At 38.8% G+C, this 71105-nt stretch overlaps 1 protein-coding gene, 1 long non-coding RNA gene and 1 pseudogene across 4 annotated transcripts; 2 read left to right on the top strand and 1 right to left on the bottom strand.

The window, feature by feature from the left end:
* Positions 1-24859: 24859 nt before the first annotated feature.
* Positions 24860-27741, top strand: LOC143629203 (uncharacterized). Its single transcript, XM_077098539.1, has 3 exons — positions 24860-25245; positions 25792-26175; positions 26538-27741. Exons 1-3 carry the CDS (start codon positions 24943-24945, stop codon positions 27159-27161), a joined length of 1311 nt encoding a protein of 436 aa, XP_076954654.1. The 5' UTR covers positions 24860-24942; the 3' UTR covers positions 27162-27741.
* Positions 27742-28636: 895 nt separating this feature from the next.
* On the top strand, positions 28637-32199 carry LOC143629271 (rubisco accumulation factor 1.1, chloroplastic-like; annotated as a pseudogene). Its single transcript, XR_013152922.1, has 2 exons — positions 28637-29037; positions 31222-32199. The product of XR_013152922.1 is annotated as a rubisco accumulation factor 1.1, chloroplastic-like (transcript).
* Positions 32200-35498: 3299 nt separating this feature from the next.
* Positions 35499-41023, bottom strand: LOC143629204 (uncharacterized). 2 transcript variants are annotated; one of them, XR_013152908.1, is made up of 4 exons: positions 40899-41023; positions 39841-39934; positions 39634-39766; positions 35499-36014 (listed from the first exon to the last, which is right to left on the bottom strand). It is a non-coding gene; the product is annotated as an uncharacterized LOC143629204 (long non-coding RNA). The 2 variants fall into 2 exon arrangements; XR_013152907.1 differs by having other exon boundaries at positions 39634-39934.
* Positions 41024-71105: the final 30082 nt, after the last annotated feature.

Here is a 71105-nt window from a genome sequence, read left to right on the forward strand (position 1 = left end):
CTGTTCCCGCAGCTGTGGGTACAAGCCAAGAAGGAAGGCTACCCGCACTAACAGTAAGGCTACACGCATAAGGCACTAACTCTTATACTTCAGTAATGTCACATGAAGAAGGAATGAGCAGGGCGGGAATATTCCCGCCCAAAAGAGCCAGTCTGTACGCTTCCAGAAGATCTTTTGTACTATACCTACCAAGGTATGGACAAATAGACAAGATCTGATAAAAGCGACCCATGAACCAATCACAGGGTGACAGCTCACCGACAATAGTACGAGGAGGAGCACGCTCCAGTACAAAATGTCGCTATCAGCCGCTGCTTACCCACTAACTCCCATCGTGGCACGAACGTAGCCCATAGTTGGTGGAAAAGGAATATTATATACAGCTGGTCGTACCTGCTTGGAAAACTACATTCGGCTATAAATACTCCAACACCTTGGAACGGTATCATCATCTTCTCTCTAGCTATTTCTCTCTATATACACTTATATTCAGAGCAATCTAGTCTGATTCTCACGCCGGAGGGTGGTCACAAGGAGGAACCCCCCCCCCCCTTCTCAGTGATGAGCTCACGGTGTCTGTTTTGCAGGTGGAGAAGAATAACCATCTTTGTCGGACCTAACCCTCGTGGGAAACATCTACTTAACCCCAAGATTATCCTTAATCTGCCGGGGTCAGTTAGTGTTTCTTCATTGGCGCCATCCGTGCATTAAGCTAGAACTTAATCTTCTTTTTCTCAGTTTTTTCAAACTTTTGGAAAGATGGTTAAGGTTACTCCGATGCCAAAGCCACCGAGTGACCAAGAAACTCCGGTAACCACAACCCCAGCTACTGGGGGGAACACTGGTGAATACACGATTTTTACGAACACTACCCCGGTTACCCAAGCCAGGGCAAGTGCAGTAAACAATCCTCCCCTGGGATTCATTGATACCCAGATGGAGAAACAACAGACGTGGTTTCCCCGACAAACACTAGATCAAGTTAAAGCTTGGGCGGAAGCACGTCAGAAAGAATTCCAAGCCGAGTTGGACGAACGTTTACGTTCACTCCAACAGGTCAATGACGAATTCGGAAGCACTCGACAACAGCTCAACATGAGCAATGATTGCGAGTATTTGGATGATGAAGATTGGGAAGACTCTGACAGTGACGCAAACCCTCGTCATAAGGCGAAAGGGAAGCGTAAATAAGCAGACTTCCACTCGAGAAGAAATTTCGAGGGAACCTTCAAACCAAAGAACACGGGGGGAACCCACGTGACTTCTCCAAAACTTTCAGACCAACTGTTGCGAATGCGGGAACGTCCAAATTTGCAAGGGACATTGCGGAAGCAATCGCTCCAAAGAGTGCCAAACAGATGCCCAACATAGGCACTTACGATGACATATCTGAACCGGACGATCACTTGAACAGATTTATAGCGGGGGCAACTGTCAGTAATTGGACGGAACCCACATGGTGTTACTTGTTCTAGATGACGCTCGTCGGGGCAGCCAGAGCGTGGTTTGATCGTCTACCGGTCCACCACATCTATGATTGGGCAGACTTCCAGCACTAGTTCAGCCAGCACTTCAGTCAACAAAGAAAATATACTGAAGAGCAATGGATGATCCTCAACTGCATCCGAGGGGAAGACGAATCTTTGCTAGACTTCATCACTCGCTTCAACTCAAAGAAGCTAAGTCTGGGCACTATAAGCGAAGATCTTGTTCGCGCCGCTTTCATCCAGGGCGCTGAGTACCCAGAGCTCATCCGCACGTTGACAGGTAGAGATGGCATGCCATCCACGTGGGATGCCATCATGACGGCAGCTAAACGCTTTGCCGAAACGGAGAAGCAACTGAGTAGAAATCTTCCCCATAGCACAAACCTCTACACGCAGAGAACAAGAGAAAATAACGTCCGTACCGCCCGACAAAATAAAAAGAGGAAGCTTGGTATTTGGCAGTCAAGGATAAACTTTGACACCTCATCCAGCTCTCGCCCTCTCTTAGGCGGAAGGGACAACATGCACTCGTCGAACCGGAATCCCAGATGGACGCCACTCACCAAAAGCGTCACTGAGATATTTGCCACCGAGAAGCTCCCATGGCCAAAGGCTCCAATAATCCGACAGCGTCATAACGCTGATCAGAGCAAATCCTGTGACTTCCACGGGACAAAGGGCCACACCACGGAGGAGTGCACATCTTTGAAGGATATCGTCGAAACATTCGTCAAAGATGGGAAACTCACACACCTCGTGGCGTCAATCAAGAACGGAGGGAGGAATGACAATCGGTACAAGGGCAATGGACGAAAACCCGTCGACATCAGCATTCACATGGTTCATGGCAACGTCAGAGGAAGAAAACGACGAACAACAGAGCCAAGTGCGTGGAAGGAAGCTGAAGTGCGCTTCCCGCGTGTGCCAGGAGGGCCCAACAAAGAAGGCCCCATAGTCATTAAAAACCAGCTGGGGCACTACATCACCTCCTGCACCCTTGCTGATAATGGCGCTTCCTCAACGGTCATGTATAGGCAGTTCTTCGACAAGCTAGACGACGAAGACAAATAACGCCTAGAAACAGTTTACGCCTCGATGGAAGGGTTTGACGGCAGCACAAACACCCCCTTGGGAATCCTATCTTTCCCCGTCACTCTCACGGATGGGAAGTACTCCCGCTCAGAAGATGTGGACTTCGTTGTAATGAGGAAGCCACACCACACATACGCCATTCTCTTCGGGAGAGATGGGATGGCAAGATTCAATGCCGTGGTGTCTTCGGTCCATGGTATGATGGGATGGCCAACAGCTGAGGGCGTTGCTATGATCACGGGCATTCCCCAGGTATGCATCGCATCTGTCTCATCTAAACCCAAACCAAAGATGGCTAAACCAACCACCTCTGAGCCAGAAGAATGGGCCTTCAATGGCAAATACCCTGACCAGGCCGTTACCATTGGCCCAACGATCACTAATCCCACACGCACCTTACTCAAACGCTTGTTGCAAAAAAATGCTGACATCTTCGCGTGGACACCAGCTGACATGACTGGTGTACCTCGAAGTAAGGCTGAGCATAAGCTCAAGTGTGACCTGGCGTTTGCGCCGGTCATACAAAAGCGTCGCGTAATGGGTGCTGAGCAGGCTAACGCGTGTAGAACCCAAGTCAAGGAACTTCTTGACGCATGCATCGTACGCGTTAGCAAATATCAAACATGGGTTGCAAATCCCGTCATGGTACCGAAATCCAACAAACAATGGCGCATGTGTATAGATTTTAAAGACCTAAACAAAGCATGCCCCAAGGATTGTTACCCGTTACCCGAAATTGACCTTAAGGTAGATTCATTAGCACCGTTTCGCCTTAAATGCTTCCTTGATGCGTATAAAGGGTACCATCAAATACACATGGCTGTTGACGATCAAGATAAAACCGCATTTCGGACGCCCGATGGCACATTTTGTTACCAAATGATGCCATTCGGACTAAAGAATGCCGGATCCACATACCAACGCCTGATGGATAAAGAGTTTCATGCCCAAATCGAGAGGAACTTGGAAGTTTACATGGATGACTTGGTCATCAAAAGTCTCGAGCCAGAGGCGATGTTGAAAGACATCGAAGAAACTTTCAACACGCTCAGAAAGATAAACATGAAGCTCAACCCGAGCAAGTGTTCCTTTGGGATGGAAGAGGGGAAGTTCTTAGGAGTCATCGTTACCAAAGATGGCTTCAGAGCGAACCCCGAAAAGGTTGAAGCCATTATGAAAATGGAATCACCTACAACCATCAAACAGGCTCAGACACTGAATGGACAACTAGTCGCACTTAACCGCTTTTTGGCAAACCATGCGGATAGGTCGTTCCCATTCGTGTCAACGTTGAGAAATTGCTTAAAGAAAACGCACTTCCGCTGGACACCAGAAGCGGAAGCAGCCTTTCAAGAGATTCGGTCACGCTTGATCGAACTCCCAACACTCACAGCACCAGAAGTGGGGGAGGAATTAATTTTCTACCTCTCCGTCACAGACAGAGCAACTGGGGCAGTCTTACTAGTAGAACGAAAGGGTATCCAGATGCCCATCTACTATGTAAGCCGCGTCTTAACAGACGTGGAAACCTGGTACTCCACCCTGGAAAAATTAGTCTTAGCGCTTGTACAGACTTCACGCAGGCTAAGACGATATTTCCAAGGCCACCCAATCACCATTCTCACCAACTTCAAACTTGCAAATGTTCTAGGCAAACCCGAGTTGTCAGGGCGCCTAGCCAAATGGGCAATTGAGTTGGGAGAATACGCGATAAAGTACAAGCCAAGACCAGCCATAAAAGGCCAGGTCTTGGCCGACTTTATTGCAGAATTCCCCGCTTCGCGGGAAAAAGAGTGCTAGGAAGAGGCTCAACCCTCTCCAGCACAAGACATTAACGATGTCTGGCGACTCTACACTGATGGAGCAGCCAACAACGAAGGTTCAGGCGCAGGGTTGAAACTAACTAACCCAGCAGGCCAAGAATACACTTACGCTATTCGGCTGGATTTCCCAAATACGAATAACGAAGCGGAGTACGAAGCATTCTAGGCCGGATTAAGAATTGCGCGTAAGATGGGGGTGAAAAACTTGGAAGCCCACGTGGATTCCATGCTAGTAGCCAACCAGATAAACGGGGCGTACACGACCGTGAACGACACAATGGCCCTGTACCTCGCACAAGCAAAAACCCTTATGCGCGATTTTAACGATTGCAAAGTTGTGCACATCAAGCGAAGCGAAAACAAGTCTGCGGATGCGTTAAGCAAGCTTGCGTCGTTAGCCTTCACCCACTTGGGAAAGGACATCCGCGTTGAACTTCTTGGAGCACCATCAGTCCCGCACAAGGAAATTTGTGTCATCCAAACCGGCACGGAAACATGGATGACGCCAATCATAAACTACCTTGCAGCGGGTTTACTACCAGAGTCAAAGACACAGGCAAGAAAGATACGCTGTAAATCACTGAACTATCAACTTGTTGATGACATACTTTACAGGCGTAATTTTCTTGGCCCACTCCTCAGATGCGTTGACGACCAAGATGCCGACTACCTCCTAAGGGAAGTACACGAAGGCATCTGTGGAGTACACGCAGGTCCACGCGCAGTTTTAGCTAAGCTAAACAACGCGGGATACTTTTGGCCGGGGATGCACACGGATGCGCTGGCCTACATCAGAAAATGTAGGTCCTGCCAGCTCTACGCACCCAACACGCATCGCCCGAAGAACGAACTTGTTCCAGTCACTTCTTCATGGCCATTCCAGAAGTGGGCCATCGATGTGACAGGCCCATTTCCCACAGCAGCAGGGAACGTTCAGTTCCTAGTGGTAGCCATCGATTACTTCACCAAGTGGATAGAAGCAAAACCCCTAGCCCAAACAACCGCAAAACATATCAAAAAATTTATTTGGGAATTTATTATTTGTCGTTTTGGACTTCCACAGAATTTGGTGAGCGATAACGACACCAACTTTGCTGACAAGAAGCTACAAAAGTGGTTGAGAGGGCTTCAAATCACCCACACCTTTACCTCAGTGGCACACCCGCAGGGTAATGGTGAGGTGGAAATAGCAAACAAAAGCATCGTCGATGGCATAAAGAAAAGACTCTTGGAGCATAGATCCGGCTGGGTGGACGAAGTTCCACATGTTCTTTGGGCAAACAGAATGCTGAAAAAAGCAAGCACGGGCGAAACCCCGTTCAGCCTCACCTATGACACTGAAGCCATGGTTCCAATCGAGATTGGTCTACCCTCACCAAAAGTCATAACTCAACCAGAAGACAATGATGCGGAAAGACGGTTATGTTGGGTTTTATACAAGATTATCAAAGTTCAAGTTAACCATATTTAACAAGAAAACGCAACGGAAGCTTAGATTTTAAAACTTGTTAATGAACATACCATTATGTTAAAACTAAAACCCGAAGCCAAGGATCAAAATTACAAGAACAAGATGCTCACAAAATGTAAATTGTACATTCTTCTACCTTTAGAAGAACAAGTGGGTTGTTGAAGGGGATGGTGGATGAATGACAAGCCTCCAAAGAAGAAGACCTCAAGAGTATGATACCCCAAGCTATTTGTGACAACACCAAGTTGTTTTGCTAGGATTTATGAACACAAAACAAGCTCACCAAGCTCTCTTTTTTTCTGCTGCTGCTGCCGTGAGTTTATTAGAGAGGAAGAGAGAGATTTTGAAGCTTGAATACACTTTAAAGGATTCAAAAACAAGACACAAATGCATGTGTTGTGAATGGAGGTTTATCAAGTGGTCAACTTAAGAAGACAAGGCTTTTGATTGGACCAAAAACCTCCACCCACATGGGGTGGACGGTTATTATTATTATTATTATTATTTTTTTTTGTTTTGTTTTAACCATTAAAACATCTCCATTCATTTTATAAAACTCATTTTTATAAAATGTACATACATTTATATAATTATTTAACCAATTAAATAATTAATTTATATAAACAAATTATCTAGATAATTTATTTAAATCCTCAAGTGTGTTTGTTTAGAAAACCAATTTTCTAAATACTTAGTGTTCGGTATTCGTTTAAATGATCAAATCATTAAAAGAATACATTTGGTGTTGTCTAGCTTGTTATTGGGTATGACCCGACTTGGATCAAACACAGTTAGCCACATTAGTATAAGTATGTGTCTCGGGCATACGTAATTCCAACAATCTCCCACTTGCACGAGATACAAAGAAAATTAATGCAAGTGGTGAATACCGCCTAACAACAGTTCACCACCCCTAATGTGTTTGACGAAGTGCCATTCAATAACATCACCCCTTCAAGTCCCTTACTTGATATGGTTTAGGTGAATCTATCATTATATCCCTTTGTTACTAGATGTCATGTTGGATCTAAGAGACATAGGCGATCATTCTCTTTACAATTCAACTTTATCAGGCCTTAGACATCTAAACTCTCAACACATAAGAGGAACAAATTCCATCTTGACTGTATACGCCTCTCACTATCACTTTATACTCCACCTGAGCTCATCCTTATGTACCATCTTTTACGAATAGCGAAGGGCAGAGTCAAAGTGTAATACTTGGTGAAAATCAAGACCCAGTATACATCTCAGGTCTAAGGATAATATGAAATTCTCCTTTACTCAAAATTACTAATGATCAGGTCCATTGACTCCATGTAGTAATATTGAGAGCGGGTCAGTCCAATATTTGTATCCCACAAATATCTATGAACCTTGGCAGCAAACCTATGCTCCATATTCATTCCTTATGAATATCCACCAATCCTAGTTCATAATAGTCTTGCTTCATATTTGTTCCCACAAATGTGATCGACTACGGACTTTTAGAATAAGATAACTTATTCATGGATTAAACATGCAAAATTAGAATTTAACTCAAGATTCCATAATCATATAAAAGAGTTAAATTACAAAAGTCTTTTAAACGTAAATACAAAATAGATCAAATCCAATTACTAGAATATCGGAGTCCTAAGCCACTCGCATGACGCTCATGTTTCGGTCTTTCTAGGAGCTTCGTGAATGGATCCGCAAGATTTTGATCAGTTCCAACTTTGCGAATACATATCTTTCCTTTTTCAACTTCATCCCTTATGTAGTTGAATCTCCGCTCTATGTGCCTTGTCTTTTGGTGCGAACGAGGTTCCTTGATTTGTGCAATCGCACCCTCGTTGTCACAAAAGATTTCTAGGGGGTCTTGAATGGAAGAGACCACCCCTAGATCAGTAATGAATTTCTTCAACCATGCAGCTTCCTGAGCTGCCAATGAAGCGGCGATGTATTCTGATTCTGTAGTGGACAATGCTACCACTTCCTGTTTTGAGCTCTTCCAAGAGACAGCTCCTCCATTAAGAGTGAACACATACCCAGATTGTGATCGAGAATCATCTCGATCAGTTTGGAAGCTCGCATCCGTGTAACCTTTTATAGCGAGTTCCTCCTCACCAGATCCATATATCAGAAACATATCCTTAGTTCTCCTAAGGTATTTCAATATGTTCTTAACAGCCATCCAATGACTGTTTCCTGGATTCTGTTGGTATCTGCTTGTCATGCTCAAAGCGCATGACACATCCGGTCTAGTACATATCATCGCATACATGATGGATCCTATAGCAGAAGCATATGGGATTTGTTTCATCATCTCTTGCTCACCCTTTGAGCTTGGACATTGAGCTGAACTCAATATGGTCCCTCTTTGAATAGGTACAAAACCTTTCTTGGAGTTTTCCATCTTGAACCTTTTCAAGATCTTATCAATGTATGTACTTTGGTTCAAACCTATCAAGCGCCTTGACCTATCCCTATAGATCTTTATTCCCAAAATATAGGCAGCTTCACCAAGATCCTTGATGGAAAATCTACTTCCAAGCCAAGCCTTAACGCTTTCCATGGTTGGAATGTCATTTCCAAATAGTAGAATGTCATCGACATACAATACTAAGAAGGTAATTATACTCCCACTAGCTTTCTTATACACACAAGCCTCATCAGCGTTTTTGATGAACCCAAAACTTTTGATTTCTTCATCAAAACGATGATTCCAAGTTCTAGATGCTTGTTTCAATCCATAGATTGATTTCTTTAACTTGCATACTTTATTAGGATGTTTTGGATCGACAAAACCTTCAGGCTGAACCATATAGACATCTTCCTCAAGATATCCATTTAAGAAAGCGGTCTTGACATCCATTTGCCAAATTTCATAATCATAATGTGCAGCTATGGCAAATAATATCCTAATAGACTTTAGCATTGCCACAGGCGAAAAAGTTTCATCATAATCAACCCCTTGAGTTTGAGTGAAACCCTTAGCTACAAGTCTTGCTTTATAAGTATCCAAGTTTCCATGCATATCAGTTTTTCTTTTGAAAACCCACTTACTTCCAACAGCTTTGGAGTTGAGTGGTAGTTCAACCAATTCCCAAACTTGGTTGTCATACATGGATTGCATCTCAACGTTCATGGCTTCAAGCCATTTGTCACAATCATTCTTGGACATTGCATCACGGTATGTGGTTGGTTCATCCGAATCTACCACGTAGCAACCTTCTATAAAAAATCCATATCTTTCAGGTGGATTGCTAACTCTACCAGATCTGCGAACGTTTTGTGTGTTTTGATCAACCACTTGATCACTTTCAACAACCTCTTGTTGAGTGCTAGTATCAACCAATTGTGTATCATCTTGTGGTTCTTGATCCTCATCAAGTTTCACTGTTCTACTATTAGTTCCTTCCTTAAGGAACTTAGTTTCCAAGAACTTACCCTTTCGAGCAATAATAACATTTTGCTCACTAGGATCATAAAAGTAATATCCTAAATCATCTTTAGGATAACCTATAAAGATACACTTAGTGGATCGGACTTCTAATTTGTTTGGGGTGTATTGCTTTACATAAGCTTCACAACCCCAAACTCTTAAGAATGATAGCGATGGAGCCTTTCCATGCCATACTTCAAAAGGTGTCTTCTCCACTTTCTTGGTTGGAGCCATATTCAATATGCGAACAGCGGAAAGTAAAGCATAGCCCCAAAATGATAGAGGTAAAGTGCTTCTAGCCATCATCGATCGAACCATATCTAATAGGGTACGATTTCTCCTTTCAGACACACCATTATGTTGTGGTGTTCCAGGTGGAGTAAGTTGTGAAATAATTCCACAACTCTTAAGATGATCTTGAAAAACACCACTTAGGTATTCACCTCCTCTATCACTACGAAGTACTTTGATTGTGGTCTTGAGTTGTCTTTCTACTTCAGTTTTGAAGTCTTTGAACATTTCAAAAGCTTCATCTTTGTGTTTCATTAAGTACACATAACCATATCGACTATAATCGTCAATAAAGGTAATGAAGTATCTTTCACCATTCCTAGTCATTGGTCTAAAAGGACCACATACATCCGAATGTATGATACCCAATAATTCTTTTGACCTTTCAAAAGTTTTATTAAAGGGTTGCTTTGTCATTTTGCCTTGTAAACAAGATTCACATACATCAAATGAATCATACTCATTTGTTTCTAGAATACCATTCTTGCGAAGAGTTTGCATGCGATTCTTGCTTATATGTCCAAGGCGACAATGCCAAAGATAGGAATCACCCAAGTCCTTCTTGAGTTTCTTGGTGTTGACATTGTACATTGAACTACTATGTGACGCACCAATTTGATCTATTTCATATATACCATTTATGGGTATAGCTTTAAAATAAAATATGCCATTCATCAAAACATGAATATCATAATCAATAAACTTAAGATCAAAGCCACATTGTTTTAAAAGAGACACGGAAATAATGTTTCTCCTTAACTTAGGAGCATACAAAACATTCTTCAAAATTACTTCCAAACCACTTGGAAGCTTTAACAAGTAGTCTCCTTGGGCTTGGACTTCAACTCTTGCTCCATTGCCCATAAAGAGACTAATGTCCCCTTTGTTGAGTTGTTTACTTCTTTTGAACCCCTGCAACAAATTGCAAATGTGAGTTCCACATCCGGTATCAAGTACCCATGTATTTGAAGAAATAACATTTAGTTCAATATGTATAGTAAAGATAATACCTGAGGTATGCCCCGCATCCCTCTTATCTTTTAACGCATTGAGATAGGTCGGACAATTCCTTTTCCAATGACCTATCTCTCCACACTCAAAGCATGGATCTTGCGCCGCAACCTTTTGCTTCTTTTCCTTCGGTTTGATGGGCGTGATGGCTTTCCTCTTTCCCTTTCCTTGGACGTGGCCCTTGCCCTTAGCAACACTTGCTTTGGGGTTGGAGTTATGTCCCCTTTTTCCTTCATTGATTGTTAGAACGGGTAAAACCCTTTTACCCATTCCGGCTTCGGCCGTTCTTAGCATTGCGTGAAGCTCACCAATGCTTTTGTCCCACCCATTCATGTTATAATTCATGACAAAGGTTTCAAACCTTTTGGTCAAAGAGTTGAGGATCAAATCCGTAGCCAACTCATTAGACACGGGACAATTCAACCTACGAAGCTTTTCGATGTAGCTTTTCATCTTTAGGACATAAGATGAGACGCTTTGGGTTTCCTCCATACGACATGCATGAAACGCTCGAACCGTTTCGAAACGTTCCGCTCTAGCTTGTTGAAGGAACATTTCCTTCAATTGAGTTATCATGTCGTATGCCCCATGATGCTCGAAATCCTTTTGGATTTCGGGAATCATAGTCCCTAACATGAGGCAAGAGGCTTGCACCGAATCTTTGGTGTACTTGACCCAATCGTTATAAGCCTCCTCATCTTCCACGTTAGGCTCGTCGGGAATGGGATCGTCTAAGACATATGATATCTCTTCTTGTTTGAGAACTATTCTCAAGTTGCGATACCAATCCATAAAGTTATTATGGTTTAGACGATCCTTTTCAAGGATGGTTCTTAAGGATAGGTTACGGGTGTTATGGGTAGAGGTGTTTGCATTGTTAGCGGCCATCTACAAAATTTAACAAAGTTCTATTTAGTATTATAATTAATTTAATTATTAATACCCTTTTATCCCAGATTTTAAAATAATAATTAAATTCTAGAATCCAACGATAAATCAAATTTCGGTTAGGTGACCTTTATCCCGTTATTTGATTTAACAAGGTAGTCAACCTTGACAATTGCAACCCTTTGCAACTTCTAGAGGTATGGGACCATTCGAAATCCTTATTTCGTGTTGGCATGTTTATCCCATCAACACCATTGGATCCCATGCTTAGGTGACCTTTATCACATGGTTTCCAATTCAAGTCGTCCTACTTGTATAAACATGTAAGATTAACATACAAGTGGTTAGGTGACCTTTATCCCACAAATATGTTAATATTACCCTAAGTATATTAGTTTGCTCAAAATGGTTAGGTGACCTTTATCCCATTAAAAGTTTCCTAATACGTTAAGTGTCATACAAAAGGATGGTGTTAGACTTGTTTCTTTGGTAATTATGAAAAAAGGGATTTTAAATTTTTCAAATATTCTAGTTGAAAAACATTATGCCATATCCTAACATGCATTTAGAAATATGGCGATTTTGAAAACCAATTTTCAAGGTTCTAGTTATAATAAAACCAATTTTATTATAGGTGAGTGATCGCTTAGTTTTAATAAACCCATTTAATTAAACTAATTGACGCGATATTACCAAATATATATTAGAACCCGTTTTATGCTTGTTGTCGTTCCTATGTGACGGTTTGGATATCCTAATATCTATCAACCACACATTACATTAAGTAAAACAAACAACCAAGCATACACATGCAAAATATAGTCATAACCGAAAACCGCTAAATTTGACCATACTTGTTAGCCGAAACAAGTATAGGTCATAAGTCACACCTAAGGGACAAAACATGACACAAGGATGGAATGTTGACTCCCACTTGACCTTGCATCCAAATGCTTCAAGTATCCTCTCCAAGTTGTTGTGTTCTTGTTGGGCTTGTTAATGGGCTCCAAACTTCCAAAAGTCTTCTTGGGCCCAAGAGTGAAATTTATGGGCCTAATGGGCTTGAATCCCATGATGGGCCGGTGAGGCCCAACAAGCCCAAAATTTCGGTCCAAGGCCCAAATCCACCAATTCTTGCATCTTCAATTTTTACAAAATGTATCCTAATACATATTTTTCTAAAAAAAAGGAAAATGCAACTAATCTATTTATTACATACCAATTTATGAATAAATAAATTACACAAGCCTAAGATTATGAATTATTACAACCATATTGAATAATAAACATAATCAACATACACAAACAACAATCAACACATCCAAGGTCTAGGTTTCGGTTATGACACAATCAAACATACCAAATGTTCTAAGCATGCAACCTAAGCAACCAATGCCCAAATACCCCCAAAAAAGAATCGGCCCCCCCCCCCCCCCAAGAGGCTACGGCCACTCCCCCCAAAATTTTACAATTTTGATATTTCAACATCCAAATGTTAAATGGTTTCCTAAGATCTTTCCATGCATGTCAAGATCTTACAAAACCATGAGGGGTAAAATCCACCAAATTTTCGGACCTCCCTTTTTCACCCATGAAAAAACCCGAAATCTATGAACATGTAGGGAGCATAAGTCCTTGTAACCGGCTCTTGATGCCATTGTTGGGCTTTATACAAGATTATCAAAGTTCAAGTTAACCATATTTAACAAGAAAACGCAACGGAAGCTTAGATTTTAAAACTTGTTAATGAACATACCATTATGTTAAAACTAAAACCCGAAGCCAAGGATCAAAATTACAAGAACAAGATGCTCACAAAATGTAAATTGTACCTTCTTCTACCTTTAGAAGAACAAGTGGGTTGTTGAAGGGGATGGTGGATGAATGACAAGCCTCCAAAGAAGAAGACCTCAAGAGTATGATACCCCAAGCTATTTGTGACAACACCAAGTTGTTTTGCTAGGATTTATGAACACAAAACAAGCTCACCAAGCTCTCTTTTTTTCTGCTGCTGCTGCCGTGAGTTTATTAGAGAGGAAGAGAGAGATTTTGAAGCTTGAATACACTTGAAAGGATTCAAAAACAAGACACAAATGCATGTGTTGTGAATGGAGGTTTATCAAGTGGTCAACTTAAGAAGACAAGGCTTTTGATTGGACCAAAAACCTCCACCCACATGGGGTGGACGGTTATTATTATTATTATTATTTTTTTTTTGTTTTGTTTTAACCATTAAAACATCTCCATTCATTTTATAAAACTCATTTTTATAAAATGTACATACATTTATATAATTATTTAACCAATTAAATAATTAATTTATATAAACAAATTATCTAGATAATTTATTTAAATCCTCAAGTGTGTTTGTTTAGAAAACCAATTTTCTAAATACTTAGTGTTCGGTATTCGTTTAAATGATCAAATCATTAAAAGAATACATTTGGTGTTGTCTAGCTTGTTATTGGGTATGACCCGACTTGGATCAAACACAGTTAGCCACATTAGTATAAGTATGTGTCTCGGGCATACGTAATTCCAACAGGTTAGACCTTATGCTAACCGAAGAGCGTAGAGACTTAGCCGCAACGCGTGAAGAGAACTACAAGCGACAAATGCAAAAGTACTACAACACGCGGGTGAAACTCTGCAACTTCAATGTAGGAGACTACATACTGCGTAACAACGAGGCTTCGAACCAGGAGCGCCCAGGAAAGCTGGCCCCGGTCTGGGAAGGGTCATACATTATTAAAGAAGTTCTGGGAAAGGGCGCATACCGGCTCGAAAGGCTCGATGGCACCCCCATCCCAAGAACATGGAATGGAGCTCAATTACGCATATGCTACATGTAGATCAATTCCAAACTTGTAACGAACAGGCCTAGAGCCACTTCTAATGGAAATGATTCTCCTTATCACATTGATGTTGATAGCCTTACCTTTATACTTATGAACTGACCACAGTGATATGCCGGTATTCACCACATAAATAAGTGAGGGAGGAAGTAAGTCGTTGCGTGTGGAAAGCGGCACAACCCGCATAAACACAAAAACAGCAAAAATTTCTAAGGGGAAGATGAGGAAAACCTTCACGCAGGTCAGACATAGATGAAGTTTGGTCATCCTACTAAGTGAAAGTGACGGTCCTACCCGCACAATCATGATAGAGGAAACAGAACATTAACCTATTATCTGACACGCGTCGAAAAGTTAACTTATTCAAAACACTTAGAAAATTGCTAAGTTAAACTAAAATATGCATGAAAAAATCATATAATGTTATAAGGGAAGGCGTTAACAAAACATTTATATTCACATTAAAAGCTGTTCAAACATTACAAAATGGCCAGGTATCTACCCACCTACAAAAAATACAAATCTATCCTAACGGCTGGGAGGAATCTCAAGATTCAGGCTTCGGGACCACTCCCTCCAAACCCACTTGAACCCGCACCATCAGTTGGCTGCGGCTGCTCAAGGAAAGATTTGAGAACAGCTAGCCCGTCATCAGCAGCAGCAACTTCGTTCACCTTCTTCACAACCGGATGAGAGAAAGCAGCATACTGGTTCACAGCTTGGTCGTAGGCAGCTTCAGTGTCAACATCGTGTAGAGGAAATTTGGAAGACGGGATGCCTTTCTCTGCAAATCCTAGACCAAGCAAGAAACCAGCTTTCTCTCCATCCTCATGAGAAGCGTTGAGGGCTGCACTCATGGCATCATCATAGGATGTGTTCACGAAAATCCGATGCACAACCTACAAAAAAAAAAAAATTCTAAGTATAAAGAAAAAAGCAAAAAGCAAAGAATAATGGAGCTATGCGTACCTGCGGCAATGCTTCTCGTAGAAGCCAATCCTTACTGGACAGAGCCTCTTGAAGGGTAGCGTGAGCTTGATCGCGTGCGCGTTCTGCTTCATTCATGTTTAAGTTGGCAAGCAGCACTTCCTTGGCAGCAGCCTCCTCAACGCTTTTAAGCTTGCGCTCAGTGCGATCAAGCACACCCTTCTGATCCAAAAGCTCCTGTAGCTTCTTGGCATCCTCCAAAGCCAAAGCCTCATGAGCCTGCTGAAGCCTCTCCAGTTTAGCTTTTAATTCTTCATTTTCAGCGCGTAGAGGCTCAGCAACAGCTTCAGCTTTGGTAGCCCTTTCAGTTGCATTACGCGCAGTTTCCTTGGCCAACCTAAACTGTTCGTTAACAGCTTGGGTAGCCTTGGAACGGGCCTCATGCCTGGCCTGGATTTCGGCCTCAAGGTCCTTGAAGGCCTTCTCTTTCTCAGCAGCGGTGGCGGCAAGCTTCTTGTTCTCCTCCCGCAGCGATCGCACCTGAGACCCCTCCAAGCTACGCACAGTCCTTAACTTGTCGTTTTCACGGCAAAGTAATTTGACACGCGGCTGAATCCGGGCGAGTAGAATTCGGAGCTCGTTGGACAACCTGCCCTCCGGGTAGCTAGCCATTGCCTCCCCCAATGCACCGCTTGGAGCGGCATGGCGCGCCCAATCGACGCAGTCTGCAGCCGTCCGGAGGGTTGTTCCCCGGCGGATATTCCACCTTGGAGCATAAACCTCATTGGAATCCGAAACTGCAAAAACAAAAAACAGTTAGGAAAAAATGACAAGGATGGATAACATGCCAAAGTAACCCCACGCACCTGTAGGGTCGATAACAGGCCGATAGCCGCTAAACCCATCACCCGAACCTAAAGGATATCCATCCAAGAGGTCAAGGAGATGGGAAGGAGGCAAAGATTGGACTCCCTCATCAACAGAGGTAAGTCTAGAGGTCCCAACTCTAAACATACCTGAAGAACCGGCCAAAGACGAGGTAGTCGTTGACGCCGAAAGTGACGCTGTAGAAGCCACTGAGGTAGAGACCATCGGAGATGAACTCATTTGAGATGAACTCATAACCGTGGTAGCCGCCGCAGATGAGCTCGCAGAAAAAGTCACCGCCGGTCCGGTGAATGACGTGATAAAGATGGCACTGACGGCCGGCGGAGATGACGTCATAACCGGAACAGTTGCTTCAACAGTATGAGCAACTGGACCAGTACCAGAAACAGGCGCAGCCGCCTGGGTCATCGCCTCGGATAGGTTGACCAAACCTATCTTCGTGGGTCCTGAACCGCTTCCTCCCGCACCGCTCTCGAAAGCAGATAAGTCCACTCCTGCACGAAGAAAAACCAAAGATATAAAAAACAAAGGCGGAAGGAAATGCGGAGAAGGTACACAAAAAGTATAATTACTGGTTTTCTTGATCTTGAAAGCTCTGACAGGCGGGATGGACCCGAAGAAACTGGCCTCTTCACGCCAGTTATCTTCGCAACGCTTGGCGGCTCGGAAGTGACAGCCGTTGTCTCAACCTCTGAGACAATAGTTTCGTCACCACCAAGGTTCCCCCCCGTCTCCTCACTTTCAGTCTCGGAATCAGACTGATTCCCCAGGTCAACGAAAGTAGCAACCTTCGTCTTGCCCTTCACGCCAGCCGCCTTTTTCTTCCTCACGATAAAAGGCCCATCTGCGGATCCCTCATCAGAAGATGACAAGATCAGAAGAATTCCAGCAGAAGTTTGAGCATGGAGAGGACGAGGATTAAAGAACTCCTTACATGGCCGAGTGGCGCTTAAAATCTCGTGGCCTGGCGGGTAGACCTCCACGAATCTATCCGCAGTCTTCTCCAAAATGGGCAACTCGTTCTCATCGAGTTCACGAGTACCCAACCGTGCGGGACCACCAGTCTCCCGCGGGTGCAAGAGCGACTGTAAGTCATTCCCCTCTGAAATAAAAACGATAAAAATGTTAGAAGGAAAACCCTAAACCAACACAAAAGACGGGGCGTACCAAAAGGAAGATAGTTCAAACCGTATTCGAGAACGATGGGTATTTTCGGCGTCCCAGACCCGGCATCCTTCCACACGCGGCTCATCCCAAGCATCACCATCCCAGACTCCGCGAAGCGATAACCGGAGTCTGAACCTGGGAGATCTTGGTGAACCATTCCGTCTCCTGTTAGTTGGAGGCGTGAAGGTTAGGAAGTGCCCTCCCATTCTTGAACGTCATCGCGATGGGGACGACACGAGCGGAAATGTAGAAAAACTCCCGCTTCCAAGAACGAAGACTACGCTCAGTAGCGCAGATCTTCAAACCCTTGATCCGAGTAACAAGGGTATACCAACCCTGGATGCACCTCCAAGTGTAGAAGGTCATCAGGCGGTCGACGCGAGGCTCGATACCCAAAATACGGCACACCCATTCGAAATGGCGAACTTTGGCAATTGCCATTGGGTGCACCTCCGTCAAATGAACACCGTGTTTCTCCAAAACAAGGTACACGAACTTCATTAATGGGAATATTAGATTCCCATATAAGAAGAACGAAGCATAAACCCCTATCTTGCCCTTAGGGGCATCGTACACCGTCTGGTTGGCCTCCGGAAACTCAGGCTCATAAGGCTCTAGCATGAACTTCTTGACGATGTAATGGTATACATCGACAGAAAGAGTACACTAACACTCGCCAGCAGTACTCTTATCGTCCTTATCGGACGTAGACGTCAGGTTCTCGAGGTAAACGTCGGACTCCTCGACGTTAACCTCTGGGTCATGAGTAAAAGAAGACATTTTTTAGTGTTAAGAAAGCGGTTTCAGGAGAATGCTCGCCGGAAAAGATGAGTATTCGCCGGAAATCGCTTAAAAGGAAAAGGAGAGTGAAGTGAAGATGATGGATGAAATACACCCTATCCCCCCTTATATACTCATCGCAATGAATGCGATGAATTTAATGCGGATGAGAGAGAGGGCGCAGGAGCAATGACACGGCGACACGTGTGGATAAAGCAAGCTGGCAACAGGTGTCAAAAGGGCATGTGCCATAAAACTCGCGCCCACGCGCCTGAAAAAGCGTCCTGATTGACCACATGCTGTCACGTCGTCATAACTTCCTGCACGTCCTGAAACCGTCAGAAGACGCCAACGTCCCTTCAACCGTTTGGATTGTCCTTATTCTTTCACCAACTCTCCGAATTCCAAAAAGATTCAAAAAGATTCAAAAATAAGAGGGAATATACCCCCTTACCTTGGAAAGCAGGAAACCGTAAGACAAGTGCGGGTACAGTGTCAAGGCGAAACCCTTCACATACTTAGCACTTGCAGAGAATTGAAACCAAGAAGGATCTTATGGGCCATGCTTGCGAAAAGAGAAATAACACCCCCGCATGGCGGGAACGTTGAGAACTAGATTGTTTGAAGCTCCAAGGTGGAATTGGTTGTTTAACATAACTGATCACTATGTCTAAAACTACCAAAACCTCGTGGAGAATCTACACAAGTGAAACTCAACGCTCCCGACTTGCGAACATGTTATACACCTACCCGCATCATACCCAAAGATCAGGCAGAAAAGTCGGGAATTTCTGCAAGTGACATTAGGAAAACTGTGGGAAGAATCCCCACGGAAAACTTTAAAAAACGAAAACCTCCTTTTCAAAACCCCCTGCTTAAAGTCCAAAAGTTCACCTCACTTATTAAAAATTCATGAGAAGAACAATGGACTGGGGGGACTTGAAGAGGTAGGTCCCCGCAAAGCCCAGTTGGACCCGCAATACTCACCTTGAAGAGGTACGTCTGCGCAAAGACCAACTGGATCCGCAGGACCCACCATGCTCAGAGAGATGAAGACCTTACACGCAGTAAGCCAGCTGTCCCCGCAGGAAAGCCTCCCTTGGTACAGTACCCTGCCTGTTCCCGCAGCTGTGGGTACAAGCTAAGAAGGAAGGCTACCCGCACTAACAGTAAGGCTACACGCATAAGGCACTAACTCTTATATTTCAGTAATGTCACCTGAAGAAGGAATGAGCAGGGCGGGAATATTCCTGCCCAAAAGAGCCAGTCCGTACGCTTCCAGAAGATCTTTTGTACTATACCTACCAAGGTATGGACAAATAGACAAGATCTGATAAAAGCGACCCATGAACCAATCAAAGGGTGACAGCTCACCGACAATAGTACGAGGAGGAGCACGCTCCAGTACAAAATGTCGCTATCAGCCGCTGCCTACCCACCAACTCCCATCGTGGCACGAACGTAGCCCATAGTTGGTGGAAAAGGAATATTATATACAGCTGGTCGTACCTGCTTGGAAACCTACCTTCGGCTATAAATACTCCAACACCTTGGAACGGTATCATCATCTTCTCTCTAGCTATTTCTCTCTATATACACTTATATTCAGAGCAATCTAGTCTGATTCTCACGCCGGAGGGTGGTCACAAGGAGGAACCCCCCCCCTTCTCAGTGACGAGCTCACGGTGTCTGTTTTCAGGTGGAGAAGAATAACCATCTTTGCCGGACCTAACCCTCGTGGAAAACATCTACTTAACCCCAAGATTTTCCTTAATCTGTCGGGGTCACTTAGTGTTCACATCATAAATATAAAAACACTATTCTCCACTCCCTTTTTACACATTTTACAAGTAATTTAAACATGCTACACATTTTTTCTCTGCAAAGATAAAAGCATGGAACTTGTTCCCAAATGGAATGGTCGAAGTAGGACGCGGGCGTGGAACTACCAAGAAGATGTGACGTTGGCAAAGACATGTGTTTGTGCAAGAAAGTGCCTTTAATTTTTTAAAACGAGTGTTCAACTATTTTGTGTAAGAAAGTGAAGCAAGAGATCGTACCGTCCACCAAGTGCAATCAAAATGGATGAATATGTTGAGCGACATTAGCATATCAATCGTTTCGATCAAGATATGCTAGTTACTGAAAGTTGAAATCATAAGGCGTTGGAATTGAGAAGAGTTAGTTACTTAACAAGATTGTCTATATCACTACAAACTACAACGAGTGCTTAAGAACCTCATGACAACCATAATGGTTGTATAGTTAACTAGATTTTATGCATTTTATAAGGTGCTAAACTAGTAAAATGTATATGTTTTTATAAGACAAATACAATCTTAGGCTTTAGCAACTCCGAAAATTATATAGGTACTTTACAAGATTTTATGTCAGTGTATCTTTTTTACGAATAAATTCAATGACACAAATTGTCTGTAGTATGTACATAAAAAAGTTCGACTAATCTAAAAATGCACTAATAAATTATTTTTTTTTGTTACGTAACATTATTTTTTACTTTTTACAATGCGAGCATAAGCCGGCTATGCTTGAACAGAGCAACTTATTTTTTATAGATTTTATTTTTATTTTCAAAAATAAGTTTTAAGAATTTTGTTTGGATTGCAATTTGGTTGTTGGACGCTTAGCGTTTATTTTCCTAGTTGTGGTTGGATTTTGTTTACTTTCAAGTTCCAAGTCATGACGTTTCATAGGCGATAAAATCACATGGAATGTCCAACTGGATCAATCACTTTTTCCTTTTATGCCTTTTAATTATATTTTTAACATATCCACTTTGGATTTTTTTTAGAAAGTTTGATAAAAGAATCTAATAGGGTTATGATAAAAGGGACATTTGTGATATATGATTAAGTTTATAAAATTTGGCGTGACATTTCCTTGTTCATAAGTGTCTTTTATAACATTTCATCTAAATTTGTTTTAATACATTTTTATTTTATTTTTTTATTTGTAACCAACAAGATTTGAACCCTTACTCGTTAAAAAAACAAATGTTATCGAATATTTTTATGCCACAAGGCCAAAAGCCCTTTATCTAACTTTACTCGTTGACAAAATTACGCTTCTGTTAAATATGATTTCATTAACTAAACGGTTCAACATATGTTATTTCATATGGACAACATCATAACTTTGATTTAAAATACTCAGACTATGTATGTCAATAAGTTAATAAGCTAACTAAAAAAATTAAAGAAGTAAGCATTTATGCTAATTGATTATCTAACCAACGATTTTTTATCTAATTTCAATGGGACGGAGGAGGTGGTGCGAAATTAACTTTGTTAGTTTTCCCTTGTGAGGTGTAGTACATCATATGCATTGTCGTTTTTTCTCTTTGTTTTGGTATGTACTTGTTAAGCCTCGTGTTACTTGTGAGATGTCCGCTTTTGTTTCTAATATACATCGGCTTTCTATAAAAGAATAATGCAATTCTGATTTCAGAAGGCCAATACACAATTGTTTAATTTATGTTCCAGGTTGTGTTTAATGGCTTAATCATTATCGAGGCCAATGAATCTAACAAATTTCTTTGGTTCAGAGTTCAGATTCACAAAATCAAAGTGAAAATCTAGACAAAATAATATTTTGCTTTAGCTTTTTATTTATTCTGGTTTTATTAGACAATAAAATTTGCCAGTGATGACATAATATTATGTTTTGACGTATTATTTAAATTATTTAACTCTTACGTTACATTATATAAACAATTATTAACTGTCTAGCTAGAAGTTGTTTATTTTGTAAAGAATAGTTTACGTGGTTTGCTTACTTTTGTATTTCTGTTCCAAATTTTATTTTAGTTATTTTTGATCTCGTGGTTTTATTTTCTTGACATTTGAGTATAAATCACTGACTCCGTTGGTTGTTAAGTTACTATGAAATAACATACTTTTGCCACATCTGTCCATTTTTTTTGTTGTTTTTGTACTCATGGCTTCTAACAATTGTCATTTCCAATCAATTTTATGATACCATTTACCCTTGTTAGTTCACATAGTGTAAAGTGATAAAAACACTCTAACTAACATCATTGTAAGAGATATAGTTTCTACTCCAAGAATGGTAGTATGGTGAAACGTTATTTGCTTAGTTTAGTATCCATCAAAATCCAATAAGACTTCAATTTCAATATTGAACTAAATACATATTTTCGGTCATTTATTGTATTGAATTTATAGTTTTTAAATCAAACTGAACCCAAGACTTACATACTAAAACCTAATGGTCTAAGTGAAGTATCATGTGAGCATTGCTCTAACTTTAAGTTGACCACAAATTTACATATATTCTATTCGTAGGCGATTGAAATATTTTCAACCAATTTAAACTATATAAAAAAGTCTGTTAGAAATCCGTATAAAATGATAAATTTACCTTTTTATAGCAACCGACGTTCCTTTCCGAAAGAAAAAGAATAGGTAGATGAGTAGATCATCGATCTCCTTCTCAACTTTTTTAATTATTTCAAGTATAATTGAAACAACTTTTTAAAATTTATTATTGAAAAAAACTAAACATGTTACACACTGATAAAGTGATAAACACTAAAGACAACATTTGTAATTTATAAAGTTATTTCTTATATATTTAATAACTTTTTTATGGTTTACTATTGCAAAGAATTAAATGCACTTCGGTAAACACTTTAGACAACATCTGTAATTGATAAAACAAATATTAACGTACGTGATTACCATTACTCTATATTTTATCTTTCAAACCACCACATAAGAAAGGAAAACATAAATATAAGCTAAAAGCTAAAAAATAAATCAAAGTGCATTCAAAATTTCAAATCTTGTAATTCTACATCTCCACCAATAAGAATAACAACAATCATATCAAGTAAATCACATCAATAGCTAGTTATTGGTAGATTTAAAAAAATGTGGAACATAATTAGGATCGAGAGGCTGTGTCCGAAGATCCTCGGTTCCAAAACAAGCAACATACAAAAACCAAAGATAAAAAATAGACATAAATACATAAACACAATTACACGTAAAGCCAACATTAAGTTTAGGAAAATCTAACCCTAATTCTGCACCAATATTCGTTAAGGTAATTAAAAAGATATAACCTTCAACTAATTATAGGATGAACACCTATAATAAACGAACACCTTAATACCACCAGGTTACAACCTTTTGATAGTAACAAGGTTATTAATATATTTTCTCTATTTGGTTTACAGAGTATTTTTATGAGATTTGTGTACATTTTATTAAAATAATTATGGTGTTCTTTATTATTCATTAACTTAAAAAAGCCTTTGATGAATGATATTGAGGAATAAACATAAATATGAAAAGGCAATTCACCTGGTCATATATTTTTGGATGGAAGCTTAACCTCCATTGCCTGAATCTACAAAATATCATGAGAACGTGCATTACATAATTGAACGTATATTAAAACCATGCAAACTGCCAAACCAATCGCCGATTAAACAACCTAAAAGACAAAAAAGTGGATTATACGAATGTATTCCGACCCACCGCCAACCCCCCATTTTCCTTAACCGGATCATGAATGTTGTTCCTGATTGGCACCAAACAAGACACTGGTCCCATACAAATATGTCCATCAGAACAAAATAAATTTGCAATTATACAACTTCACATTAAACTTTGAATAATAAAATGTAAAAGATGTTAGCTAGGAATATTTTGAAAGTGATATGATACAAGCAAATGTATATAATTTAGGCCGAGTTTTGGTAAATAGTTTTTTTCCCTCCAATGTTATACAAAAGAACGGTGAAACTAGAAACGAATGACAATTTTCACTGATCATTGTTTCCATAATCATTGCGAAAGGTGAGGAACTCTAAAGGGTGCTAACCACCATTACGTGTGCGTGTGGTGATTATGAATGTGTGCTGATGGCCAAAATACGGCTTTGGAATAGTTGTAAACTGCTTGTGTTGGTTTGCTAGCTTGAAGAGTTGCGACGCTTCATCTTGGTTCGGTTCTTAAGTTGTATGGATTTCAAGGGTAGGTTCAATCCAAGGGGTATAAGGTTTCGGTCCAAGGAACGATTCATGTCAATACAAATCGCCTATGTCCATTGGCACCTATAAATCATTCATAAGACCGTGTCTTCTTATTCCTCGCTTATAAAAGACACATGTGACAGCCAACATATATATTTTAGGCGGTCCTGACAAAATAAACGAAGTATACGGTCACAATCGAATTCACACAAATCAACCTTTAGTGACGTAAAAAATAACCGATGTATGACATTTTCACTTAATCAAAGGTGAATGACCCTCAAGTTATCACTATTTGACATAATGCTAAACCTTACGCTTTTAAAAATAACTTTCGCTATTTGCTTAGAAGCACTTAGTAAATCTCCAAAGCCCCTATAAATCCAAAATTTTTTAACATAAACCTATGAAAATCCAACAAAACTCTTGAAAAGTGAGTGAATATATAATTTTGTTCTCTCAAAGGGGGGATTTTTACAACCAAGTCCTATGTTGTCGGATAAAAAAAAATGCCAGTCAGCAATCACTAAAATAATAATTCATCATATTACTTGCTTGTTGATAATAATTTATATAACACTCAATCAAAACATCAATCTTATAAAGATTGATTTATTATAAGATAACAAGAAGAGAGAGAAAAAGTTTGAGCGTGCGGACACGACATTAGTACATTACTCAAAGAGTTGGCACGTTATAAGACGGCCCATGGTCACTCCCCCTTGCTTTATCTTTCTCTTTGAATACAAGACACTCTTCATTTCCCATTTCTTACTTCTTATATTCACTTTCATTCTCTATCTATCTAAAACAATGAGAACCTTATGCCCTAACTTAGACAACGAAGACGGTCTCGAAACCGTCCTCGAAGTCCCGATACCGGAGGAAAGCTTTGATGACACCAAGTTGAATAACAACATGATCACCTCTTGGCAAACCATGAAGTCATGGATGAAACCTTATTCTAATGATAAGTTACGCCAATTTCCTGATTATGGTGGTCGAAATGCCGAAATTCAGCTCTTGCTTGGAGTCGTTGGAGCTCCGCTTGTACCTCTTCTGGTCTCTACCGATCATCCCACGTTGATCAAGCCGTCTATCCAAGATCATCCTATCGTAAGTTTAATTTTATTATTATAACACTACTGGAAAGCTATGCAAATTTTTGCAAAAGAAATGGTCACAAAATTTGTGACCGAAATTAAAAGTATCAAAATTAGGCTCGAGTTGTAAAACGGTCACAGATTTTGCGACCATTTAGTTTTGGTCGCAATTCAGATTGAAAAAAATGTTGAAAATTTATTATTTATAATTAAGAGTAAATTGCTTTTTTGGTTTATGTCTTTTCAGCCTAAAATAAAACTTTTAGACGAATGAACCTGGATGTTTAAATTTTATTGCGGTTTTGGCCGTTAGGGTGCCTAACTTCATCCATTATCTCTCGTTAAGATAATGAATTAGCGATGAAGTATGACTAGGTCTGAAATATATTCTTTGATATATATATAAAAAAATTATATCAAAATTAAACTATAAATGAAAATTATTCACAAAAACCTTCTTCTCTAGTAGTGTAATTAAATGTTATAAGCTTATTATGTTTAATATTGTTATATATTATATATTAACTTATTAAGTGGTAACTGAATTTGACTTATGTAGGAGTCTTCAATGGCTAAATACATCGTGCAACAATATATAGCAGCGGCCGGAGGAGAAAAGGCGTTGAATTTAGTCGACAGCATGTACGCGGTAGGGAAGGTAAAGATGGTGGCGTCTGAGTTTACCGCCGGTGACGGAGTAACCATGAGCTGCGGTGGTGGTAAGGCGATGAAGGCCAAAAGCGTTAAAAATGGTGGTGGTGGTGGTGAGATGGGTGGGTTTGTGTTATGGCAAAAAAGGCCAGACCTTTGGTCTTTAGAACTGGTTGTTTCTGGTCATAAGATCAGCGCTGGCAGCGATGGGAAGGTGGCGTGGCGCCAGACACCGTGGCATAATTCTCATGCATCTAGAGGCCCGCCTAGACCTCTTCGTCGTTCTTTACAGGTACTAGTTTTATTAATTTAAAAGTTAGTAGTCGTAGAGTAACATTCGCTGTTCAAAAAAAATTGTACCAGTTTGATTAGTAAATAGTCAACATTTGGGTTTGGTTAACTTTTGACTTTTAAGTAAAGACTAAAGAAGGTTACGAAGTCTTTGATACCCAATTGTAAACTTTGTCTAAATTTCTAAAAGTGGGTCCCAATATTGTGTAGTCTAAATTTTAAAAAGTGGGTCCCATTTCAATCAGCCTACCATATCTTCAAGTGTAGCACGTCTTATATAGTTATATGTCTTAGCTGAATTGTTTAAATATGTTGGTAACTAAAGTCAAGTGAAGCTTAAAAGTCAACTTTTTTATTTGACAGGGTCTTGATCCAAAGTCAACAGCTAATTTGTTCACAATTGCAATTTGCATTGGTGAGAAGACAATTAATGGAGAAGACTGCTTTGTGTTGAAGCTTGAACCAGAGGTTCAAACATTAAAGTTAAGAAGTAGTAGCAATGTAGAAGTAATGAAGCACACAATTTGGGGGTATTTTAGTCAAAGAACAGGTCTTTTGTACCAGCTTAAAGACTCACATCTAATAAGAATAAACACTCATGGAAGTGATGGTGTGTTTTGGGAGACAACCATGGAGTCTTTGATCCAAGATTACCGGACCATCGATGGGGTTAACATCGCGCACGGTGGTCAAACCACCGTCTCGTTGTTCAGATTTGGGGAGGATTCCGAAAGCCATTCACATACAAAAATGGAAGAGGTTTGGACAATTGAGGAAGTGGATTTTAACATAAAAGGTCTATCGATGGACTGTTTTTTGCCACCGAGTGACTTGAAGAAGGAGGACGATCAACCGATTGTTCAGAGCAAGAGTGGTGACTTGTTTATTGGAAGTGCTAGGTTTGCCTCCAAGAGCCGGGGCAATTCATCTAGATTTGGCGTTCCTAAGATTGTGGCCATCGATTCCAATAGTTTCGGGGACTTGTAGCATGATTGTTTATGTTTCGTGTCATGTGATGTTATTATGTACATATAAAGTTGTACAAGTTGTATAATATTTATAGATAGTGAATCGTGCGAGCTTGTATAGGCTCTTCGACGATCCTATTAGAGGTTGTTAGTTGAATTTTCACTATACCACAAAAGTTTATTACATAAATATGACAATTATCTTCTGCTGACTACTATTGCTTCCAATTTGGATCCTGGTAATATTGCTTCAAAGAAAAATCTTTCAGTTTATGGTGTTTCTTGTAATCACATATGATAGACGCCAACATTATATCCGATACTATTTATTTGTTGCAAATATCGTCCTTAAAAGATATTGTCAAAACGTGTATGTCATCTCATTATTTTCCCAAACCCAATTACTAGCTCTAAGCACCAAAATGAAGTGTCATAAGGGGTCTCGAGACTGAAGTCTTGGGTAACATAAGATGAAATCAATGAGAAATTAAGTTTTAAGTGTGAGATAATATGAAGAAGCTTAAAGGAAGTGGAAACCCCTATCGGCTCTTGTAAGATTAAGTTTCATTTTATAGAAAAAAAACATTTTTTAAATAATGTCACTCATATTTATTGTCAGCCAGATGGCCTTGAGCTAAATGATAAAAATTTAATAAAGTTTTTTCTTTTTTTTTAACGACTAATGAATAAAGCCAGCTATCTGGGGTAACCCAATGGTAAAACATGACCGGTGACCCTATACGCTCGTGATCACAAACAACGTTGGGTAATCAAAGCCCATCGTTTCCTGTTCCAGGGAAAACCCACTGCTTAAAGGCCCATTGTAGTAAAACTCGGTTGGTATTGAATTTGAACTACCGTGGAAATACATGCCGCTCAGCCAAAGGAAGATAATGGAGAGTTGACCGAAATGCGCACTAAAGACTTTTCGAGAGATCTCCTCCAAATCACTGGTATGGCTATCGAAATCGTGAGCATCAGCATGTAGGTTCCAGATCCAAGTGGTAGTTTCAGGGCCTTTAGCTATTGTTCTTGAGAAATGACCCGGTCTAGCCCTCCCCTACAGTATCGTCACCGCAGTAGAGTTTAACCACCAAGTTCGGGATGGGTTGGTATGGTTCCTCTACGCCTAGGACACCAGAATATCGAACCATGAACGAGACATTACGGTTTCTAACTCAAATATTCATTTCTCCTCCCATACAAGTTAGACATTGGGGTTTCTAACCCAAATGTTAGGTTGGGCTTAGTTTACTGATGCAGCCCAATGGGCTTTTACAACATTAGAATCACCCCAAAACAAAAATTAAAAAGAATTTGACTAAGGGTAATAGTGTCATTTCAAATCTAGAGTCTTAAGTCCATAATCCTGCAACTTGTAGTTGTACAAATGGATTGTAAAGATATTTATAAATTAGGAAAGGTATATTCTTTCTCACATCTTTCTCTACCCATAAACAGGATAACATCCACTTCACTTCATCTATCATCACCATGCTCTCTTTAACCCTCAACTCCTCAACACCCACATCCACTTTCCTATCACCATCACCCCTTAACCTCACCCACCACCACCATCAAAGTCCACCGTAAACCCATCTCAGCCGCCATCATCCCCAAAGAACCAAAACCCCCCCAAAAACTCTACCAACCTTTCCGCCCACCACCTTCTCAATCTCCAATACCACCTCAATACCGCAACCTTGACACCGCCGAACGCCTCGATGTTCTTTCCAATCGGCTCGGGTTGTGGTACGAGTACGCGCCACTTATACCTCCACTAATTCAAGAAGGACTCGACCCGTCTGCTCTTGATGAGATCACTGGTATATCGGGTGCTGAGCAGAATAGGCTTGTGGTCGGAGCTCAAGTCAGGGAGTCGTTAGTTCAATCAGGTGGTGTTTTAACTCTCTTCAATGTGGGGAAATTGCTGGTGTGCTTGGGGTGGTTTGGTTTGGTTCGATTCGGTTATTAGCTATAACTGTAACCCAAGGAATTAGTTAATCTGTTTTATAAACTTATCGGGTTTCGGTTAAATGGCTGTTGGTTTGTTAGTTGTAGTTAAACTCTTAAATGTAAATGTGTGGAGATTAGGTGGCGGACTCTTCGGTTCGGTTATTAGAGAAAACTGAAACCGAATTCATCTTATTATTATTACTATACTATTAAAGCAATACAACATATCCACATGACGTTCAACTAGCATGTTTACATGGGCTTTCAAGTCATCCGGTTTCCATCTATAGAATTGCTACATAATTCACTAATTAATGTTTTCTATAATAATAACCAACTATTTCCTTTCAAATGGTTTAAAAACCGATTTTAACCACAATTAATTATTTATATGGAAAATTGGTTTTTATTGGTCCTAACTATTTTATTTTTGCCGGCGGTGGTCCCAACTATCATTTTGGCTAGCAATGGTCCCAACTTTCACATACGTTGAATCCACCAGTCCGCGACTAACGGAGTACTAACTCCGTTAGTTAAAAGCTAATGTGTTCGTCCTGGTTGTCAAAAACAGCTGACATGGGCATCCTACGTGGACCGGCTGTGTATTATACATACTCCACAAATCCCCAACGTTCGAATACATCAACCAGCTCTCAATCTTGAACCATCGAGAGAACCAAAACCAAGACCTAACTTAACAACCTCCTGACTCACCTTCCTCATCTTATTACTAACCCTAACCTCACCATCATCAAATTCATCCTCTTCAACTTTCACTTGAACAACATCCATCGCCTTCAAATTGGACACGAACGTATCGTAATCGGAAGTACAGTTAAACCTCTTTCGACCGCGATTCCGGGTGTAGCCGTGTAGCAATAAACAAGCGGTGGCTTTGGTAGATCAAGTGAAAGGACGACATCCTTCTTGGCTTTGACCTTTTTGGACATGACATTCGAGTATGGCGTGCAGGGAGATGTGGCCGAGTAGACGATATCAAGCGGAACATTAACAATTGGGAAGAAAATGCCATCAAATTTGGGGGGAATTAGGGTTCTTGAGTTAGAGAGGATTTGGGGATTTAGGGGGTGTATAATTTGGGAATTTATGTTTGTATAATGTTTAATATAAAATGTTGGTTATAATACACAGCCGGTCCACGTAGGATGCCCGTGTCAGCTGTTTTTGACAACTAGGACGGACACATCAGCTTTTAACTAATGGAGTTAGTACTCCGTTAGTCGTGGACTGGTGGATTCAACGTATGTGAAAGTTGGGACCGTTGCCAGCCAAAATGATAGTTGGGACCACCGCCGGCAAAAATAAAATAGTTGGGACCAATAAAACCAATTTTCCTATTTATAACTGATTTTGTGTTCCATTTTTTAGTATAGCTATTATTTTAACAATTCAATTATTTGTATAATTATACAGTTTCTCATTATACAATTTATACATATTTTTCCTGCATCTTGTGGTTTTGCAGAGAACACGATAAAAAATTCTTATGATATATATATATGACGTTTGAAATATTTTCCATCTTTGTGTAACACAGGCCAATATCCTAGTTGTTTAATATTTAATAATCTATTTTATTTACCACTCAGGTTTCAGTGAATCGGTTTGGTTTATTTGGCTAGTTTGTTAGTTTTGGTTATTAGCCAAAACCAAACTTGGGATAATTTTTTTTGTAATACATGAAATGAAATAAAAGTATAAAATATGAAATGAATGTATAAATACATAATGTGAAGGTATATGAGATGAATGTGTAAATCATGAAATATATGTATTTTTTCATGGATTAACTAAATATATATTAATAAAAAATAAAATGATTCAATTACAATATATGTATTAAAACATGAAATACATGAAATAAAGATATGAAAACGATTCGATTAATTCCAGTTAACCTAGGGCAAAAGAATTGATAGCCGATTTTCGGTTTCCGGTTAATTTCGGTTATGTTTCATCGGTTTTTGTTCGGTTATTGCCCACTCTTAGTGTAAATGCTGGTGTAAATGATGTTTGTATTAATTGTAATAGTTTCACATTTCACATATTTACATTTAGACTATCTCTATCATCATTGTACTAATTACATTTGTGTATAATAGGTGTGGACGACGAAACACTAGCGTTTTATGAAAATGGTGGTGCCGAATTACTGTACGAGATTAGGTTACTGAGTGCTAGCCAGCGTGCCGCGGCTGCAAAGTACATGGCCGAAAATAGGTTCGAACCGGGTGAGGCTAATGAGCTTGCTAGATCGATTAAGGACTTCCCACGCCGACGTGGCGATCGTGGGTGGGATAGCTTCGACTACACACTCCCAACTGACTGCCTCGCGTTTACGTACTACAGACAAGCGTTGGAAAATCGTGATTCGGAGTTGAGAGTAGCGGCATTGGAAAAGGCTTTATCGGTGGCTGAATCCGACAATGCGAAAGCGTGGATTACGAAAGAGTTAGACGGAAATGAAGGTGACGCGGAAGGGCAAGGGAGAGACGGGGGCGTTGTGGACGGGGTTAAAGTTCCGGTAGTTAGATTAAATTTAGGCGAGATTGCGGAGGCAACGGTGGTGGCGGTTTTGCCGGTTTGTGGGGCGGGCGATCGGGGTAAAGAGGTGGCGGAGGCGCCTTGGGAGTATTCGGCTAAAGGGGATTTTGGTATGATGGAGGCGGAGAAAGATTGGGCGAGATGGGTGGTGTTGCCCGTGGTGAAGGTGAAACGGGGCGGGGTGGTGGTGGCGTTTTCAGATGCGAGAGCGTTGCCGTGGCGGGTGAAGCGGTGGTATAAGGAAGAATCTATCTTGGTTGTGGTGGATAGAGCGCAGAAAGAGGTGGTTGCTGATGATGGATTTTATTTAGTATTGAGTGAAGATGAGTTGAAGGTTGAGAGAGGTGTGACATTGAAGGAGAAAGGTAAAATAGAGAGTCTTGGAAGTGTGGTTATAGTTGTTAGACCACCACTGAGAATGAATTTGCTGAAGAGGATTGGGAATAATGAACAAATGTGAGTTAGAAGATTGGTTTTTCATGTTTATGGTTTTACATATTATTATTCTTTGTAATTTGAGATGAGTAAAGGTGGAAAGTGATGATTAGCTATTATAGAAATTTTTGTACTTCTATACTTTTGTTACCGTAACAAAGTAATGTTAAATTTGCATTCTAAACAACTTCAAAACTTAGTCAAAAGTTATAACCCCTTAGTTACAAGTGGCAATCTATTCATAACCAAACAATCAAAACTTGCCTGTTTTAACAATTTTAAATTCGAATTGCATTTTTGACACTTGAGTTAATTCCTGAAACTAGGGTAATGTTACTCGTATTTAATCTCTCGTATGTGCTTAATACTAGCAACCATGTGCATGTTTTTACTTTATCCTAATGTCTGATCCGTTATAATGATTTATCTGGTTACATATAATTACCTAATAACAACTTATGGCGATGGAGATATTGAAGCTTAATCCAAACCAGTGAAACCACGTCCTGGCTAGGCTGATGTGTCACCCTTACGTAATATCAAAACATCATTAAAGGTGTAACACAAATTCTAAATCCTTACCACGGTTAAAATGAAAATAATTACTAAATGCTACAACTAAATATTTATTAATTTCCTCTTCTTCCACATTCCATATAGTAAAATTATTCTCTTCACAGTTTTACACATTCTCACAATTTCCATTGAATACCACAAGTAGCAAAAAATTGGCCAGAAAAACCAATAGCAATAACAACAAATTCGATAATTAAAATTTAAAAAGTTGGGCTAAACAGAAAGCAAGCCAACTGCCAATGTGTTTAATCCGTAAGCCCATTACACAAAGTGACGACCGGGTAAGCGGAGAGAGGAACAAGGAGAGAAGCAGTGGGAAGTTCGTGAGGAGGTTTAGGCTGCCTGAGAATGCCAAGGTGGATCAGGTCAAGGCGGCTATGGAGAACGTTACTGTGCCCAAACTTCAACTCAAGAAACCGGATGTCAAGTCCATTCAGATATCTGGTTGATTAATGGATTTGTATTGTGGTTCCATGTTTAGTGTAACTGTTTAATTTGTTATGGAGAAAATTTCTTAAATTACTCGGTTGGTTCTCATCTTCAATTTTTTGTAATTTTGTTGTTTTGAAAAAATAAAATCTAGTACTTTGCAGTTCAACTAGTAAATTGGCCATTTAAGTTGAATTGTTTGATTAAAGGCTAATAAGGGTTGAACGAGACCACAAGCTCCGTGTTTAATGTTATGTTTCATGTAACGATTCAAAGCTTCAAACAAATTTAGGTTTAGGTGAGTTTGCGGAGGCGACGGTGGGGTAATTTTGCCGGATTGTGGTGCGGGTCATCGGGGTAAAGAGGTGTCGGAAGGGCCTGTTGGTTAAAAAAATATTTTAGGCCAAAGTCAAAAAAAAAAAAAGGTTATAAACCTTAGAAGTTTTTTCTTTTTTTAGTTTAAACAAATTAATTTTTAAATAGGCTTAAACATAAACATAACATGCCACAAGTTGACACTAGAAAACTCAATATTTTGGTTGAAAAGCATAACATTTGAATTTTTTAGTTAGACAAGAGATCTCAAAGATGATGAATCCTATAGAAAGCATGGATGGCGGTTGATGATGCTGCATTTATGGTCTCCTATTATTCATAAGAGCATTTATTGGTCCATACCATGTGTATTGCATTTCGAAACTTAATGTATATTTGGCAAAACTAACTGGTAGTTGTAGCTGGAAGCTATAGTTAATTAAATATATTTATACTAGTAGGTGTGCCCGCGTGTTACAGCAGGAATTTAACGATTATTCGGTCGGTAAGGGGTCGTACATCTCATTCACTGAAATTTGATTTAAGGAAATGAGTATGTATGATGTCAAATTTGTATCGCATTGGGTGTAAAATATACCCTCTCAATATATGTGGATATTCCAACTTGCACCCTCTAGTGCATCAACATCCACAACAGGTGAACTAAGAATTTGAATGAGACGTCAACTGAACTACTCTACCCAAAGTAGGATGTATTTTAATATGAGTTACTGAACAATGGATAAAAAGTAAGAATTAGAGACCTAATAATCTTATCATCCATATAATTCTAACGCTAACCTCTGGAATAATTGAATCATATGCTCTATACTAAATGAAAATAAGACACTAACATGCTCTCTAAATAATTTGAAATTAGCAAGAGAAAATACACCAGCTTTAAGTAGTGTAGAGCTGCAAGTGTACAACACATCTTTAATGCAAAACCTATTACTATGCAAGTTTGTGTAAAATTCTTAATGTTTTTAACTTTGCATATGTACATCAGCCTATCCATACTAACATACATCAAATGATACTATACATACCAACATACAAACCATCCCATACATCCCAGGATATAATAACATTAGGGGTGTGTATAAAACCGAAATAACCAATCTAAAAACTGAAATAACATACATAAGCGCATCGAAATAACAAACCCAAACTAAAACCGACGGCTTGGTTTTAAGTTTTGTTAACATACAAAAATTTGGTTCGGCGTCGGTTATGCACACATTGAAAATCGTATAAACCAAAGTGAACCAACTTTTAAACTAAACTGGACCGGTAAAACCTAAAATAATGGCTTTTGTTATTGAGTTCATGGATTATGGTTTTCATTTTCTTTAAGTCTAAGTATTTTTTAAAAAAATAATAAATTGTGTCGTCCAAACGTGTAATAATCAACTAATTATCAAATAACAAGAAAATTAGGCCAAAAGTAACTATTTTGGCCTCTTTTTTCAAGCAAAAAATTACAATCCCAAATGGAAAAACCGAAAACTGAACCGACCCCGTTGTGGAATATGAAAACTGAACACACAACTTTCAGTTAAAAAAAAAGTAAAACAAGAAAACCCTTGAAGGGAAATAGCTAAGGGTTAAAGAGTCATCATCGGTAGTCAGTTATTTTATGGTAAAAGGACATCGTATGCCAAATTCTTAATAACCCCACATGGCAGATGGATCAACTGAGATTTTGTGGACTTACAAATTTATAAATTTACCTCCCTCCATGGAATAGTCAATTTATGAAATCAAATAAAAGCATAGAAAACCAAAATTTCAAGTACATTGTGCTTAACTACACAAACCTAAATGGCTAAATGTTAAAATAAACAACAAATTGACTAATCGATTAAACAAACAATAGCGAAGAAAGCGTACATGAACTTCCAATAGCCGCTCGGTTTAGAGAGAATCCAACATGCAACAAAACCAACACATAAACAATTGGTTAGTGGAATTCGAAACATGGACTTCACACATGCCAAACCAATTTGAGTTAAATAATGAGAGAAAATGGTTCAAAACACCCTATAAAAAATAGGTAATTAACTTAATGCTTATTAGGTTAATTACCTATATTTACCCATTCCTCTTAAAACTGCTTATTGAAGTTTTTCCAGATTCGGGGACTTTTAGATTACAACATACTCCGTAATTAAAGCATAGAAATATTGTGATCAAAATTATATAGTGAAGACGCGTGTCGGAAGTGGGTTCAGTATTTGGGATTAGGTCCGGCCCGTTAGAGAAAGTATCACAAAGGTAAGAAGTTGGAATATAGACCTTACTTAAGTATCGATGGTTAGAAAAATGTAAATCAAATATCATACTCTTCAACTCGCAATCATCGTTTTAAAAATGCACAGGAAGTGGAAAAAATAGACAGGTCAAAAGAGGTAATTTTGCAGCCATTTAGTAAATTTATTTAAAATAATGTGTATGTAATGAGTGAAATTTATATTATTACTTTCACAACATTAATAAAAGAACTACCTTTATTGTTACTCCATTCATTCCAAGTAGTTGCTCTGCATATAGAAGAAATATGTATCAAACCAGTTACTCTTTAACTATATTTTATCTGCAAAATAATAACAATAACAATATCAGTATCAATTATAATAATAATCGGTCAAACTGGATCGAACAAATAAATCCAAAAATATCACTTTTGACATATGATTACAAAATCTTTAGTATTTCAGTAATCATCTAACTTTTCAAGAATACAAATGATTTATTAGGTTTTATGCATCAATACTCAGAATTGAGCGGTTCAAAATTTTATAAGTAAATAATACCACCCACAATAATGAAACTTAAATTAGAAATAATACTGAAAATATTGTAAGGATGTAGGCAACCACCATTGCAACTATACAAATCACTTAACCAAGTCGGAAGATGTCACACCCCGACCAAAGGCGGCGGAACATGCCGGGGTGCAACGATTGCTCATAAGCGCATGACACTATTTAAAGCGACAATATTTAACAAACTCATTTCATTTCACAACATCGAAAATGTCACATAACCAAATATTCATAACTCAAATACAACAAAATATAACAAAATATAGCAAATCAAATATTGTTCATTTTTGCTAATATCCTAACGGTATTTGTGATGTTTTCTTCACCGAACTCCATAATCAACCTAGATGCAAACCTGTAACATTTCATAAAATAAAGTTTATCAACACAAAGGTTGGTGAGCAATTCATAAGTTTGAACAATAGATATATAGTATGAAAAGCCACAAAACTAGTATACAAAACCATAAATAATAGCTATAAACTTGGATAAATAGTTATCGCTAACAAGTTAGCGACACCCAACTATAAGGGGTTGCCAAATAGTTTAGGATTTTATAGTTATCGTTAATTGCATTACGTTAACGACACCTTGCCATGAGGGGTTGCCAAATGGTCTAGGATTTATAGTTCCACCATCCAAAAGCGATAAACACATAGTCAAATAAGCATAGAACACCAAATCGAGCAATTATTCAAGTAAGGTATACAACAACGTTTGTGGTTTAAGACCCAAGTATAAAACATTTAGTTTAGATAAGTTGAAATGTCACCCCCAAAATAAAAGATAGAAAACGGGGTATGAAGTTACTCACGTTCAAGTAATAAACTTGAAAGATTGATTATTTGGAGATTTGCCGGAACGACGAGTTTAACGTATGAAGCCTAAATAAAAGAAAGTCTTGGATTTAGAAAGGTTGTCTTGAAGGTCTTTAAATAAAATAATTGTTGCAAAAACTAATCAATTAAAGTTCAAGGTTTAAAATGTAACTATTTAAGAATTTATAATAATAACCCTTTTAAAAAATGTAACTTTGCTCAAAACCGGGTTAAAGTATCTAACCTTAATATTTACTTAACCAATGTTAAGTAATAAGGTGGGGAAAATGCTAAAATGCAAGTTCCATTAGGCTAAAGATACTAAAACGGGTTTTTAACGAGTGTTCGGGTTGTCGGTTCGGGTCTTGACAAATGGTCGAACCCAAAGTCAACTTTCCAAAATATTAATTGTTATGAGATAACTCATTAAAACATACTAACACTTAACCAAGTACGTAGATCTATTGTTTAGAACTAACAACGCACGTTAAGCGAGTGTTCGGTTTTGTCGGTCCAAACTATGTTATGAGATCAAGTTGGATCCAACTATTCCAAGTACTTACGAAAAATAATTAAAATCAGTTTGTAAACTATTTTTTAAAGAAATATACAAGTCTTGATAACTAAAAACACACTTGTGTGTCTTAAGCGAGTAAAAGTCGGTATAGTTCGGTCTCCATCTTACAAATAGTTCATAGATGGTTTCTACATGCCCAAATATCATAGAACTTGTATATTGGTTTATAAATGAAGAAAACTTAAATTTTACAACAAAAAAAGTTAACTGCAAGTCTTTTAAGCAAAAGTTTCGGTTTAGTTCGGTTTCCATCTCCCAACGAGTTCATAGATGGATTCCATATGCTTAATATCAAAGAACTTGTAAAAATGATTTTTGAAACTAAAATCTAGCAATAAACATGTTTAAACAACTATTTTAACAAAACTAGTAAACAAAAGTTCGGTTTCCGGTTTGGACTAATTTCGGTTAAACCGAGGTTAGTCTTATACAAACCCACACCATGGAACTTGTAAATAAGATGAACAAACTAAAGGATTAGAAGTTAGTCATAAGTGATATGTATAATAAGTTATGTGTGTGCAAATATATATCAAGAACACGAAGTCCTCCATGAAGCCTTGCCTTATGACATTCGAAACTTAACCAACCAAAGTCGGTGAAGTAACAAATAAAGGAAACAAGGGGTGTGTATTATATATATGTTGTACCACCATATTCAAGAGTTAGTAATGTTAGATAAACAAGTTAGAATGAAAGACTATAGTTAGTTTGACTTGAGAAGTCAAAACTTCAAAAATACATAAGAAATAACAACCTTGAATCTATGGAGTTTGAGAGAGTTTTTTTGGAGATGTAGCAAGAGTAAAATGAAGAAGATGGGTGTGTATATATAGGGAAGGAGTGAAGGGTTGGGTATAAATATTCTTTTATGGTTTGCATAAAAATGGGTATGTTTAAATGGTCAAACAATGCATAATATAAAAAAACAATATTTTATATATTTTATATATTTTAAATGACAAGATCCAATATTTTATATATTTGAAATGTTCGGGTTACAAATGGGTCGGGTTTATATAACAAAAATGACCCGAAATTGACGAATGTCACAGAAAAACACACCACCACATAAGTTTGAGTGTAACAATATATCAACATTTAATGTTTATTATTACCTAAAATGACTAAGAATCACAATAATCTGATCACATATATCAACAACAAAAGGCGGAGGTTCATAAGTAGATGCCGAAGCAACTCCTAACTGCAAAAAATTCTTGTGTTAAATCCCACATTAAAATTTTAGTTGATAATACAAATAAGTGGCCTATTTACTTATGGTTTATATTAAATGGGTCAAAAAGTAAATGGGTCAAAAAGTAAATGGGTCAAAAGTTTCCAATAATGTATTTTGAATATCTTCAATGCATAAGACCTATTAGGCAAAAATTATTCTTTCAATATTTATAAGAATATAGTTTTTATGATAATAGTTAACGTGTACTAATTAAATATAAAAAGACAGGCAAAGCTTCGTATTTTCATGTACCAAAAACTGAAAAGACCCAATCGAATTCGTAAACACCGGGAAAACCTACTTTAGCTATTGAATTAACTGAGGTAATTTTTACTTTGAAGATTAAGTAAATTATAAAAAAAATTGTGTAGGCAAAAAACAAACATATTGTATATTGGCTAGTTTAAATTAAACCACAAATAAAAACATTGGTAGCTTCAGGTTGCAAAGTTCAAACCGACATGATCAACACGAGGTCATATGGTTTAAAATTTCATCCCGTTCACATCAGGTTAAAAAGAAAGTTTCGAAAACGGCTCAAGGTTACTTGTTAGATATGGGAGCTATTCGATTAAGCAAGTTTCACACATGATGGCTTGAATGTTTTAACTAAACCTATGTATATATATGCTAATATTAGACAACAATTTCAAATCATATAATCACATAAACTGAATTTGAATGACTTAAAAAGTAATAATATTGCAATACATGCATGATTTAGAAAGGGAAAAAGGGTTTGGTTTTGGTACCTAGGTCTCAAATTCGGTAGATTGACATAAAACGATTGTAATGTAGTTTGATGCAACAATCAAATCAGATGCAAATTTATCCACAAGCACCTCTATGTGACATACAAACCAACATGTCAATAGCATCAGTAACCTAAAATCATAGTTATAAACAAGTTAATTGTTTGTTTAAAACCAATATCATTCCATTAAATCAGGACCACTTACCTAAGTAATTGAGAAACACATTAAATGAACTTCTTGGCAACCTCGTCAGCATCAAGATTACAAGCTATAAACTCAGACAAGGTAATTGGTTCACCTGTCCAACCATAAAAAAAACTTATTAAAAATTCGGGCAAAATCAACAATGAACTAATTAAGTAAAGTTAGCTAACAAAACTTTCAAAATTCTTGGATCAATCTGAAATCCAAATTCAGAGATAATAATAATAATAATAATAATGATAATAATACCCAAACTTAGACCACCCGTAGTGGCAACGTTGCCACCAACGTTGAGGACGAAAACGCGGAGGGTACACCGCCCCCCTGCGTTATATGAAATTGATTTTTGGCTGCGTTGTATACAAAACGCGGGGGTTGGCACACAAATAAAAAAAATAGCCGTTGGGTGGGTCTTGGAGCCGGTTTATGTTATTGTTATGGTGGTGGTGGGTGAGTTACAGATCGGAGAAGAAGGAGAAAAATGGTGGTGGTGGTGGGTGGTAACGGGATCGCCGGTTAAATGCCGGTCGTCGGAGTTAGTGGCCGGCGAATTGAAGAAGACGAGATGAGGAGTGGTGTATTATATATTTTTATTTTAATTTATAACCCACACCATTTTGTTATTGTAATTTTAAACCCATAATATATTTTTTATTGCAATTTTAACCCCACACCATTTATAGGTAAATAAGTTTCAAAATCTCCATATTGGTAAACACTTTTTACCCAAACCCCTTTGGTAAAAAAAACTTGGTTTATGCTTATGTTTATGTTACTAATATCATAACTATATCAAATATTCATCGTAAAAATAATAATAATATTAGATTACTACATCCGTTTAATGTATTTTTTAATTTTAATGTAGTGTTTTAATTATATATTTAATTATTTAAATGAATTATTATTTAAAAAAACAAATAAAATTAATAATGACTGGGCGCCATATGGCGCATAACCCCGGGTAGTGGAGAGTTATGACTACAGCCTGTTTTTGTACAAAACCATAACTCTCGTATAACCCCTGGTAGTGGAGCTTTATGACTACATGGTCTTACCACAGTATCAGGAAGTGGCATTTTAATATTTGGAAGCATGATTTCAATGACATTGGCCTCCTTAAATGAATCTGGAATCAAGGATAGAATACAGAAAAGGTAATTAATTACTAAAATCGGACATAATACTGTTATTAGGACCTCCAATAAACCTGGGCCGATTGGAGGAGTCAAGGAATTAGGCAGTTAAGTAGTTTTGACTATCCGGTGGGTGGTTCGCCAGCGAGAGGGCGCTTGAATTGTGACAGATGATTGGAACGATGCTTTGTAGGGAGTTCAATTGAAACTGATCAGGCAATTAAATGAAAGATAAAGGAGACAATTGAAGGAGCAATTAACATCGATAACTGAAGAATTGAAGGGATATAATAAATATTAAGGCCTCTCATGAGATACAAGGAAAAATGGTGACTATCTATCTAATAAATAAGTTGATTTAAAACAACCATTTCACCAAAATGCTCCATTTGGCATTCTAAGCCCTTTCAGTTTTAGTTTTCTAGTGTATCTCAAAATTCACCCATCTACTATAACTACCTATTTTGAATCTATACATGGCACGCATCTTATTTGAAGCAACAACCTAATTTCATATTCGTATTTTTGATTGCATGATTTCGCAATACTCATATTCATCAATCATATGTGTTGACTGACCAGCGTTTTTGAATTGTCTTCACACTATTGTTGCAATAAAGGTCAGTACCCATTCGTATTTTGTATTACGTTCTTTCACAATTTCGATCCTCACCATTCAGTTCTGGATTAGGTATATGATATGTTTCGTGTTTCATAGATCGATTTGGTTTTTTGAAATTAAACTAAAATTTTGATTTAAACATATAGTGAGTTTGTATCCAAGAGTCTTTTGTGAATTCATACACAATTGGTAAATGAGATGCTTTGATATTTTCAAGATAAGCATAAATATTTGAAGATCATTTTCAAATAATTGTCATTGTGGTATAATTGCTTTTGTTATTCTCATGTAAAGTGGACCTTTCAAGATGTTGTGTTGTAATCATATTTCTTTTTAACATAATAGCAAAGCCTGGTATTTACAAGAATAACCATTGTAGGATAATTACTTTTTGTTGCAAACAAAGTGCAGTACTTTAGTGAAATTTTTGATCTAAAAATTTATGATGTAAACTTTATGATTTTTTATTGCCTGTGATTTTAGGCATGTTCAATGTATGATTTATTATTTTATTTAGAATTTGATTTGATGGTTATTGTGTACATGAAATGGGTGTGCTTGATTTTGCGAAGCACATGGCAACTTTCGAATTGCACTTATACTGAGAAAAAATTGCTTCAAATTGGCAAATCCAAGTTTGATTATTTGACTTAATAAACGTAACATTTGTTTGATGCTTTTCACTTTTTTTCTCGATTCATAGAGTTGCACGTAAGAGTTGTTACTAGTAGGCTGTGAAGTTTATCTTACAAGGAAAATTTTGGAAACTTAACTGGTGATCAAGTATATGTAGGTGTTTTGTTTTTATTATTGTACAGTTAGATGTGTTATCTTTGTTCATTGTGTACATATGTTTCTTAATCATTGATTCATCCTATTTTTGTGTTCTTATATTTTATATTATCTTTAGGGCATGATCAAAATTGGAGACTATGATTTGCAACAGGTGTTTATTTGATTTTATTAGTAATAATGTTGGTTAATAATTTAATATGTTAAATTGTTAATCATGGTGGTTTTATGATTGAAAAACTTCAAGGAAGCATTAGATTTGCATGATATATAATCTCACCAGCAGCTCCATCTATAGCACATAAAATTGGTAATTACCAATTTACCCTCTATGATCACCTTATTTACCATAGTGTTGTAAGTCGTAACCACTGGTGTGTTCTTTTATTTATAGGTGAAAAGAAACAGGATCCACTGGTAATGTATGCACAGGGGATATCATGCATGTAAATTGTTATAAACTTCTCTTCTAGCATAATATATAAATTTTATAAACATTTTAACATTAGATACTTATGTATGGTTTCACTGGCAATGTATGCAGGGGATATCATGTTGGCTTTCAAATGATTGGTGCTGCATTTGACGAGGTCAAATTTAGATTTCCATAATCAATCATATTCTATCCAACAATCGAACGAGGTATGTGATTTGTTTTGTCAATTACTTCCTTCTACGCTAACATTAAACACCCATTCTCAACAAAGCCTAATTTAGATTCTTGCAAAATTCGCTAACCGATCGAGGGTAAATTGTACCTGCTGCCAAAATCATTATTGTTTATCATCAAATCTTCGAGGCATGAAACTAATTTCATTAACTCTTCGTTTGAATACCAAAATCATAGAACAGGTGTGAATATGATTAATTTTCGACCAGCTTTAATTTTGTTGTAGTGCTGATCTTGATGGTTCAATTGTGGATTCAGATGTACACAATGCTTCTAGGACAAAAAAAATCTGCAAGTATTTCTTCATTCATAAGTTTGTAAGCACCTGTTTTTGGTTTAACGTATAAATGAGATTGTTTTGAAGGATTACATGGGTGAGCATATATTAGTTCAGTCATTCCACTTCACAGAAACTGAACACCAAAATTTGGTGTTTGTAAAATCATCCACTAAAATAGGTTTGGTTAATTTGGTTAGTTTGTCAGTTTTTGGTCTGGTTAATTTCAGTTCATAACTAAACCAAACTGTTTTGTTTAGTTACACATGAAATTAGAGGTATTCACGGTTCATTTTAAAACTGTGAAACCGCCCATTGGTTTTTGGTTTGTCGGCTTTTGGTTAATTTCAGTTCAGTTTTCGGTTTGGTTTCAGTTATTGCTCACCCCTAGGATTTTAGGGGGTGTTTGGTACAGAGAATGGAAAAGGAGAGAAAATAGAAATGGAAATGGAATTGTAGAGAAAGAGAATTGGTATGGAGAATGAGAATCATTTATCTTGTTTGGTACACGAGAAAATAAACAGAGAACTCTACCAAACCCAACCCCACCTCCACCCAACCTGACACCACTCACCACCGCAGCCCCACCACCACAGCCCCACCACCACCAGCACCACCACCACAGCCCTTTCTTCAACCACAGCCCACCACCACCGGCTGCCGCCACCAAATCCCCTTCTTCAACCACAGTACACAAGAAATTAAAAGGATTCAAATTTTTGGAACATAAGATATAGAAAAAGGAGGTTCAGATCTGTCATCACTGCCTCTTTGGAGATTTTGTGGTGGTGGTTGTGGTGGCGATGATGATGATGATAATCAGAAGCCACCTGCGACCACCGCCGATTTCCACCACCACTGTCACCCACCTGCGACCACAATCACCCGACCATCTGAAAACCCTAACCTACCACGAACCACCACTTGAAACCCTAATCTCCGTTCACCCGTACCACCTGCAACCTACAACCGGTTACCATCTCTGTGTTCACCACTGCGAACGACGGAGACGAGGTGGCGGTTGCAGACTTGGAGACGAGGTGGCGGCCGGAGACGGGGTGGTGGCCGGAGACGAGGTGGTGATATGCTATGAGGAGGCTGCTGAGAAATGGATTTCTCTTTGTTTTAAAGAGAAATGGAATTCTCTAGTTTTAGAGAAATAGAAATGAAAAGTGGAAAACAAACAAAAGAAATATTTCTAATTCCATTTCTCCCCAATCAAATCCCTCTACCAAACACCCCCTTACATATGAACTACAAGAAACGCATAACCACTTCAACAGTTGTATGTATTGCTTTAAATCTTTTCAACTTTACGTACAAATGCATTATGTAATAATCACGTTTCTTACGTAAAATTGTTTAAAGGTTTAACTTGTGTACAACAGGGAAAGGGGTGAATCTTGCAGTGTACAAGTAGCAAAGCATGTTGAGAGAAATTGATGAGGGATAAGTTAATGACAATTATGCTATCATCTGTAACAACTTACAAGCTATTTTTAATATTCAATATATAATGTTTTAGCACTTACCATTATGCAATGTGTTTGGGTTTGTTGATCTGGCTTCATTATGCAATGGGTTCACTTGACCCTGATCTCCTCCAAATAGCTCCACCCTTGATTTTGGTTGATGTTGTGCATGTAATGACTCGGTTAACAAAAGTGTAGGACAAAAGTTGATTGGAGTGTTATAGCATAGTTAATTGATAATGCAGTGAATGAGGTAATAAAACTGCTACTGATTTCACATGTTTATATTAGAAATTCTATTCACATGTTTCCAAAAAAATTATACTCTGCACCCATGGATAAAAGAACAAAAATATGTCTTCACATTGTACTAAAAACAAGTTAACCATATTGAATTGAAGTAAAGAAAATCATTAACATATAATAGGAAGTAGAATAGACCAAAATGACAATTATGCCCTTTTTAGAAGTTTTCACATTTGGCTCAAAGATGAAAGCCGAATGACCGTTAAAAGCATGTTTATAAAAGTTAAAACATATTCCATACTTTGGTAAGTAGGAAAACATACTTGAGGATATTTAAGAGTTCTTTCAAGATAGCATGTTTTGAGTAAAAGTGGCAATTTCAACCCGTTTACTAATGAGCCCGATTTTGGTAACGAATCAACCAACCAAGATGAAAGATCTTTAGCTATCATTGTTTCTAACCCACAAAGCCCTTTTAATTTTGGGTTGGGTTCGTTTATTTTGGTTAAGGGTCTGTTTCAGTTTCATGCACATTCCCAGTGTTCACTCTTTTTTGCATCATGTTTTTTCTTAGTCTTGGATTGATCAACTACGATGACATCATCATGAAGTTGTGGGGAATTCAACTTCCATCCCGGATGAACCTAGCAGTCCAATTACAGTAGAATGATAGAAGGTATTAGGCAGGTGACGGTTTTACCCGTATTCATGTTTTGAGTTAAGTTATAGGTCAAGTAGTTCGGAAGTCGTCTCAGTTGTATATTAAAATTCATGAGAAAAACTTACAAGATTGTTGTAAACTTGTAATTATACATATTTTCATTAATATTTTTTGTTGTAGTTTTTAATTTTTTAACAAACCCGTGTATCACACGGGTTCTAACCTAGTCTCTATTATAATGTAATATAGATGTTTGGTAAATAACCTTTTAAAAAGCTCCAAGCTTTTAGTATTTAAAATTACTTAAATAACATTTTAAATGTTATTTAAGTAATTTTAAATACTAAAAGTTTGGAGTATTTTCTAAACGCTATTAGTAGAAGCTACAAGTTTCTCGTAACCTAAAAGTTTCAGCCCCTTCAACCAAATATTATATATTACTTTCTATCAACCAATGCCAATATGAAGCATAAGAATCATCCAATGTCAATGTGAAGCACAATCAACACAAATATATTAACGAAATGAGAAAATTAAAGGAATAATCAAAGTTTAAGTTTGACATGCTACGAGACTCGGTTTCAAATATAACAAAAATAAGAAATTCAAATAACATCAAATCACTACCTAATATATATAAAACGCAAACAAAAATAAAAAAAATGTAAAATAATGTTGAGTTGGTAACGGTCTCAACAATATTATATAAATTAATAGACAACTGTTACAAATAAATTTGACCTGTTTACTGGTCGTAATCCACATCGGTTTAAACTTCCATTTACTTCAACATGTTCACAACAAATGAGATTTCAATATGATATTTGTGAGTAAGATTAAGAGCTTTTTTTTTTGATAGACTAGAAGATAAACAATAGTTGACAAGTGGGTTCTTATGTTTTGTATTTGACAGTGGATGATTATGTTTCATATTGACATTATAAAAACACAAGATTTGGAATTGAGTTGGAAAAAAAACAGGTTGGTCGATAAAAAAATTGGTAAAAAATAAAAAGGGTTGATTGATAAAAAAAATAAAAGAAAGTGGAAGATAATTGGTTGATCGTATAAAAATATTTAAGAATTTAAAAAATATAATACAAAAACACAATGTTTTAAAAACCAGTATTTAAAAACACAATATTTAAGAATTTAAAAACACAATTTTATTGTACCGAATTGAACTAAAAAATGGTACAACCGGTCGAATCAGGTTATACCGGAAGGTTCAACCGGTTGAATAGTTTACATTATAGTTTCCAATAAATGCAACTTCAACTCTAAAAATAACCCAAAAGCAAATGATTCCATAACTAAAATAATCCAAAAGTTAATCTATATTAAAAAAAAATTAGTTTTTATTGGTCCCAATTATCGTCTGTTGGTCACTGCCGGTCCCGACTAACGAATTGGCTGCTGACGGTCCCAACTTTTAACGTATTTGTTCCTAACGGTCCACAACTAACAGAATTCTAAAGTCGTTAGTTTCAAGTCGCCGGGAAAACGTTTTTGGCCGGAAAACACACATTTTTCCCGAAAACTCAACAATTTTGTCCCAAACATCATGGTAACTTTGTATCGTACCTTTAGAAACCTTTTTTCTAGTAAAAGCCTCAATTAATGAGCTCGCCGGATCCCTAGAACAATCGTCGGAATCAGTCGATGGTGCTTAAGTGATGGTAGTTGGTTGGTGGTGAGTCAATTGGTGGTGGTGGCGGTGTTCAGGTGGTGTTTTCTGGCAAAAAATTTGACTTTTCCGGGCAAAAACGTTTTTCCGGCGACCTAATACAAACGGCGTTAGGATTCTGCTAGCTGCGGAGCGTTAGGAACAAATACTTTGAAAGTTGGGACCATCAGTGACTAATTCGTTAGTTGGGACCGGCAATTACCAAAAAGCAATAGTTGGGAGCAATAAAACCAATTTCCTAAAAAAAATAAGATAGAATTACAAATTTTGTCCTTTAAAAAAAGCCAAATTACGGTTTGTGTTCTTTTTTTAGTTTCTTTACAGGCGGTGTACTTTAAACATTTTTTTCTACACGTTATGTCCTTTACGCTAACTGGGTTAGAAAAACTCAGTTAAGTATGACATGTGTCAGACATGTGATGGGCATAATGGTCTTTTCGTCTACAGCTGCAAAAAGTTTATATAAAACTATCTCTTTCTTCTAGAAGTAGAACTCATCCACCACCACCAAACCCACCATCAACATCCACCTTCACACCACCATTCAACCTCCAGCAACCACCACCGCCGCCTTCACTAACACCATCACCTGCCATCACCCTTCCTCAACCATCACCCAACCTTAACCACCTGCCACCATCGAATCTAGCACCACCATCCTGTTGTGTGCCACGATGTGGCACCACACTCATGTTTCCATAACTTCAACTCAATGTCATGCAATGCAACTTTTCTATGTTCTTTGTATTTGTTTAGATTGATAATTGTCCCTTTATTATCTTTGTAGTGGCCTAGTGGGTAGTTAATTAAGTAGTGGGTTGGTTATGTATCTTGGCTATATAAGCCACTAGTTATTATGTGTTAGGGTTATGAATGAAAATATTATGGTTTGATTAACCAAAGTCTCTTCCAAAAATCTATGAATTCTATTCTGGTTTCTATCTATTTTCTTTGGACCATTTGATTAACGAACGAGGTTCGTAACAGTGGTATCAGAGCTGCCGTGATCTCCCGGACTTATGGCTGCTCAAACTCTATCCGAAACCGAGTTCCGTCAATGGGTGAATGATTCATTTGCGAGACTCGAGTATCAATTTCAAACAGCGTTCACCGCGCTCCGATCGATCCGAACCGCGCTTGAAGCCCGTCACAACCTATCACCGCCACCAACAGTTTCTGTCACTGCTTCAGCCACCACAACACCAACACCGACCCATCACCCGCTGTCATCAAACCACCTCCACCTGTGTTGTTTGCAACCACCGTTGTACCGCCATTATCACAACCGCATGCACCAACACTTGGCTCAACCCTCACTGTTTCACACCCACCTCCACAACCCACCCCAGCAGATCCGTTCTTAACCCCTACTATAAAGCCGCTCCCAGTTGCCATTGGATTCCATGAACCAATATCCAACACTAAAAGGAAATCTACACCCACAAAATTACAGTTCAAGGGTGCTATCCGAGGAGCAATAATAACCCTTTTTAATGGATTTGATTTTGAGTATTTTACCCGCACTATTCGAGATAACCATGCATATGTCCGGTCTATCAAGGAGTGGCGCCCACCGTGGTGCCCCGTGGTGACTGCTCCGAACGCCGTTGGAAGGCTCGAATGGCGACCACTATGGCAAGGCGTCATATCGTGTCCAGATTCTCAACCGTGCGGACATGGTTTCTTCAAGTGGGAGGGATTGTTGTGTGCCACCATCTGGCACCACACCCATGTTTCCATAACTTCAACTCAATGCCATGCAATGCAACTTTTCTATGTTCTTTGTATTTGTTTATATTGATAATTGTCCCTTTATTATCTTTGTAGTGGCCTAGTGGGTAGTTAATTAAGTAGTGGGTTGGTTATGCATATTGGCTATATAAGCCACTAGTTCTTATGTGTTAGGGTTATGAATGAAAATATTATGGTTTGATTAACCAAAGTCTCTTCCAAAAATCTATGAATTCTATTATGGTTTCTATCTATTTTCTTTGGACCATTTGATTAACGAACGAGGTTCGTAACACATCTCTAACCGTTCGCCACCGTCGCATCAAGCACCACCTCTCCAATTTGCTTCTAAACTATGAACATTAGAAGTTCCATTGAACCTCCGATCTGATTTCCCCAATTTTAAGCAAGCAAAAAAAAACAGAACCTAATTCTCGCACCAGTGAACGTTCGGCCGCCCGGTCACTCCGGCGGCGTTGAACACATGGGTTGGGTTCACGGCGGCGATGTCGGTGACAAGGGTTTCGCGAGACTCGAGGCGGCCGGAGCTGTAGGTGTAACTAATGTTCTTCTTCTCCGGCTAACCGAACTTTCCGTCAAGTTTCTTCTTCTCCGGCCGTAGATCAAGAGCTTTCCATCAAATTCCAGAACCATTCATTTGGTTCTCAGGCTGTTGGATTACAAAACCCTAGGTTTGATGTTGATGTGGTGGAGGTTATGTTTGGGCTTTGCGAAATATTCTGTGGTGGGAGTAAGAGTTTGGCAGCCACAATGAGATTGAGGAAAAAGAAAGGCACGGCGGTGGTGATTTTTCCTTGTCGCCGGAAAAATGAGAAATGGGAAAAAGGAACCAGGCTGGTAGTGGTGGTGGTGGTGTGGAGAGAGAAGGAGAGGAGAGGAGAGAGAGAGAGATTGAAAATGGTTTTTTTTGTTTTAAGTTAATATTATATATATTTTCTTTTCTTTTTTTAAATTTAAGGATACATTAGAATTACAATTATGTCATCACATGTCTGACACATGTCATACTTAACTGAGTTTTTCTAACTCAGTTAGCGTAAATGACATAACGTGTAAAAAAAATGTTTAAAGTACACCGCCTGCAAAGAAACTAAAAAAATGACACGAACCGTAATTTGGCTTTTTTTTAAGGACAAAATTTGTAATTCTGTCAAAAAATAATGCAAAAGTACTCAATTTTAAAAAAATAGTCTTAAAGTTTACACGTTTAAATGTTAATTGTTGGGTTAAAAGTAATTTTGAAAAAATATGGGTCGCAAATATCAAAAATTTCTCAGACATAAAACCGTTTTGCCGGTAAAAACCAGTATTTTAGACAAAAACCGTTGGTATGGTGTTCTAGCAAACCGGCCAAAAATACCGGACTCAAAATACCGGCATGTTGTGTGTAATTCAGTTTAACGCAGGTTTGAACCATTTTTTAAAACACTGCACACAATTATAAAATAAAAAAGTTTTCTAAAGCCTCAACTAACTAGACATTTACAACCAACCAAAATACCAAAAGATGAATATGACGTGTATATTTTAATATCAAAGGACAAACGTTATTTAAACATAAAGTATACAAACAAATCAATTTTAAAAATAAAGAACAATCAGTGAAATTGAATACAAACATAAATGGCAAAATATGTAAGTTTGTCTATTTTTCAATTGAAAATTAAAACTCAATCTCAAAACACAATCAATTTCCAAGGTAAAGCATAATAAGAAATATTCTTTTTAGAACACAACAAGCTAACCGACATGAATTCAACCAAGATTGATAGCAACTAGTATATGATCATCAAGAAATTTAGGACCAAAGGAGTACATTAGCCAATAAAGGACCAAAGCGGTTCCATAATTTACAGTGAGAACATTCGGATTCCAAACGTGTGAGCCGATCATTCATTTTCTTGACCGTTTTCATTATTGAAACTTGTGTGAAATCATCATCAACACTGTGCTTGCATCTCCTCCGCCATTTGAAGAAAAAGGTCTAGACCAGCAGTTCGTCATCCCTCCCTTGTCTAAGGCTTCTTCATCTTCATGCGCGGTCAGTTTTGCTTTACCTTTTGCACCATGAGGTATCATTTTTTTCCGGTAAAGATCTCTCTCACTATCACTGCTTTAAGTAGATTTAGGATTCCAGCAAAGGCTGATACAATATTTGAAAATTTCCCCGTACACTACACCGGGTAGCTCTTTAAAAAAGGAAATAAGGTTCCTCGTCTGTTGAACATCCAACTATCAATGTTGTGTCCACTGAAGTATTTCCTCTCTATTAGTTTTCAAATTGTAACCATAGACAGTGGCTAGCATATCTCCCTCACTTCAATATTAATCTGATGAAAGATTTTCAAACGTCAAGCCATTTTTAAATAATTTAATTATAACATCAAAGATCTAGCCCTTATTTAATTAATCTTAAATATATATAAACGAAACCTCTCTAAATTCTCTCAATCCACCAGATTACTTGTTTCTCATGCATTTAACCCGAATTACAGGTATGTGTCTCACCAAACCCAGATAGCCCTTAAACGTGTTACAACATCTCGTTATATTATAAAATAATTCATCAAACATTTAATATGAAAATCCAATAAAATAATAATATACAAAAAATTAATATTTGATTCAAAAATTATTTATAATTAAGAAACAATTTTATACTCTCTCTGTCCTATTAAAAGTGTCCATATTTCAGTTTTTATTTGTCCCAAAAATGTCCAATTTCAGAATTTATTAGTCAATTTCTAAGTTTTATTTAAACACACACAACTAATATTAATAAACAATATTGATGGACACAATTTCCAGTGGCATTATTGACATTTGGTAAGCAAAAAAAGTAATCATTTAAATTATATAAAACTGTGTTTTTCAAACCATGACACTTTTAATTGGACGAAAAAAATAGTTTAAAAAAACAGGTCATGTGTCTCACCAAACCTAGATAACTTTTAAACCGTGTTATAATATCTTATTTATTTGTGTAACCCTTTCATCATCAAATCCTAAGTATATTATTAAATTCCTTACAATAACATAAATTAAAATCTTATATAAATAAATATTAAAAACGAATAATTTAAAACAACCATGTAATACAAGGGATAAAAACTAGTTATCTATAAAGCAGAGAAGAAGAAAAAGGACCTCATATTCTTCCATGTAGTTTTTGTAATTGCAATATTTTGATTACGTATTTCATAAATGAGTAACTGAATTTGTTGATTGTTTCGGTATGTTCCAAAAAAATTTGCATATACAAAATTTGGTTGTTCAAATAAAGCCAAAACCGTTAGGTGAATATTTTTTATATATTACATGTTTGACCAAACTTACCCGACCCGTTCAACCCGAAACCCGAACAACCGATTTTAATTGGATCGGTTCTTAGGTAAATATCATTTGAGCTCAAACCCAAATAACTCGAAACCCGAGAAAATTTACCCGAAGAACACCCTTACTATGACCACTAAATTGTCACACACTTTTTTTAGACTTTTAAACAAATACTTCCTTTTTAAATGTTTAAAGACTCAAGGGTAATTAATATATATAATAATACCAGATCGGCTCCGATGGAAGTGATAAAACTAGCAGGACCCGTCGCCTCAAAAATCCCATGAAGATATCGGTCGTTGAAATTATAGACAACACCACGAGACCTCGGTCAATGTGGTGGTGTTTGTAGGAGTAGTCATCTTGAGGTTATCCTGTATATAACAAACACAAATAATAAGTCCTTGATTATAATAATAATAATAATAATAACAATAATAATAATGATAATCGGTGTGCACTATTGGTTACTAACCTCAACCAAATTAACCAATCGGTTTCCGGCCAGTTGGTTTAGTTTATTCAGTTATTTTTTTTTATTTCAGTTCACTTAATATCCAAAATCAAATTTAGCTTAAAATTTATATATCAAGGTTTGTGCAGCCTATTTTATTAATTGACGTTGAAACATGTGTAAAAAAGTATGTTTATGTATAACTTGGGTTGATTAATAACTTTACTGAAAGCGTTAAAATCTTACAAAGTTAACCACCGAACCCAAACATTTCATAAATTAAAGTACATTAAAATGAATCTAAATCAGTTTACTTTGGTCATATGATATAATATGGTCAACTCAATATTTGCATAAAGCTCACGTTTGACTACACATTCGTTTAACGCGTATACAAGTGCGAAAACGGGATTTTGTTGTTCAAACAGCTCTGGACAGTTTTCACATATTGTTATTATGTTAAAATAATGTTTTAAATAGATAAAAAACCATTATAACAGGCTTTTTGTCAGTTAAAGAGTTATAAGTGCGTTTAAACGTTATATAAATGCATACCGACACTTTAAATGGGATGGAACGTGCATTTTCGGTACTTTTTTGTTTGGACAGATTATAAATGTCCAAAAACAATATAAGGCCACTTTAATGAGAACTTATTTTATATTTTAACTCTAAACGTTAGAACACAATTTTGTGGTTTAACGACGCGTGTATATATGTTATTCGCCTCAACCAAATTAAGCAATAACCAATAACAATAATAATAATTGGTGTGCACGGTTCGGTTATTAGCCTCAACCAAATTAAAAAATTGATTTTAGGTTCGGTTTAGTCGGTTATTTTTTCGATTCTCTTAATAACCAAAATCAAATTTAAGCTAAACCTTTTTATTTAGAAATACATGAAATTTATGCATAAATACATGAAGACCAAAAAAATTAAAAATGAACCGTTCTGAAAAATTAGAAGATCGAAAAATTTGTTTTCGGTTTGGTTTTAGCCCAAAACTACACCATGCACACCTCTAGATTATAAAACATGTAAAAAAATGTATAAAAGCAAGAAATATATGAATATATGAATGGTTTGGTTCGGTACTATTGACCGAGGATACACTAAAAAAACAATAAAAGATTTTCAGTAAATTATGGTTCAGTTTTGGGTTTTATGAGGAACCGAACGGTTCCAAAATAACCAAAAGAACCGTAATAACCAAGCAGAACCTAAATAACCAAAAAACCATAATAACCGAACCAAACTTACTGATGCATGAATTTATGACAGAACAAACCTTATAACCAAACCGAATCGAAAATCGAAGAACAAAAAAGCCAAAACAAGTTACTGACATGGCGTACGAGAGCATACATTTCAGGGTAGTTAATAGGTTAGCTCGTAACTGAATGGATGCTCGATATAATCAATCGATATATATATTTGGGCCAAGAGTTGGGCCCAATGAGTAGAGTAGAGGAGAAAGTGTGATTTATTTGGGCAGATATTTATATCGTAGTGAAACCCTAGTATGAAAGATTCGTTAAAGTCGCTTGCATTTCTCCGGAACAAACAATCCGAGGGCAAACTCCGCATCCGATGCGATCGGTAAATATGAAAATTATATTTGATCAGTTATATCCCCAAATGAATCAAACTGTTTGAACCCATCAAAGATGAGAAGATCTCGTGTCCCCAGTTTGTTTTCGATGGCCCTATCAGGTAATTTTCTTCGTCTCTTTATCGATCTCCAACGTCGTACGATAATGCATTTCAGTTTTTTTATTATTCAGGATTACGTAAACGGATGACACTTTAAAGGAGGGGACAAAGCGGCAAACGCCTCTTCTTGATATAGCCAAGGAGGTGTTGGCTCTAGATGCGATGGTTTCGAAGGTGGATGGTAGGCTATGGGACACGTCAAGGCCGCTTGAAGGTGACTGCCAGCCTTATTCACATTCGAAAGCGATGAGGGAATTGTTACATTTTCGGATAATTTTTCCGTTTAATTTTTCTAACATCTCCTTTATTATTATTGACAAAAGATCCAACATAACCTGCAAGTTTAGATCCGCCTAGTTAGATTAACTTGATTTGGTTTGTGGGTTGTTAAGTTTATTTGGTTCAAATTATTCTAGTTGGATTTTCTGACTCATTTTCATTTGAACGGAACAGATAACTGAACTGAATTCAGTATAGTTAAAACCAAACCAAACCAAAGAAAATTCTAGTTCGGTTTTCAATTTTCAAGCAAATAATCAAATAAGACCATTTTATATAAATTATGCACGTGTAACAAAATAAATAAACCAAGTAAAACCTTTTATTAGGCTTCATCCGTATGTTACCGAATAAAACCATTATTCTCAAAAAGCAAAATTAAAAACAAATTGAGGAAAAACAACGGTAAATAAAAAAACAATTGTTAAACATTTATATTCATGATAATTGAAGAACGAATCTAGGAACTTTTTTTAAAGTTCAAGGCTTGCAGCTCAGTAAACAAAAGCTCGAATCGTTAGCTCGACTAGTTTGGATTACCCGCTAAATGTTTTCATATATAATAACAATTATAGCATACCAAAATAAGAAAATAAAAATAATACATATATCATAACACTCGATCCGTAAAACACTGTAAAAACAAAAATTAATAAATAATGTTACAAATTCTCTACGAAAAATTTTATATAAAATAATTTTAAAAAACTATATTAAAAAGTAAAGAGCTCAGCTCGATCTTTAAACTAGCCGAGCTTGAGCTTGAATTTTTAGGCCGAAAAAGTAAACGGGACGAACTCGAGCCAGCTCGTTTAAGTTGGAGCTCGAGCTTCAGTAACTCGACTCGATTACAGCCCTAGCTGTTGAATCGGCAAGTAGACTAGTGTTCAAATCCAAAAAAATCATATAGAAGAAACTGATCACACTTGTTATAATAGAACACAAACAGAAGTAAATCAAAGCAACAGCCAAAAAACATAACTGAAACATATGATGAACATATTTAATGTTGAGTTTAAGACTTGTGGACTCACCCATGTTTCAGAGTTGCGGGATTAGCAACTCAGTTGAAGATCCACGGCCGACGCTAAGTTCAAAATAAGATAATAGAAGATAGATGGTTAGGTTATGTATATATATAGGGTAGTCAATATCTAAATAAAGGGTTTGAGCGGTGGACGTTTTGGGCTCATATGTTGGAGACATAAAAATAAAACTAAAGTGGGTAATTTGGGTTAGATGTGTATAAAACGCGTATTTTTATGGTAAAAATCAGGTTGGGTAGGAACCGATTTCGTTTATTTTATCGGGGAAAGATAAGATTTTAGAAATTCGGTATTCGATACTTACGTATATGAGTATTTCGATACTCGATACCCATTTGGAATATTTCAAGGTTTATTGAGAACAGGGGCGGAACTACAAGAGGGTCAAGGGAGTATATTGACCCTTCGACGATGCTCTGGTCATATGTTTATATGCTTACTTTGATGTGTTTTTATAAGTGACCCTCAAAAATCTTAGCTGATAATTAGTTGCAATAAGGTTGGTAGCTTAAGTAAAAGAAGAAAAGTGTTAGTTCTTACTAGTTTTTTTTTTTTTACTTTGTACGAATAGTTCATATGAAAGTGAAACTTAATAGAGCTACATTCTTGATCTAAGACTAGTCAATATCACCAAAGACTTTTGTCTTAGAGTGTTTTAACTTGAATTCTAAACATAAAGTTTTAACACTAAATAGTAATATAATAATAATAATTTAACTTATGTGTTTTTCACAAGCATTTTAATATTCACTTATTTTACTAGCATTTTTACTCTTCACTTAATTAGTTGGAATGACTACTTGGTGTAGTAGCAATGCTGCTTTATTAACAAATTAGAAGTTGGGTGCTCAAGTCTTTAAAAAACACATGTAAATAACATGTGTCTGTTAAAAAAAAGATTGATAATTTAAGTAAAAGAAGAAAAGTGTAAAAGATTCTTACAAGATTATTATTTTTAGTTTGTACAAATAGCTCACATGAATGCGAAAGTTAACAACTTAGCATGTCTCTAGTCTAGGTCTAAGAGTAGTCAACATCACCAAATATGAAGAGTAGTCAATATCACCAGAGTACTTTCATTTAGAATGTTTTAACTTGAATTTTAAATATAATTTTTAACACTAAATAGTATAATGTAACAATAAGTTAAACTTATGTATTTTTATTTTTACTAACATTTTTACTCTTCATTAATTCTTATTTAGTTCGTTTGTTTATTTTTGTTTAAAAAGTATCTCTCTCTTTTAAAGTATAAGATTTTTTAACATTAGCTAAAAGAACTATAATTTACACTAGCGGATGTAAGTAAACATTATGATTATGATTGTCTAGCAAAAACTTTCTGGTTTCATCACTGTCAAAGAGGTCTTACCCGTGCATATCTTCAAGCGGATATTTAGGTGCTCATACCCATTTGAATACGAGTATTTCGGTATCCGTTAAACATTATAGTATAGTTTTGTATTATGGTTTACAGATTTTATTTGGTGTTGGTATTATAGTCAGGGCCGGCTTCTAACTGACTTGTAATCCTACCATTTCTTCTGTTCATATTTTTAACTATAAGGAAATATAAAATGTATGAAGATTAACCACTACAAACTAATTTTGAAAAACAATTAGTGAAGGACAGGAATCAGCTGCAAGTTACCAATAAATGTTTAAATTGTATCTCAACTTCAAACAAGTATTCCAGTATAACTTATTAACTTCCGTCTTTGTATACAATAATCAATATGCATTGCTATAAATACAAGGGGAAAAAAATACACCAACTTATGTTAACAACACAAGCAACAATACCAATTTTAATGTATACATGATCAAAACTGACTGTAACCCGCAGATATCTCAGGCTTATTATGTGTGTCATCAACATCATCATCACCAAGAAATTCGGATCTTAACTTCATAAGCAACCGCCCTAAATAATTAAGACCTTCACCATCACGCCCCCCGCCCCAGAACAGATCATGAGGCGAAGCTTCAACGAGTATACAACCCGACTGAAGAGGTAGGTCCCAGCAGAGCCCAGTTGGACCCGCAAGACTCACCTTGAAGAGGGACGTCTGCGCAGAAACCAACTGGATCCGCAGGACCCACCATGCTCAGAGACGTGACGTCCTTACGCGCAGTACGCAAGCTGTTCCCGCAGGAAATGCCTCCCAATGGTGAAGTACTCTGCCTGTTCCCGCAGCTGTGGATACAAGCCATCAGGGAAGGCCACCCGCGCAGCAAGGCTACACGCACAAGGCACTTAGCTCTCAATCATTCAGTTGTCACCTGAAGGAATGAGCAAAGCCGGGATCAGTCCCGCACAAAGGCGGGAGGGGGAATACTCCCGCCCAAAAGCCAGTCCGTACGATACGGGAAGATCTTCTGTACTGTACCTGACGAGGTATGGGCAAAAGATCTGACTAAAGATACGACAGCATATTGACAACAGTATGGCGAGCAGCATGCTCTTGTACTGTATGTCACTATTAGCCGATGCCTACTCACCAACTCCTGTCATACCACGTGCATAGCCGGCAGTTGGTGGAAAAGGAATAGTACACAGCAGGCCTGGTCAATGTCAGCCGCTGCCTACCCACCAACTACCAGCAGGGCACGTGCGTAGGCCACAGTTGGTAGAACAGGAATACTATTCAGCCGGCCACACCTCTTTGGAAACCTACCTTCGGCTATAAATACCCCAAATGGTATGATCATCTTATCTTATCACATTATCATCATATACTATCTCGTATTACATATTATACCTGATATCTGCTCTAGCAATCTCTTAATATACATTTATATTTAAAGAGCAATCTAGTCTGATTCTCACGCCGGAGGGTGGTCACAAGGAGGAACCCCCCCCCCCCTTCTCAGTGACAAGCTCACGGTGTCTGTTTTGCAGGTTATCAGAAGAACCATCTTTTCTGGGTCTAACCCCTCGTGGGAAACATCTATCTAACCCCCAGGTTATCCGTAATCTGACCGGGGTCCGGTTAGTGTTTCTTCATTGGCGCCATCCGTGCATAAAAGCTAGAACTTCATTTCTTTTCAGTTTTTTCAAACTTCTGGAAAGATGGTTAAAGAAACTCCGGTAACCACAACCCCAGCTACTGGGGGGAATACCGGCGACTACACAGTCTTTACAAACACTACCCCGGTTACCCAAGCCGGGGCAAGTGAAGTAAATTTTACGAACACTACCCCAGTTACCCAAGCTGGGGCAAGTGCAGTAAATAATCGCTCACTGGGATTCACCGATACCCAGTTAGAGAAACGAACAAGACTCCCCCGCCAAACACTCGATGAAGTTAAGGCATGGGCGGAGGCACGTCAGAAGGAATTCCAAGCTGAGTTGGACGAACGCTTGCGTTCCGTCCAACAGGCTGACGAATTCGAAGAATACTTGGACGATGACTCGGAGGAATCCGACACCGACGCGAACCCTCGCCATAGGGCAAAAGGGAAGCGTAAGGAAACGGACTCCCAACCGAGAAGGCGTTTTGGAGAAGCCTTCAAACCGAAAAACACAGGTGGAAGTCCACGTGACTTCTCGAAAACATTTACACCAACTGCTGCAAAGGCGGGAACGTCCAAATTTGCAAGGGACATTGCGGAAGCAATCGTCCCGAAAAGTGCCAAACAGATGTCCAACATCGGCACTTATGATGGTATATCTGATCCAGACGATCATTTGAACAGGTTCATAGCGGGGGCAACCGTCAGTAGTTGGACGGAACCTACGTGGTGTTACATGTTCCAAATGACGCTTGTTGGGGCTGCTAGAGCGTGGTTCGATCGTCTACCGGTCCACCACATCTATGGTTGGGAAGACTTCCAGCAAAAGTTTAGCCAACACTTCAGCCAGCAAAGAAAATATACCGAGGAACAATGGACAATCCTCAAATGCATTCGAGAGGAAGATGAATCTTTGCTAGACTTCATCACTCGTTTCAACTCAAAGAAGCTAAGTCTGGGTAATATCAGCGAAGATCTTGTTCGCGCTGCTTTCATCCAGGGCGCGAACGACCCAGAGCTCATCCGCACCTTAACGGGTAAAGATGGCATGCCATCCACATGGGATGCCATCATGACAGCAGCTAAACGCTTTGCGGAAACGGAGAAGCAACTGGGTAGAGATCTCCCCCAGAACACAAACCTCTACACCCAGAAAACAAGAGAAGACAACGTCCTTACCGCCCGATTAAACAAAAAGCGGAAGCTAGGCATTAGGAAGTCAAGGGTAAACTTTGACACCTCATCCGGCTTGCAACATCGGTTAGGCGGAAGGGGTAACGTACAGTCGAACCAGAACTCCAGATGGACGCCACTCACCTAAAGCGTCACCGAGATATTCGCCACTGAGGAGCTCCCATGGCCAAAGGCTCCAATAATCCGACATCGTCACAATGCTGATCGGAGCAAATACTGTGACTTTCACAGGACAAAAGGCCACAACACTGAAGAATGCACAGACGTAAAAGACATGGTCGAAGCATTTTGTAACACCCCGACCAAAGGCGGATTATACATCGGGGCGCCACATATTGTTTCATTACTCGTGACACTATTGGGTGTCAATATTTAATAAATACATTCATTCGCGCACGCGCAAAGCAAACACAAATAATATAAATCAACATAAATCAATATATTATAAATCATAATATCCGAACAGCAATAACTTGTCTTGATACATTTTAATCTAGGTCAAAAGTAAAGAAAACTTCCTACGTGTCCACAAGCTCCAAAACAGCTACTGCAAACCTGAACATGTGTTAAAATAAACGTCAAACACTTGCGTGTTGGTGAGAAATCAAGTTTAATACAATACATAGATGACAATAAATCTGCGCGCAACATGTGTATGTCTGGGTTTCAACAAGGGTGTAATCAGATCGGGACCAACTCTAAGAGACAAGACTGCCAGTGCTCACAATTGAGCTCACAAACAAGACTAACTGTGCAAGTGTAACAAAAGAGAAAATCATAAACGATAGTTCTCCCGTGTTCATCTAATGGTACCATGAAAACTGCGGAATAGACCGACAAGACGGTTAATGATCCACACATACAAATAACAGCCAAGTCTACGTCCTCAACACATGGGATACTGCGCGACTAAAGTTCATAAACAAGTTTAAGACTCTAAGTTTGTATGAACACATGAACATCCCAAAACATTAAAAGCAAAAAGGGATTAGGTACGAGATTACTCACTTGATAAAGATGCGATGATAGATAAAGCAAGAACCAAACAAGCAAGTTAACCTATAAGTAAAGATTATTGCTTTAACGATCGGTTTTAAGTCTTGATTATAAGTTAGCATAATTAATAAGTAAATTATTATATATATATATTACCGGAAAAGCAGGGCAGAACAGGGAGGAAGACGGAGGCAAGAGAGGAGGGAGGCGGCTGAAGAACAACGGCAGAGAGCAAAAAGGGAGGAAGAGAATAAGTGTAGTGTGTGAAGTGTTAAGAAAATAGTACTATATATAGGCAAACCCTAGGGGACACAAACCCTAGAAAAGATCTCCAAAAGTAAAAGAAAAGATATCAACAGAAGAAAGTTCTGAAAAGTAAAGATATCAAAAGATATGGTAGCAGGGAAAAAGAGAAAAAGGCTGACAGGATTCAGAAAAAGGCATGGGCGGGTCAGATAAAGGTACTGGTCAAGCATGGAAAAAGCAGATCTCCAAAGATAATGTCAGTCACTTTATCTGCCAACCAATGGGGTTGGCGCGCATGCTGCGCCGAAAGTAACTTTTCAGACATAAAGCAGATTAGGTCAACGGCTCAAAAGATAAGACAACACAAAAGCAACGGCTAGATTAAACAGAAGAAAACTCAAAAGGTTTAGCGCGAGAAGGCTGGAGCGCGAAGGCAAAAGTGCGCGAGCGCGAAGGCAGACAGAACCAATCCTTAACGCGTCGTGGGAAGAATCACAATTCTTAGCGCGCCGCGGGAGGAACTAAAATTCCTAGCGCGCCGCGGGAAGAACTATAATTCTTCGCGCGCTGCGAGAAGAACTACAAATCCTTAGCGCGTCGCGGGAAGAACTACCGTTCTTAGCGCGCTGCGAGAAGAATTACAATTCTTAGCGCGCTGCGAGAAGAGTTCGTCTCGCGTATCGCTGCAACAGGTGGTCTTCACGCAGGATTCCTTGTAAGGGAGTCTGGCGCGTGGAGCTGCGCAGACAACCTTAGGCGGGAAGGAACAAAGGACAAGCAAAGAGTTAGAAGAAAAAAAGAGGGAATCAAGGCGTAAGGGCGGGACGGCGACAAGAGGGAAAAGAAGGCGGAAAGAGAGAAGGAGAGGGACGGGACGGCGGAAAGAAAGAGAGAGAGAGGCGGGAAGGAAAATATATATATTATTATTAAAAATAAAGTATAAGTATAAATAAATACTAAATCATAAAAGAAAGAGATCGGATAAGGGAAACGGGTACCTGGGTCGGGTCGGATCGGGTCAGATGTTACAGTCTCCCCTACTTTAAGAAATTTCGTCCCGAAATTTATCTCGAAGTAGGTTGCGCAGAGAACAGGTGCGGGTACTTGATCTTCATTTGATCTTCCCTTTCCCATGTGAACTCGGCTCCGCGCTTGGACTCCCAGCGAACTTTCACGATAGGGATGCGACTGCGCTTGGTTTGCTTAACCTCGCGATCCATAATCTCAACAGGCTTCTCAACGAAATGCATAGTTTCATCAACTTGAACTTCATCAAGTGGAATGTGAAGGTTCTTGTCAGCTAAACACTTCTTGAGATTGGATACATGGAACGTTGGATGCACATTACTGAGCGCGGGCGGCAGGTCAAGTCTGTAGGCAACTTTTCCCACACGCGCGAGAATCTTGAATGGTCCAACATATCGAGGAGCAAGCTTACCTTTCTTCCCAAAGCGGACAACACCCTTCCAGGGCGACACCTTGAGGAGAACAAGATCACCAACTTGAAATTCGAGAGGCTTTCGCCTACGATCTGCGTAACTCTTCTGTCGGCTTCTGGAAGTCAGCAGATGATCACGGATCTTGGCGATTTTATCGGTTGTCTCTTGAACAAGTTCTGGTCCTGTGATTTGAGTTTCACCCACTTCGCTCCAACAAATCGGGGAGCGGCACTTACGACCGTAAAGTGCTTCAAATGGGGCCATACCGATACTGGAATGATAGCTGTTATTATAAGAGAACTCGATCAAAGGCAGGTGTGAATCCCAATTACCTCCAAAATCAAGAACACAAGATCGGAGCATATCCTCAAGAGTCTGAATAGTTCGCTCAGACTGACCGTCAGTCTGAGGATGATATGCCGTACTCATGTCCAAGCGAGTTCCTAGCGCAGATTGGAGAGATTTCCAAAAGCGAGATATAAAACGGCCATCGCGATCGGATATGATGCTCAAAGGAGTACCATGGCGGCAGACAATTTCCTTGACATAAAGCTGCGCGAGTTGCTCAACACGGTAGTTTTCACGAATGGGCAGGAAGTGAGCAGACTTAGTCAAACGATCCACTATTACCCAAATGCTATCATGTTTGCTTGCTGTCAAAGGTAACTTGGTAATAAAGTCCATCGCTACACATTCCCATTTCCACGTAGGAATTTCTGGTTGTTCGAGCAAACCAGATGGGCGTTGGTGTTCAGCTTTCACTTTAGAACAAGTCAGACATTTAGCTACGAACACAGCAATATCCTTTTTCATACCGGGCCACCAATAAGTAATGCGCAAATCCTTGTACATCTTATCAGCGCCGGGATGAATAGAATACCGAGATTTGTGCGCTTCACTCAGGATATCAGCGCGAAGATTCTCATCACAGGGAATCCAGATGCGATTGAGATAGCAGAGAATTCCACTCAGATTAGGCACAAAATGTGCTTCCGCGCCACACGCTAACTCGGCGCGAAGGTTACCATTACTGATGGATGCGCGCTGCGCGTCACGAATACGCGATTCAAGGTTGCTTTGAATCGGCGCAAAGTGAAGATGCGTGCGCGGCAAAATACAGTTAAGCTGGCAGGGTTTTCGGCTGAGCGCATCGGCTACCACATTAGCCTTACCAGGATGATACCGGATCTCACAATCGTAATCGCTGATGAGTTCGTTCCATCGGCGTTGCCTCATGTTAAGTTCCTTTTGATCAAAGATATGCTGAAGGCTTTTATGGTCAGTGTAGAGGATACACTTAGTACCATAAAGGTAGTGTCTCCAGATCTTCAAGGCAAATACAACTGCACCAAGTTCGAGGTCGTGAGTTGTATAATTCTTTTCATGAACCTTAAGTTGCCTTGATGCGTAAGCGATAACCTTGCCTCGTTGCATAAGAACACAACCGAGACCTTGGTTGGATGCATCGCAATACACGACAAAATCATCATTACCCTCAGGTAGCGCAAGAACAGGAGCTTCACACAACAAACGCTTGAGCGTTAGAAAGGCTTCTTCTTGCTTCGAGCCCCAAATATATGGTTTACCTTTGTGCGTTAGAGCTGTTAAAGGCAAAGCGATCTTCGAGAAGTTCGAAATGAAGCGCCGGTAATAACCAGCTAAGCCCAGAAAGGAACGGATCTCAGAAGGAGAGGATGGCGTAATCCAGTTCTTGATTGCTTCAATCTTGGATGGGTCGACATGAATACCCATCTTGTTTACAACATGACCAAGAAACTGTACTTCATCAGACCAAAATTCACACTTGGAAAGCTTAGCATAGAGTTGTTCAGCTCTAAGCTTTTGCAATACCAATCGGAGATGTTGCTCGTGCTCGGCCTTGGTCTTAGAATACACCAGAACATCATCGATAAACACAATCACGAATTTATCCAAGAAAGGCCTACACACCCGATTCATTAGATCCATGAAAACGGCGGGTGCATTGGTTAAACCGAAGGACATGACCAAGAATTCAAAATGGCCATAACGAGTTCGAAAAGCAGTCTTCGGAACATCTTCATCGCGGATGCGCAACTGGTGATAACCAGAGCGGAGATCAATCTTCGAGAAACAAGAGGCACCTTGGAGTTGATCAAAGAGGTCGTCAATACGCGGTAAGGGATACCGGTTTTTAATGGTGAGTTTGTTCAACTCGCGGTAATCAATACACATGCGAAACGATCCATCTTTCTTTTTAACGAACAACACCGGAGCACCCCAGGGCGAAGAGCTAGGGCGAATGAATCCTTTAGCGGTCAACTCTTGAAGTTGACTTGCCAATTCTTGCATCTCAGCGGGCGCAAGACGGTAAGGAGATTTAGCCACGGGGGAAGCACCAGGGACAAGATCAATACGGAACTCGACTTCACGAGCGGGAGGGATACCAGGAAGATCATCAGGAAAAACTTCAGGGAAATCACGCACAACAGGGATATCGCGAAGCTTCTTCTCTTCAGCAGGTTTAACCACATGGGCTAAGAATGCAACACACTTCTTCCGCATGAGTCTTTGGGCTTCGGCGCAAGACATAAGTTTAAGACCGCGGGAGGGTTTCTCGCCGTAAATATGAAGATCACCATTTTCTCGAGGTATGCGAATCATTTTCTTGGCGCAAATAACTTCGGCGCGATTCTTCGAGAGCCAGTCCATACCAATGATAACATCAAAGCTTCCAAGAGGCATAGGGATGAGGTCGATCAGAAAATCGTTTTCGTTAAGGTTAAGCGTGCAATCTTTAATCACTGAGTTTATTAAAACAGTTTCACCGTTAGCCAATTCAACTGAAAAATTTTCTTTTAAATCGTTGCGCGGTCGCGCAAGCTTCTGCTCGAAGGCGCGAGAAATAAAACTTCGATCGGCGCCAGTATCAAAAAGTATAGAAGCATAAAATCCGTTAAGCAAAAATGTACCATTAACTACGTCATTATTCGCTTGCGCTTGGTGCGCGGTTATGTTAAAAGCTCGTCCACGCGTCACTTGGTTCGAAATCTGGTTCACCGGATTCGCTTGTGTGATTTGCACTTGTAGTCTCGGGCACGCGTTCCGGAAATGACTGGGATCACCGCAGTTAAAGCACGATCTGGGTCGTGGGTTTTGGTAGATTGATTGTGGGTTCTGCGGGTAGACTGGTGGTGTTGGCGCAATTGGATTGGCGGGAAGGACTCTACAGTTCTCAGTAGTGTGACCAGTACGGCCACATCGGTTACAAAGTCGACACGGGGTTTGGGTTGGGTGGTGAAATCTACAGGTTGGGCAGAAGGGATGGTTTCCTGTGTAAGGTTTCTTAGTTGGTGGGGCAGGGAGTGCTGGATTGGTTAGGGCATAGTTGTGAACTACAGGGGGAGTTGGGTAGGCTGACAGTGGGTTAGGCGCGTAAACTGGAGGTTGGTAGATGGGTTGCTGGACAATGGGCGGGTTGGTAAGCGCATATGCCTTGCGCCTGCGCTTGAGGTTGTTACGGTTTGAGGGTTCAGGTTTGGTTTCTGTTGGTTCAGGGGCAGTCTTGGTGAGTTTGGTCTTCTCAGTTCCCCGCAGGAACAGGGTTCCTGCTCTGACATGGTTGTCGCTGAGCACAGCGGCCAACTCAATGGCGTCAGAGAGGGTAACTGGGTTTCTGGCCCATACAGAATCTTGAATTTCCATGGGGAGACCCCCAAGGAATTTCTCTATAGCTCGGCGGGAAGGGGTAACAAGGTGAGGGACAAGCAGGCTTAGTTCATGGAAGCGCGTCGCGTACTCGCGCGCTTCACCACTGTACTGCTTAAGATTCCAAAATTCCTCCTCCAGGCGCTTAACTTCGTTGGGAGGGCAGAATTCTCGCGTAAGAATTTCCTTAAATTCCTCCCAGAGCATGCTGGAAGCAGCTTCTGCGCCACGCGCATGAGCTACTCCATTCCACCATGTAAGCGCTCTAGATTCCAGGACACTGGAAGCATACAGGGTTCGTCTGTCTGAGGGGCATTGGGTGTGGAGGAAAGTGTTTTCTATTTTCTCAAGCCACTGGAGCATCACGGTGGCTCCTTCAAGACCTGTGAACTTTGGAGGGTTACCCGCGTTAAAGGACTTAATGTTATAACTCGAGGTATTGTTTTGGCTCAAGGCTTGGGCTATCGCGGCGGCCATTTCCTGGGAACGTTGCTGTCTACGCATGCGCGAGGCTTCTCTTCTCTGAAATCGGCGAGATAGCGGAGGCATTCTATAAAAATTTTAATTTTAGTTAATATCTTGGTTTTAGCGCAAAGTTTTAATCTTATAAAGCTTGGTTTCACGGAGTCAGTTACAGTCAAAAGTTAAAGTAAAATAAATGACCCTAAATGCAGACTTAATAAAGGTAACAAATTCGAATCAAGAATCGACAATTCATGTATCACCATGACTTTCCGAATTCCCAATTTAAAATATACGAGCAAACGAGTATTGGAGATTGACGATTCATGTATCACCATGACTTTTCAATCCTCAATATAAAACATACAAGAAAATGAGTATTGGAGGTTGACAATTCATGTATCACCATGACTTTTCAAGTCTTCAACCTCAGAACATAATCGTAAATGGAAATTGAAAATCAACTATTCATGTATCACCATGACTTTTCGGATTTTCAATCCCAACAAACGAATATGTAAGTAAAATCAATAAAAATCGAAATTCACAAAAATCGAAATATCGCGGAATAAAACATAAAATCATATACTGCGCAAGCGCGAGCATACTCATAAATAACGAGTAATTAACAATAAGCGCGCAAACATGAGATTTCTCTCATGCGCGAGAAGGGACTCTTAGGTATTCTAGGCCGTTACGTCTAACCACCTATCCTAAAGTCAACGAGCTCTGATACCAATCTGTAACACCCCGACCAAAGGCGGATTATACATCGGGGCGCCACATATTGTTTCATTACTCGTGACACTATTGGGTGTCAATATTTAATAAATACATTCATTCGCGCACGCGCAAAGCAAACACAAATAATATAAATCAACATAAATCAATATATTATAAATCATAATATCCGAACAGCAATAACTTGTCTTGATACATTTTAATCTAGGTCAAAAGTAAAGAAAACTTCCTACGTGTCCACAAGCTCCAAAACAGCTACTGCAAACCTGAACATGTGTTAAAATAAACGTCAAACACTTGCGTGTTGGTGAGAAATCAAGTTTAATACAATACATAGATGACAATAAATCTGCGCGCAACATGTGTATGTCTGGGTTTCAACAAGGGTGTAATCAGATCGGGACCAACTCTAAGAGACAAGACTGCCAGTGCTCACAATTGAGCTCACAAACAAGACTAACTGTGCAAGTGTAACAAAAGAGAAAATCATAAACGATAGTTCTCCCGTGTTCATCTAATGGTACCATGAAAACTGCGGAATAGACCGACAAGACGGTTAATGATCCACACATACAAATAACAGCCAAGTCTACGTCCTCAACACATGGGATACTGCGCGACTAAAGTTCATAAACAAGTTTAAGACTCTAAGTTTGTATGAACACATGAACATCCCAAAACATTAAAAGCAAAAAGGGATTAGGTACGAGATTACTCACTTGATAAAGATGCGATGATAGATAAAGCAAGAACCAAACAAGCAAGTTAACCTATAAGTAAAGATTATTGCTTTAACGATCGGTTTTAAGTCTTGATTATAAGTTAGCATAATTAATAAGTAAATTATTATATATATATATTACCGGAAAAGCAGGGCAGAACAGGGAGGAAGACGGAGGCAAGAGAGGAGGGAGGCGGCTGAAGAACAACGGCAGAGAGCAAAAAGGGAGGAAGAGAATAAGTGTAGTGTGTGAAGTGTTAAGAAAATAGTACTATATATAGGCAAACCCTAGGGGACACAAACCCTAGAAAAGATCTCCAAAAGTAAAAGAAAAGATATCAACAGAAGAAAGTTCTGAAAAGTAAAGATATCAAAAGATATGGTAGCAGGGAAAAAGAGAAAAAGGCTGACAGGATTCAGAAAAAGGCATGGGCGGGTCAGATAAAGGTACTGGTCAAGCATGGAAAAAGCAGATCTCCAAAGATAATGTCAGTCACTTTATCTGCCAACCAATGGGGTTGGCGCGCATGCTGCGCCGAAAGTAACTTTTCAGACATAAAGCAGATTAGGTCAACGGCTCAAAAGATAAGACAACACAAAAGCAACGGCTAGATTAAACAGAAGAAAACTCAAAAGGTTTAGCGCGAGAAGGCTGGAGCGCGAAGGCAAAAGTGCGCGAGCGCGAAGGCAGACAGAACCAATCCTTAACGCGTCGTGGGAAGAATCACAATTCTTAGCGCGCCGCGGGAGGAACTAAAATTCCTAGCGCGCCGCGGGAAGAACTATAATTCTTCGCGCGCTGCGAGAAGAACTACAAATCCTTAGCGCGTCGCGGGAAGAACTACCGTTCTTAGCGCGCTGCGAGAAGAATTACAATTCTTAGCGCGCTGCGAGAAGAGTTCGTCTCGCGTATCGCTGCAACAGGTGGTCTTCACGCAGGATTCCTTGTAAGGGAGTCTGGCGCGTGGAGCTGCGCAGACAACCTTAGGCGGGAAGGAACAAAGGACAAGCAAAGAGTTAGAAGAAAAAAAGAGGGAATCAAGGCGTAAGGGCGGGACGGCGACAAGAGGGAAAAGAAGGCGGAAAGAGAGAAGGAGAGGGACGGGACGGCGGAAAGAAAGAGAGAGAGAGGCGGGAAGGAAAATATATATATTATTATTAAAAATAAAGTATAAGTATAAATAAATACTAAATCATAAAAGAAAGAGATCGGATAAGGGAAACGGGTACCTGGGTCGGGTCGGATCGGGTCAGATGTTACACATTTGTCAGAGATGGGACGCTCGCGCACCTCGTGGCGCAATGAACGCTGAGCAGGCTGATGCGTGTAGAACCCCAGTTGGGGAAAACACGAATAAAATTGCAGCTTCAATGTTGGAGACTACATACTGCGCAAACAACGAGATCCCGAACCAGGTGCATATCGGCTCGATGGCACTCCCATCCCAACAACAGGGAAGGGAGCTCAATTACACAGTTTGCATGTAGATCAATTCCAAATTTGTAAAGAAAAGGCCCAGAGCCACTTCTAATGGAAATGATTCTCCTTAGAACATCGACGCTGATGATTTTACATTTATACTTTATGAACTATCAACACTGATGCCGGTTTTCACCGCATACATAAGTGTGAAAGTCGTTGCGTGGGGAAGGCGGCAAAACCCGCATAAACCCAAAAAACGGCAAACCTTCACGCAGGTCAGTTGAAGGGTAAAGTTCAGTCATCCCACTAAATGAAAGTGCCGGTCTATCCGCATGAATCATGATAGAGGAAACTGAACACTAACCTATTAATAACCGCGCGTCGAACGGTTAATTTATTCAACACGGATATGCCGGTTTTCACCGCATAATTACGTGGAAAGTCGTTGCGTGGGGAAGGCGGCAAAACCCGCATAAACCCAAAAAACGGCAAACCTTCACGCAGGTCAGTCATAGGTAAACTTTGGTCAACTAAATGAAAGTGCCGGTCCTAACCGCACAAATCATGAGGAAACCGAACCTATTGACAACCGCGCGTCGAACGGTTAACTTATTCAAAAGAGAATTTCTAACAAAAGGATGAGGAAAACCTACACGCTGGTTAGATGTAGGTAAAGTTTAGCCATCCTACTAAGTGCAAGTGACGGTCCTACCCGCACAATCACGAAAGAGGAAGCAAAACTTCAACCTATTATCTACCACGTTCAAAGGTTAACTTATCCTAAACACTTAGAAAATTTCTAAAAAGATGAGGAAAACCTCCACGCAGGTCAGATGTAGGTAAAGTTTAGCCATCCTACTAAGTGCAAGTGACGGTCCTACCCGCACAATCACGAAAGAGGAAGCAAAACTTCAACCTATTATCTACCACGTTCAAAGGTTAACTTATTTAAACACTTGGAAAATTGCTAATTTAAACTAAAGTATGCAAGTCATATAACGTTTATAAAGCAAGGAATCCAGTGAAAATAGCGGTCTTACCCGCACAAAGATTTATATTTCATAATATTCATTACAAGGATGGCCGGGTAACTACCCGCCTACAAGAATATAAATCTATACAAGCTAAACCTATCCTAGCAGTGGGAAGGGATCTTCAGGATCAAGCTTCAGGGCCACTTCCACTCGGACCAGCA

This window comes from Bidens hawaiensis, unplaced genomic scaffold (genome assembly GCF_021521415.1).
Source record: "Bidens hawaiensis isolate Kalapana, Puna unplaced genomic scaffold, B.hawaiensis_p1.1 tig00005179_1, whole genome shotgun sequence".
Taxonomy (NCBI): domain Eukaryota; kingdom Viridiplantae; phylum Streptophyta; class Magnoliopsida; order Asterales; family Asteraceae; genus Bidens; species Bidens hawaiensis.

Bases quoted from the DNA above. Each gene is read 5' to 3' on its own strand.
- LOC143629203 (XM_077098539.1), top strand. From the start codon at position 24,943: ATGAGAACCTTATGCCCTAACTTAGACAACGAAGACGGTCTCGAAACC. The intron at 25,246-25,791 runs GTAAGTTTAATT...TGACTTATGTAG, and splicing joins CTATCCAAGATCATCCTATC to GAGTCTTCAATGGCTAAATA. The intron at 26,176-26,537 runs GTACTAGTTTTA...TTTATTTGACAG, and splicing joins CTCTTCGTCGTTCTTTACAG to GGTCTTGATCCAAAGTCAAC.